This window comes from Triticum aestivum, chromosome 7B (genome assembly GCF_018294505.1).
Source record: "Triticum aestivum cultivar Chinese Spring chromosome 7B, IWGSC CS RefSeq v2.1, whole genome shotgun sequence".
NCBI classification, from domain to species: Eukaryota; Viridiplantae; Streptophyta; class Magnoliopsida; order Poales; family Poaceae; genus Triticum; species Triticum aestivum.
Window position 1 is genome coordinate 217,691,445 of NC_057813.1, and position 72,089 is coordinate 217,763,533.

General features: G+C 43.2%; 1 protein-coding gene across 2 annotated transcripts; it reads right to left on the reverse strand.

Moving 5' to 3' along the window:
- Positions 1–18,421: 18,421 nt before the first annotated feature.
- Positions 18,422–40,462, reverse strand: LOC123155860 (nudix hydrolase 15, mitochondrial). Of its 2 annotated transcripts, none has more exons than XM_044574005.1 (4): positions 40,159–40,462; positions 38,550–38,638; positions 19,164–19,283; positions 18,422–18,795 (listed from the first exon to the last, which is right to left on the reverse strand). In XM_044574005.1, exons 1-4 carry the CDS (start codon positions 40,385–40,387, stop codon positions 18,565–18,567), a joined length of 669 nt encoding a protein of 222 aa, XP_044429940.1. In that variant the 5' UTR covers positions 40,388–40,462; the 3' UTR covers positions 18,422–18,564. The 2 variants fall into 2 exon arrangements, with proteins under 2 accessions (XP_044429940.1, XP_044429939.1); XM_044574004.1 differs by having other exon boundaries at positions 38,550–38,692.
- Between the last annotated feature and the right edge of the window lie 31,627 nt (positions 40,463–72,089).

A 72,089-nucleotide genomic window follows, 5' to 3' on the forward strand; every position in this document is an offset into this window, starting at 1 on the left:
ATCTTTCCAGTTTGACAAATGGCAATATACGCAATATGAAAGATGCAAATCTTACCAAATTGTCTGTATGTGGTTGCACACGGGTCATTTTCCCACCTATCTAAAACGTTTGCGATGAAGAGGTCCACAAATCCTACTCGGCACATATTCCCTTGGCCGGTTTGCATACGGGTGTTCCATCTTAAACATTTGCGATGAGTGTTTTAAATTTAAAACACATTGGCATTTTAAAAAAATCGTTTGATAAGTCCGTACATTCAGAGAGAAGAATGCAAGTTTGCTCAAACCATATGTTTCATTCAGTCAGATTGCGACTTTATATTCATACGATCAAGATACAGTATTAAACCCAAAAAAATAATTCTAGTGGTGCCGGAGGCGGCGTGTTGTGCCAGCATTGTTGTTGTCATCCTTCAAGACGCCGTTGTTGAAGTCTTCAAGGCAGCACAAAATGTTCTTCACTTGGAAATCAAACATCCTGTCGTCACACGCGGTACGGGAGGACGACAACTCGGGGTGCCGCAAGGTAGCAGTTGCTACCTCTTGAGCTTGCATTGGTTTTCCCTTGAAGAGGAAAGGGTGATGTAGCAAAGTAGCGTAAGTATTTCCCTCAGTTCTGAGAACCAAGGTATCAACCCAGTAGGAGACGACGCACAAGTCACGGAATACCTGCACAAAAAAACAAGTACTTGCAACCAACGCGATAAAGGGGTTGTCAATCCCTTCACGGTCACTCGCATAAGTGAGATCTAATAGAGATAGATAACCGGTAAAGTAAATATTTTTGGTATTTTTGGTTTATAGATTGGAAAGTAAAGATTGCAAAATAGTAGATCGGAAACTAAAAGGATGTAAAAGAGATTCAATATAATGGAAAAATGACCCGGGGGTCATAGGTTACACTGGAGACTTCTCTCGAGATAGCATATATTACGGTGCGTGACAAATTACTGCCAAGCAATTGATAGAAAAGCGCATAATTATGATGACATCTAAGGCAATGATCATGAACATATGCATCACGTCCGCATTAAGTAGACCGACTCCTGCCTGCATCTACTACTATTACTCCACACATCGATCGCTATCCAGCATGCATCTAGAGTATTAAGTTTATAAAGAACAGAGTAACGCATTAAGCAAGATGACATGATGTAGAGGAATTAACTCAAGCAATATGATGAAAACCCCATCTTGTTACCCTCGATGGCAACAATACAATACGTGCCTTGCTGCCCCTACAGTCACTGGGAAAGGACACCGCAAGATTGAACCCAAAGCTAAGAACTTCTCCCATTGCAAGAAAGATCAATCTAGTAGGCCAAACTAAACCGATAATTTGAAGAGACTTGCAAAGATATCAAATCATGCATATAAGAATTTAGAGAAGAACCAAATAATATTCATAGATAATCTTGTTCATAAATCCACAATTCATCTGATCTCGGCAAACACACCGCAAAAGAATATTACATCAAATAGATCTCCAAGAACATCAAGGAGAACTTTGTATTGAGAATCAAAGAGAGAGAATAAGCCATCTAGCTAATAACTATGGACCCGAAGGTCTGTGGTAAACTACTCACACTTCACCGGAGAGGTAATGGTGTTGATGTAGAAGCCCTCCGTGATCGAATCCCCCTCCGGCAGATCGCCGGAAAAAGCCCCAAGATGGGATCTCACGGGTACAGAAGGTTGCGGCGGTGGAAAAGTGGTTTCATGGCTCCCCCTGATGTTTTTAGGGTATAAGAGTATATATAGGCGAAGGAACTAGGTTAGGGGAGCTACGAGGGGCCCACGAGAGTGGGGGCGCACCTACCCCTGGGAGCGCCCTCCTGCCTCATGGCCGCCTCGTTGCCTCTCCGACTTCATCTCCAAGTCTTCTAGTTTGCTTTCAGTCCAAGAAAGATCATCGTGAAGGTTTCATTCCGTTTGGACTCCGTTTGGTATTGCTTTTCTGCAAAACTCTTAAATAGGCAAAAAAATAGAAACTGGCACTAGGCCCTCGGTTAATTGGTTAGTCCCAAAAATAATATAAAATGGCATAGTAAAGCCCATTAAACATCCAAAACAAATAATATAATAGAATGGAACAATAAAAAATTATAGATACGTTGGAGACGTATCAGCGGTCGACGGCGGCGTCCCATGACACTGAGGGGGGCGCACGCACGGGCACGGGCGCGGCGGGTGCAGGCAAACGCATGGGGACCAGCACCGCGGTGGGTGCAGGGGCGCGCACCAGAATGGGCGCTGGCGCTGGCGTGCACACGAGCTCGTGCGGGTGTGCGGCGACCTCGCTAACGCCCGCGGCTTACAGCTCTGCGATAGTGCTCGGCAACCAGCCCATCAATGCTACGGGGATGGTCACTGTCGCGGGCGTGGGGGCAGCAACCGCCGCGGCGAGCTGGTTTAGGGCCATGTCCATTGATACGTCTCCAACGTATCTACTTTTCCAAACACTTTTTGCCCTTGTTTTGGACTCTAACTTGCATGATTTGAATGAAACTAACTCGGAATGACGCTATTTTCTGCAGAACTGCCATGGTGTTGTTTATTGTGCAGAAAACAAAAGTTCTTGGAATGACCTGAAAATCCACGGAGATAACTTTTGGCAAATATAAAAAATACTGGCGAAAGAATCAAGGCCAGGGGGCCCACACCCTGTCCACAAGGGTGGGGGCGCGCCCCCTCCGCCTGGGCGCGCCCCCTGTCTCGTGGGCCCCCTGCTGCTCCACCAACCTCAACTCCAACTCTATAAATTCTGTTTCGCGGAGAAAAAAATCAAAGAGAAAGTTTCATCGCGTTTTACGATATGGAGCCGCTGCCAAGCCCTAATCTCTCTCGAGAGGGCCGATCTGGAGTCCTATCGGGGCTCCGGAGAGGGGGGATTCGTCGCCGTCGTCATCATCAACCATCCTCCATCACCAATTTCATGATGCTCACCGCAGTGGGTGAGTAATTCCATCGTAGGTTTGCTGGACGGTGATGGGTTGGATGAGATTTACCATGTAATCAAGTTAGTTTTGTTACGGTTTGATCCCTAGTATCCACTATGTTCTGAGATTGATGTTGCTATGAATTTGCTATGCTTAATGCTTGTCACTAGGGCCCGAGTGCCATGATTTCAGATCTGAAACTATTATGTTTTCATGAATATATGTGAGTTCTTGATCCTATTGCAAGTCTATAGTCACCTATTATGTGTTATGATCCGACAACCCCGAAGTGAAAATAATCGAGATACTTCTCGGTGATGACCGTAGTTTGAGGAGTTCATGTATTCACTAAGTGTTAATGCTTTGGTCCGGTATTCTATTAAAAGGAGGCCTTAATATCCTTTAGTTTCCACTAGGACCCCGCGGCCACGGGAGGGTAGGACAAAAGATGTCATGCAAGTTCTTTTCCATAAGCACGTATGACTATATTCAGAATACATGCCTACATTACATTGATGAACTGGAGCTAGTTCTGTGTCACCCTATGTTATAGCTATTACATGAGGAATCGCATCCTACATAATTATCCATCATTGATCCAATGCCTACGAGCTTTTCACATATTGTGCTTCGCTTATTTACTTTTCCGTTGCTACTCTTACAATCACTACAAAACGGCTATCATTACTTTTGCCACTGCTACCATTACTATCATACTAGTTTGCTACTAAATACTTTGCTGCAGATATTAAGTTATCCATGTGTGGTTGAATTGATAACTCAACTACTAATACTTAAGAATATTCTTTGGCTCCCCTTGTGTCGAATCAATAAATTTGGGTTGAATACTCTACCCTCGAAAACTGTTGCGATCCCCTATACTTGTGGGTTATCAAGACTAATTTCTGGCGCCGTTGCCGGGGAGCATAGCTCTATTCTTTGAGTCACTTGGGATTTATATCTGCTGATCACTATGAAGAACTTCAAAGACGCAAGAACTAAGATTTTTCCCTCAACTACGAGGGGAGGTAAGGAACTACCATCTAGCTCTGCACTAGATTCTCCTTCTGTTATGAGTAAGCTTGCGACACCTAAATCTGCTACTGCTATGAATTCTAATATGTCGCATGTTATTGATGATGCCACTTCTGCTATGCATGATACTTATGATGGAACTACTTCTATGCTTGATACTACTGTACCATTAGGTGAATATCTTGATGAACAACTTGCTAGGGTTAGAGAGAACAAAATTATTGATGAAATTATTGAAGATAGTGATGATGAAGGTTCTCCCCCTAAGTATGAATTGCCTGTTGTTCCTGTGGGTTATGTTATGGATGAAGAAACAGCTAGAGATCTTTTTGCTTGCAATGATAGATCTGATCTTAAGAAATTACTAGCTAAACTTAAACAGAAAACTCAGAATGCTAGAATGAATCAGAACCTGCTTTTGCTACTTCACCTATCTTTGTTAGTGATAAGGATTATGAATTCTCTGTTGATCCTGAGATAATTATTTTAGTTGAATCTGATCCTTTTTATGGCTATGAATCTGAAACTATTGTGGCACATCTTACCAAGTTGAATGATATAGCCACCCTGTTTACTAATGATGAGAAGTCTCACTATTATTATATCCTTAAGATATTTCCATTCTCATTGAAGGGTGATGCTAAAACTTGGTTTAATTCTCTTGATCCTGGTTATGTGCGTAGTCCCCAGGATATGATTTATTATTTCTCTGCTAAATATTTCTCTGCTCATAAGAAACAAGCTGCCTTGCGGGAAATATATAATTTTCTGCAAATCGAAGAAGAGAGTCTCCCACAAGCTTGGGGGAGGCTTCTCCGATTACTTAATGCTTTGCCTAATCATCCTCTTAAGAAAAATGAAATACTTGATATCTTTTATAATGGACTAACCGATGCTTCCAAGGACCACTTGGATAGTTGTGCTGGTTGTGTTTTCAGGGAAAGAACAGTCGACCAAGCTGAATTGTTATTGAATAATATGTTGACTAATGAAAATAATTGGACTCTTCCTGAGCCAATTGAGCCAACTCCTGAGCCTATTCCTAAACCAACTCCGAAAAAGAGGGGTGTTCTATTTCTCAGTCCTGAAGATATGCAAGAGGCAAAGAAATCAATGAAAGAAAAAGGTATGAAAGCTAAAGATGTTAAGAATTTACCTCCTATTGAAGAAATACATGGTCTTAATATACCGCCTGTTGAAGAAATACATTGTCTTGATAACCCGACACAGGTAGTAAAGGTAAACTCTCTCTATAGATATGATAAAGTTGAAATCCCATCTACAAAATTTCATAGCCAATGCTTACATGAATTTGATGACTTTATGGCTAGACAAGAAAGATTTAATGCTTATGTTGGTAGAGAATTAAAGAATAATGCTTTCGAGATAGGACGCTTGAGCGATTATATGGCTAGAGTTAAAGGTGAACTTAAACTCATTAGCAAATATGCCTCTATGGTTACCACTCAAGCAGAGCAAGTACTTAAAGCTCAAAGTGATTTGCTCGATGAATTAAACAATAAACATGACTTTGCTGTTAGAGTGGCTACTAGAACTGGTAGAATGACTCAGGAACCTTTGTATCCTGAAGGCCACCCTAAGAGAATCGAGTAGGATTCTCAGAGAAATAATGTAGATGCACCTAGTCCTTCTAAAAAGAAGAAAAAGAAAAATGATAGGACTTTGCATGCTTCTAGTGAACCTGTTGTAGACACACCTGAGAATCCCAATGATATTTTTATTTCTGATGCTGAAACACAATCATGTGATGAACATGAACCTAGTGATAATGTTAAGGATAATGTTCATGTTGATGCTCAACCTAGCAATAATAATGATGTAGAGATTGAACCTGCTGTTGATCTTGATAACCCACAATCAAAGAATCAACATTATGATAAGAGAGACTTTGTTGCTAGGAAACATGGTAAAGAAAGAGAACCATGGGTTCAGAAACCCATGACATTTCCTCCTAAACCATCCAAGACAATGGATGATGAGGATTTTGAGCGTTTTGCTAAAATGATTAGACCTATCTTCTTACGTATGCGCTTAACTGATATGCTTAAATTAAATCTTTATGCTAAATACATGAAGGATATCATTACAAATAAAAGAAAGATACCGGAAGCTGAAATTTCCACCATGCTTGCTAATTATACTTTGAATACCAAAGAAACTTGGAGATCCAGGAGTACCAACTATACCATGCTCCAATTAAAGAAACTATGTTAAAACTGCTTTATGTGATCTTGGAGCCGGTGTTAGTGTTATGCCTCTCTCTTTATATCGTAGACTTGAATTGAATAAGTTGACACCTACTGAAATATCTTTGCAAATGGATGATAAATCAACTGCTATACCTGTCGGTATTTGTGAGGATGTGCCTATTGTGGTTGCAAATGTCACTATCTTAACAGACTTTGTTATTCTTGATATTCCCGAGGACGATGGTATGTCGATTATCCTTGGTAGACCCTTTTTGAATACTGCAGGGGATGTTATTGATTGCAACAAAGGCAATGCCAGTTTTCATGTTAATGGTAATGAGCATACGGTACACTTTCCGAGGAAACAACCTCAAGTTCACAGCATCAATTCTATTGGAAAAGTTCCAACTATTATTATTGGAGGTTTTGAATTTCCTCTTCCTACTGTCAAGAAAAAGTATGATATTCTTATTGTTGGGGTGTGCATATCCCCGTTGAGGTAACCTAGTGTTATTCAAAATTTCTCCGGTTCCATGTTAGTCGGGATGAGTTTGTTAACAAGACTTGATCAACCTTGTTAGTGGACTCATTTTGATGATCATGAGATGGATGAAACTAGAAGGCACAACCTTCTCTACCCTCTTTTTACTTTCTGTTATTTAGAATAAATAAAGCAAAAATAGTATTATCTATCTGTTTTCTGAATTATCCGTGTAATAAAAAAAGTCCCAAAAATAAAAGTGCTCCAAATGCCCTGCAAAGTTAGTATGATTTTTTATGGAATATTTGAGGATTTTAGGCACTGAAAACACAACAGGGGGGCAAGCACCTGGCCACGAGGGTGGAGGGCGCGCCCCCCTGTCTCATGGGTGCACGGTGGCCCCCCTCCACTTATTCCTTCACCCACACACTCCATCTTCCTCCCAAAAAAATCCCCATCTAGCTCAAGCATGAGTTCTAGCTCATTTTGCTGCGATTTTCGATCTCCTTGCTCAAAGCTCCATTCACAAAACTGCTTTGGGAGATTGTTGCTTGGTATGTGACTCCTCCATTGGTCCAATTAGTTTTTGTTCTAGTGCTCTATTCATTGCAAATTTTTGCTGCATAGGTGACCCTGTTCTTGAGCTTGCATGTCAAATTTATGAGGTCCCAAGTAATTCTAATGCATGATATAGGCTCTAGGCACTTGTGGGAGTAGTTGCTACCAATCTTGCTTAGTCTGATTCACTTTTATTTTGAAGTTGCTAAAAATTTCAGAAATTTTTCAGAGAAATATGTCCAGGAGAATGTACCAAGGTGGTTCCTCAACAAAGAGAGGACCTATGCGTGCTACGCACAAGCAAGACGATGAACCACTAAGGAAAGCTGAAGTGTGGGCTTGTGAGTGGCCATCAGAAGAAATTATTGTTAATGCAGGCATCAAGGATGAATTTTACGCGTATGTGCGTAATGCCGATCTTGAGGACTTCATACAAGATAAGTGTCCTCAGTACTACCAATTGACTGATTCATTCGTGAGAAGGTTTAAATCTACATCTTCGCGTAATTCTCAGAATGTCCTGTTTGATATTTATGATGAATCTTATACCATGGACCTAGAAGATTTTACTACTGCTTGCAAACTCCCCACTGAGGCAATGTTCATGAACCCCACAAATCTGAATATAAAGATTTTCTAGCTAGTATCACTGTGGGAGAATCTCGGGATATAGCACAAGCTACCATAGGGAGCATTCATTTTCCTGCTATACATTATTTTGCTCTCTTCATTGGTAGATGCATTAACGGTAACGATGAATCATGTCACATGTGTGTCCCTGATCTTTGTGTCCTCAAGAGTGCTGTATTAGGTAATAAAGATTATAACTTGGGGGCAATAGTTGCACGTAGGTTGCATAATAATGGTATATCTGGAGATTTATTTGGAGGGATTTATGCGACCCATCTTGCTAATTATCTTTATATATCCCCATGTGAGGGTGATATTGAGTTGCCTGTCGCTTATTTAGATTTTGACGCTATGGTCAGGCACCGTTTTCTTGTGAGGAATGAACAATTCCTCCAGTATCGACTAATCTTTGACAAACGTCGCGCTGTCCATATTTCTCTCCATGCTCCTTCCCTTTTTGATTACCAGGCAACACGAAGATATGTTGTCACCAGGGAGGAGGCAGCCGAACACGAGAGGAGAGCGGAGGCAGCCCGCCAACATGCCGCAGCTCAGGAGGCATTGGCTGTTGCATCATAGTACGACCCCGGTTATAACTTCGGATATCAGCCAGGCTATCCTTGGCATTAGACCAACTTAGTCCAAAAGCCTAAGCTTGGGGGAGTACGTATTTCTCACCGACTGTACATTCATGTTGACACACTATTCTAGTTGTCGGTGCGCATACTCTTTCATTGTATTATCCATGCTAGTTTTAATTTCTTTTTCTAGCTTTCTTCTTGTGTGTTCGATAAACCTTAAGAAAAAAAACCAAAAAAATAGTTAGTTTAATTTCCATGCTTGTAGTAGTAATTAAAATGAAAGATTTCTGGTTCTTCTTTTGCTTGTTGGGAGCTTTCCCATGTAAATAGTTTTATTTCTTTTCTTTCCTTTGGGGATTGAGAGGAGAAGACCATAATGAAAATGTTTAGTGGCTCTCATATGCATGATTGTTGATTTAACTTAGAGCCCATATTATTTTGTCTTCTCCCTTGAATTGAATGCTTGCAGATTCCAGCTTAGTCCAATGCACGTGCACTATTATTATTATACACACCGTTCGGTCGTACAAGTGAAAGGCAATAATGACGATATATGATGGACTGACTGAGATGAGAGAAGCTGGTATGAACTCAACCTCTCTTGTTTTTGTAAATATGATGAGTTCATCGTTCCTGATTCAGCTTATTATGAATAAACATGTTTGCAATGACAATTAGAGATCATATTTATTTATGCCATTCTGGAGTCCATTTCTCCGGAGAGGGGGATTCATCGCCGTCGTCATCATCAACCATCCTCCATCACCAATTTCATGAGGCTCACTGCTGTGCGTGAGTAATTCCATCGTAGGCTTGCTGGACGGTGATGGGTTGGATGAGATTTACCATGTAATCAAGTTAGTTTTGTTAGGGTTTGATCCCTAGTATCCACTATGTTCTGAGATTGATGTTGCTATGACTTTGCTATGCTTAATTCTTGTCATTAGGGCCCGAGTGCCATGATTTCAGATCTGAACCTATTATGTTTTCATGAATATATGTGAGTTCTTGATCCTATCTTGCAAGTCTATAGTCACCTATTATGTGTTATGATCCGACAACCCCGAAGTGACAATAGTCGGGATACTTCTCGGCGATGACCGTAGTTTGGGGAGTTCATGTATTCACTAAGTGCTAATGCTTTGGTCCGGTACTCTATTAAAAGGAGGCCTTAATATCCCTTAGTTTCCACTAGGACCCCGCTGCCACGGGAGGGTAGGACAAAAGATGTCATGCAAGTTCTTTTCCATAAGCACGTATGACTATATTTGGAATACATGCCTACATTACATTGATGAACTGGAGCTAGTTCTGTGTCACCCTATGTTATAGCTATTACATGACGAATCGCATCCGACATAATTATCCATCACTGATCCAATGCCTACGAGCTTTTCACATATTATGCTTCGCTTATTTACTTTTCCGTTGCTACTGTTACAATCACTACAAAACTGCAATCGTTACTTTTGCCACTGTTACCATTACTATCATACTACTTTGCTACTAAATACTTTGCTGCAGATACTAAGTTATCCAGGTGTGGTTGAATTGAAAACTCAACTGCTAATACTTAAGAATATTCTTTGGCTCCCCTTGTGTCGAATCAATAAATTTGGGTTGAATACTCTACCCTCGAAAGCTGTCGCGATCCCGTATACTTGTGGGTTATCACTCATGAGGCCCCATTCCTCCTTATTTTCTATCTCTTCTGGCTCAGAGTCGACTTCACCAAACTGGAAGACTAGTGGCAGATGATCCTTATGCGCCATGGCGTTGGTGGAGGTCCGCGGGAGGGGAATGGGAGGCGAACTGTAAGGCTGCCCATAGTAAACAGTGGCTTGATGACCCACAAGTTTAGGGGATCTATCATAGTCCTTTCGATAAGTAAGAGTGTAGAACCCAACGAGGAGCAGAAGGAAATGATAAGCGGTTTTCAGTATGGTTTTCTCTGCAAGCACTGAAATTGTAGGTGATAAATAGTTTTGTGATAAGATAAATAGTAACGAGCAACAAGTAAATAAAGTAAATGAAGTGCAGCAAGGTGGCCCAATCCTTTATGAAGCAAAGGATAAGCCTATATAATTTCTAATAATGATAAAGGAGCTCCCGAGGACACATTGGGAATTATCATCAAGCTAGTTTTCATCATGTTCATATGATTCGCGTTCGGTACTTTGATAATTTGATATGTGGGTGAACCGGCACTTGGGTACTGCCCTAACTTGGACAAGCATCCCATTTATGATTAACCCCTATTGCAAGCATCCGCAACTACAAAAAGGAGTATTAAGGTAAACCTAACCACAGCATTAAGCGTATGGATCCATATCAGCCCCTAACGAAGCAATGCATAAACTAGGGTTTAAGCTTCTGTCACTCTAGCAACCCATCATCTACTTATTACTTCCCCATGCCTTCCTCTAGGCCCAAATAATGGTGAAGTGTCATGTAGTCGACGTTCACATAACACCACTAGAGGAAAAGACAACATACATCTCATCAAAATATCAAACGAATACCAAATTCACATGACTACTAATTGCAAGACTTCACCCATGTCCTCAGGAACAAACGTAACTACTCACAAAGCATATTCATGTTCATAATCAGAGGAGTAATAAACATATGATCTTCCACCAAGTAAACCAATTAGCATCAACTACAAGGAGTAATCAACACTACTAGCAACCCACAGGTACCAATTTGTGGTTTTGATACAAGATTGGATACAAGAGATGAACTAGGGTTTTGAGAGGAGATGGTGCTGGTGAAGATGTTGATGGAGATTGACCCCCTCCCGATGAAAGGATCATTGGTGATGACGTTGGTGATGATTTCCCCCTCCCGGAGGGAAGTGTCCTCGGCAGAATAGCTCCGCCAGAGCCCTAGATTGATTCCGCAAGGGTTCCGCCTCGTGGTGGCGGAGTTTCGTCCCGTAAGCTTGCCCATGATTTTTTTTCCAGGGTAAAAGTGATGATATAGCAGAAGATGGACGCCGGAGGCCCACCAGGGGGCCCAGGAGATAGGGGCGCCCCCTAGAGGGGGGGGCACCCCCTGTCTCCTGGATAGGGTGTGGGCCCCCTGGCCTATTTCTTTCGCTCAGAAATTCTTATTAAATCCAAAAAGTTGTTTCGTGAAGTCTCAGGACTTTTGGAGCTGTGCAGAATAGGTTTCCAACGTTTGCTCCTTTTCTAGCCAGAATTCCAGCTGCCGGCATTCCCCCTCTTCATGGTAAACCTTGTAAAATAAGAGAGAATAGCCATAAGTATTGAGATATAATGTGTAATAACAGCCCATAATGCAATAAATATTGATATAAAAGCATGATGCAAAATGAATGTATCAACTCCCCCAAGCTTAGACCTCGCTTGTCCTCAAGCGGAAGCCGAAATCGAAAAATATGTCCACATGTTTAGAGATAGAGGTGTCGATAAAAATAAAATACGGACATGAGGGCATCATGATCATTCTAATAACAGCAACATATATAGATTTTGTCATATGATTTCCTATGCTCAAGTGACAAGCAATTCACAATGTCAAGTATGGTTCACAAACTTCATTGGGAACTAACAAACTATAATCTCAGTCATTGAAGCAATTGCAATTTATCTAACATCAGAAAAAGTCAATAATAGAGCTTTTCAGCAAGCTCACATACTCAACTATCTCGTAATCTCCTATAATTGCTAACACTCACGCAGTACTTGTGGTTATAGAGTTTCAGCCGGACACTGAGAAAGATAGGGGCTTATTGTGTTGCCTCCCAACGTATTCACCTTTAGGTGATGTCAACAATAATAGTCTATGCTAACTTACATCCAATTGGATATATATATCATGATCTTTCAAACACGAGGAGCTTGCCAAAGGATAAAATGAAAAAGGGAAAGGTGAGGATCACCTTGACTCAAGCCTAAAATAAAAACATAAAGTAAAAGATAAGCCCTTCGCAGAGGGAATCAGAGGTTGTCATGCGCGTTTAGGGTTGATGCACAAAATCTTAATGCAAAAGAACGTCACTTTATATTGCCCCTTGTATGTGGACCTTTATTATGCAGTCCGTCGCTTTTATTACTTCCACAACAAGTTCGTACAAAGCTTATTTTCTCTGCACTAATAAGTCATACATATTTAGATAGCAATTTTTATTGCTTGCACCGATGACAACTTACTTGAAGGATCTTACTCAATCCATAGGTAGGTATGGTGGACTCTCATGGCAAAACTGGGTTTAAGGATATTTGGAAGCACAAGTAGTATCTCTACTTGGTGCAAGGAATTTGGCTAGCATGAGGGGGAAAGGCAAGCTCAACATGTTTGGAAGGTCAATGACAATATACTTTAACTGAGATGTCGGAAAACATAAACCATTACGTTGTCTTCCTTGTCCAACATCAACTCTTTTAGCATATCATACTTAATGAGTGCTTCACAATCATAAAAGATGTCCAAGATAATATATTTATATGTGAACCCCTCTTTCCTTATCACTTCCTATTAATTGCAACGATGACCAAGTCTATGTTCATCAACTCTCAACAATTTTTATGCCTCATACTTTCTATGTGTGAAGTTATCACTATCCATAAGATCAATATGAACTCTTTTATTCTTTCTACTTTCTCAAGATCATAGCAACATAGCAAAGCCCTTGACTCAACACTAATCTTTATTATACATAGCACACACACTCGATTACATAAAGAGATCACAAAGAAAAACTCAAAACTACTTGATACCAAAACTTCAAACTACTAGATCAAGATACTACTAAAGGGATCAAACTAAATAAAGCGGTAAAGATAGGAGTGTGATGGTGATACGATACTGGGGCACCTCCCCCAAGCTTGGCAGTTGCCAAGGGGAGTGCCCATACCCATGTGATTATTTCTCTGGAGGTGGTGATGGTGGAGTTGTTGCATTTTTCTTCTCTAGCTTGCGTCTGAGGCTAAAATTTTCCTCCCTCAGATCCTCATTCTCGAGCTCAAGTTTCATTATCTTTTTCTATAGTGCTGCCTTGCTGTCCTGCAAAAAACGTGGTGGGATAGATTGGACCTTAGGGAGGCTTGACTTCTTGAACTCCACATGCATATCACCAGGTTGAGGTAGTGGATCGTCCTCTTCATCAGAGCTTGTCTCCTCCTTCCCCTTTGGATCATAGTCTTCTTCTTCCTCCGTGGTCCAGCCATAATGTTCCACATCCCCATATACTTTTGGGTTCACGATATAATCAGTCGTGTAGCTCTCCCCCTCCAAATCTTGGGACGACATCTTGCTCTATTCTGCAACACGAACAGCTTGAAACGAAAACAGAGGATATTTGCGTGATACGGTGGTCAAGACCTTCGGGAGTATACATAATGAATTTTTACCGACCAAAATACGTAATGTGCAAAAAAACGGAGTCCAGGAGACACACGAGGTGCCCACGAGACAGGGGGCGCGCCCTACAGGGGGGCGCCCTCCACTCTCGTGGGGGCCTCGTGTCCCTTTCGGACTACTTCTTTCTTCCTAAAATTCTTAAATAATCCAAAACTGATAAAAATTGCCATTAGAGTTGTTTTGGAGTCGGTTTACTTACCGTACCACATACCTATACCTTTTCGGAGTCTGGAACGTTCTGGAAAGTGTCCCTTATGTATTCCTCAGGGGTTATGGTTTCAATAATATTAGTTTCAACATTGATAGGATTACCTGAAATATAATGTTTAATTCTTTGATTGTTTACCACCCTCGGATTTGTGCCTTCTAAGTTGTTGATTTTTATAGCACCAGAACGATAGACCTCCTCGATAACATAGGGACCTTCCCATTTTGAGAGAAGTTTTCCTGCAAAAAATCTTAAAGGAGAGTTGAATAATAACACATAATCTCCTACGTTAAATTCACACTTTTGTATCCTCTTATCATGCCAGCGTTTGACTTTTTCTTTGAAAAGCTTGGCATTCTCATAAGCTTGGGTTCTCCATTCATCAAGTGAGCTAATATCAAATAACCTCTTCTCATCGGCAAGTTTGAAGTCATAATTGAGCTCTTTGATAGCCCAATATGCCTTATGTTCAAGTTCAAGAGGTAAATTACACGCTTTTCCATAAACCATCTTATATGGAGACATACCCATAGGATTTTTGTATGCAGTTCTATAGGCCCATAATGCATCATCAAGTTTTTTGGACCAATTCTTTCTAGATCTATTCACAGTCTTTTGCAAAATTAATTTGAGCTCTCTATTGCTCAACTCTACTTGACCACTAGACTGCGGATGATAAGGAGATGCTATTCTATGATTGACATCATACTTAGCAAGCATCTTACGGAAAGCACCATGAATAAAATGTGAACCACCATCAGTCATAAGATATCTAGGGACTCCAAACCTCGGAAAAATAACTTCTTTAAGCATTTTAATAGAAGTGTTGTGATCAGCACTACTAGTTGGAATAGCTTCTACCCACTTAGTAACGTAATCAACAGCAACTAAAATATGTGTATAACCATTAGAGGCAGGAAAAGGTCCCATATAATCAAAGCCCCAAACATCAAACGGTTCAATAACAAGAGAATAATTCATAGGCATTTCTTGATGTCTACTAATGTTACCTATTCTTTGACATTCATCACAAGATAAGAAAAACTTACGAGCATCTTTAAAAAGAGTAGGCCAATAAAAACCAGATTGTAGTACCTTGTGTGCAGTTCTATCTCCAGCGTGGTGTCCCCCATAAGATTCAGAGTGACACTTGTGTAGAATCTGTTCATGTTCATGCTCAGGCACACAACGTCTAATAACCCCATCTACTCCTTCTTTATAAAGGTGTGGATCATCCCAGAAGTAATGTCCTAAATCATAAAAGAACTTTTTCTTTTGCTGGTATGTAAAACTAGGCGGTATATATTTAGCAACAATGTAATTAGCATAATCAGCATACCAAGGAGCAGTACGAGAAGCATTGACGACCGCTAATTGTTCATCAGGAAAGCTATCATTAATAGGCAGTGGGTCATTAAGAACATTCTCTAACCTAGACAAGTTGGCTGCAATGGGGTTCTTAGCTCCCTTTCTATCAATAATATGCAAGTCAAATTCTTGGAGCAAGAGAACCCATCTAATGAGTCTAGGCTTAGCATCTTTCTTTTCCATGAGATATTTAATAGCAGCATGATCAGTGTGAATAGTAACTTTAGAATCAACAATATAAGGTCTAAACTTATCACATGCAAACACAACTGCTAAGAACTCTTTTTCAGTAGTAGCATAATTTCTCTAGGCAGTATCAAGAGTCTTACTAGCATACCGGATAACATTCAATTTCTTATCGACTCTTTGCCCTAAAACAACACCTACAGCAAAATCACTAGCATCACACATAATTTCAAAAGGTAAATTCCAATCAGGCGGCTGAACAATAGGTGCAATGATCAAAGCTTTCTTAAGTGTTTCAAATGCTTCTACACAATTATCATCAAAGACAAAAGGAATATCTTTTTGCAATAAATTAGTCAGAGGCCTAGAGATTTTAGAAAAGTCCTTAATGAACCTCCTATAAAAACCGGCATGATTAAGGAAACTTCTTATACCTTTTATGTCCTTGGGACATGACATCTTTTCAATAGCATCAACCTTGGCTTTATCAACTTCAATACCTCTCTCGGAGATCTTGTGCCCCAAGACAATGCCTTCATTAACCATAAAGTGACACTTTTCCCAATTCAGGACGAGGCTAGTGTCTTCGCATCTCTGCAAAACTCGATCAAGGTTGCTCAAACAATCATCAAAAGAGGATCCATAAACAGAAAAGTCATCCATGAATACCTCACAAATCTTTTCACAAAAATCAGAAAATATAGCCATCATGCATCTTTGAAAGGTAGCAGGTGCATTACATAAACCAAAAGGCATACATCTATAAGCAAAAGTACCAAAAGGGCAAGTAAAAGTAGTTTTAGATTGATCCTTAGCTGACACAGGTATCTGAGAGAAACCAGAATAACCATCTAGAAAGCAAAAATGTGTGTGTTTGGATAGTCTTTCTAGCATTTGATCAATAAAAGGTAAAGGGTAATGATCTTTCTTAGTAGCTTTATTTAACTTACAGAAATCAATTACCATCCTATAACCTGTAATAATTCTTTGCGGGATCAATTCATCTTTATCATTAGGAACAACAGTAATATCTCCCTTTTTAGGAACACAATGGACAGGGCTTACCCATTCACTATCAGCAACGGGATAAATAATACCTGCCTCAACGAGCTTTAGTATCTCCTTTCTTACCACTTCCTTCATCTTGGGATTTAATCGTCTTTGAGGATCTCTAACTGGTATGACATCGTCCTCCAATGTAATCTTGTGTTGACATAACGTGGGACTAACGCCCTTAAGATCATCCAGAGTATATCCAATAGCTGCTCGGTGCTTCTTCAGAGTTTTCAATAATCTTTCTTCTTCCTTATCTGAAAGGTTAGCACTAATAATAACAGGATATATTTCTTTTTCATCAAGATAAGCATACTTAAGATTATCAGGTAATGGTGTGAACGTTCTCAAAGGTTTCCAGCCGGTTTTTTGCTTTAGGAACCTTCTAGAAGGTTCCTGAACCGTTTTTTCGGTTTCTTTTTTTCCTTTTTAGTTTCTTTTTTATTTTCTTTCTTTTTTCTTTTTTCTGTTTCTCTTCTTCTATTCTTTGAATTTTTTTCTTTTCTTTTTCTCTCTTTCATCAAATGTTCAGGAATTTTAAAAATGTCCATTCTTCATTTCTTTTTCATTTTTCCAGAAATGTTCCTGATTTTAAATTTAGTTCAGAAATTCCAAAAAAGTTTAGAATTTCAAATATTGTTAGGTTCTTTTAAAAAATGATCCAAATTCATTTTTTTCAAATTTAATAAATGTTTTTGCATTTTTTGTTCAAAAGTTCATAAAATGTTTGAAATTTCAAAAAATGTTCCTATTTGAAATTTGGTTCACAAATTTCATTATTTTTTCATGTTTTATTAATTGTTCGCAAATTTAAAAAATGTTCGGAGAATTTGAAAAAAAATGTTCGTACTTTTTAGTTGTAATCATAAATTCAAAAAAAATTCTGGAATTTTTTAAAATGTTCCAGCATTTCCAAGTTTGTTCAGATGCTATGTAAATGTCCATGTTGATTTTTGTTCGCAGATTGAAATAATTTTGTTCATTTTGTTCTTTGTAATTTTAAAAAATGTTTGCATTTTAAAACAATTGTATACAATTCCGAAAATTGTTCATGTTTTGAAAAAAAATCTCAAATTTTATAAAATGTTTGAGAGTTTCGAAAAATGTTCCAGCTTTTCCAAGTTTGTTCACATATTTGAAAAATGTTCATGTTTTTAAAGTTTGATCCTAAATCCGAAATGTACAGGGGATCTTCGGAAAATGTTTCCATTTTGAAAAGTTATTCATAATTTCGAAAATTGTTCTTTTTTTAAGAAAATGTTTCTGTTTTTTTAAATATTGTTCGTAATGTCAAAAATTGTTCTCGTTTTCAATTTTGTTCCCTTTTTCAAGAAATGGTTGAGAAATTCAAAAAAAATCAAGTTTTTTCATGAAATGTTTGCGTTTTGAAAATTTTGTTCATAAATTTGAAAAGGTCCACTTCTTAAAAAAAATTACATATTTCAAAAAATAACTTTTGAAATTTTGAAAAAGATTTAAGTCTGGTGTGACTTATAGTTCATAAGCACCGGGCTGCTATTTTTAGTTGCAACGCCTAGCGATTTAGGTTCACTCGCAGCAGGCCTCGATTATTAATGTTTAGATTTCGCCACTGTCGTTTCCTTCTTTAAGAGTCGCACTGCATCTATAGGACAGAAGGTCGATGGAAGGAGCGGCTAGCAGAGCTCGTTACTATCCGGCAAGTCCAGGTTCGAATCACAGAGAGCGTCACATAGAAAGTCCCCTAAACAAACGCAAGTAACGCTTCCCCTTTATGGCGTAAAGGGATGACGGATAAAAATCGCTGAAACAAACACCTCCTCATGAATTATAAAAAGGAATATAGATCATATAGAAGCATATCGTGCCCTTTACATTCCACATATGGATCTCCTGTTCTATCAGATGTACGCCCAACACCATATTAACTGAGACTATATTGTAAACATTAGCTTGCAGCAGATCCTGAACTAGAAATGGAGTACTTTGGAAGGTTGAACTGTAGTCTTCGCTCTACAAAGTCCGGTGGCCGCTGGTATACAATGGAAGCAGCATGGATCAGGATGCGGGCAGTCAATCCCCAGATCACGTACTTCCGGTTTTCTTTCTCGTAGTCGAAGTACTGAATTGTGAAGACTTGCCCCATCCGTTCTCTCTCCTCGGATCTCCTGTTCTCATCCTGCATCAGGGGACAAATGACATCCAATACATTACAATATCCATCTTAGCAACAAAAAAAAAAGATCGATTCCTTTCCATTGTACTTGGCAGGAATGGTCATTTGGTCTGGTTGCGACTAACAAAGTTCTCAATTCTGGCTAAATAGCTAAGTATACATATCGCCGTACCTTAAGTTGTATGGTAATTCATGCAGTAACCTTTTTTTGTTTCTTTGTATGCAGCAAACTGATCATTTGTATAGTACAAACTGAAACTATCGTAAGCATCCAACCAAGGCTGCAACAGTTACTACCCATAAAATCCTAAATGAAAAAAATGAATAAAGTATATACCTTAATTAGCATGTGAGAACACAAAGACACTAACCTTGAGGAACATCTCCAGGGGTACATCGAAAATGTCATCAACCTCGTGGATGTTGGGAACAGGTTTAAATCCTTCTATATCTGAGAGTATGCCAACAATAGGAACAACTACCAGAAGATGCTGCGACAGACATTGAGAATGTTAACCTTAATGAATCTTGAGGCTGTAGTCCTGTAGATATAACTTTAACACTGAATGAACTATAGAAGTTTACTAATTCAAACTTTAAAAGTGACATCTTGTTAAAACTCAAAACAGTGAGGAGCACAAAAATTTGTTCTGGACTTGGATTGTAAATGTTGTGAGCTAAATAAAGTGCTACCGATCAGACAATTGCAAATTGTGCAATTCAATTACATGGTTTACATATAAAAAATCATTGGGCTCACGCTCTAGCAGTGGCAGCAAAATGCAGTTCAGTTTAAGAGTTTAGAGTTGTTGTTATGGAAACAATTTTCGAATAGGGGTATCCTCAGTAGCGTGGCTAGTGAAACGTAAGTAGAGTTCTGTACGACGGCCTTATAGAGACGGTCATCGTACACCGACAAAGTGATACATCGATGTTTTTTAAATAGGTTGTGAGGAACGTCTAAAACGTGTTACGTGAGCAACGTTTAGAACGTCGCCACTTCCCACAACTCTCGACGATCCAAGCCTTACAAGGTCCCGCGGACTCCAAAACCCGACCACCTAGTGAACGTAAGTACATGCCTAGGGGGGTTATTTTATATAGCCTAATGGTCATTGACAAATGACCAAGGCCCTTGACGGTGGTAGGTTGGAGGGGTACATGGGTAAATGATGGTCCATGGGTGTATGAAGACTAGTCAAAGGTGGAGGTTTTTTTTAGGCTGTCAAAGGCGGAGGTGTGGCTCACGGTGAGCCATGCATTCTCATCCATTCATGAATGGGCCTTGGCTAGTTGCACTTGCACCTCTTCTTAAATTGGGCTTCTTTGCTTCTCTCTGTCTTCATCTTTGACTTGGTCTTCTATTTATCCCTCTTCCTTTGACTTGTTGACCATGAGGACTTGCTTGGGCTTTTGTTGACCATGGTGGCTTGCTTGGACTTATGCTGACCGTTTATGTAGATGCCATTTAGGACTAAGTGGGACCCCCGGTATAATATAGCTATTTCTTCAACAAGCATCCACTAAATATCAAAATAATATGGATCCCAATAGTTAGTGGAATCTTTTCTATAACTAGCTAAATGATTGTGCATTGTTGCAGGATTTACTTTTTTGTTATATACAATCAGTTGTTTAAACGCTTGTGCAAAATGGAAAACTATTATCTTGAAAAATACATCAACCGAAACAGCCATATGTCCTCCATAGAATGGATGACAATAGTGGTAATCCCTAGTAACTTTAAAGATGAACGAACCGCCACCGCTCAGAACTTTATAGGAGCAAAGATAAAGATTTCAAATGAGCTTTCTGTGATGATATGACAAGTACCAAAGTAATCTTCTGATACATTTGACAAGTCTGATTTAAATGCTTAATTTATTACGTGATGTTGAACCGGTATGGGCCCAAGCCCGGAGGCTGCTGCTGAGAAGTGCTGTGGTGATTTGCTGCTGCTGTTTGAGAAAGAGAAGTAGTGCTGCTGCTGCTGCTTGAGAAAGAGTAGTGCTGCTGCTGCTGCTTGCTGTTGGTGGTGAGAAGGAGGTTGTCTCTGCTGCTGCTACTGGGGTGGCTGCAACCCGATGGGTGAACCAAAAGTCATTGCTCAGGCTTATGAGAAGCTCGCTAAGATCCTTCCATAGTCGAACTCTGGGGCCATCGTTCCTCGATAGGAAGTGGCTCAGAAGCTCAAATTGTCGCCCATGGACATGAAGCTAGAAGGGGCCACCAATTATCTAAGCTGGTCCGGAGGGCATTGCTGGCTGTGGAGCAGAAGGAGCTTGATGGGCACTTGTTGGGTGCTATTGATGAACCAGGAGACAAGACTACCGCGGAGGGAAAGAGATGGAAGGTCATAAACTCTGTGCTCATTGGCTGGTTGTTGAACTCGGTGGTGCCCTCCATTGGACATTCTGTGGAGGGGCTATCCACATCCGCTGCGATATGGAAGACTGTTGGGCTGTATATGTGTGAATCTGGCCCACATGGCCCATATAAACCAGTATATGTATTGTATAGACTAGAGAGGAAGAGAGTTATCCAGAAATTTCCCAAACCCACCACACTTCATGGTGTCAGAGCACAGGCGGGAGGCGATGCTGGGTTCTGTAGGTCGCCGGCGGTGAATCGGCAGCGTGGGGCGGAGCTCCGGGCTCCCAGGGTGGTTGTTGGCGCGCGTGTGCTGCGCGGGGCACTGGAGGCGGGACCGGCGGCGGTAGAGGCGCGCCTGGAGAGGGCCGGCGGGCGCGGCTGCGTGCGAGCGCGCGGGCTGCCTGCGGAGCGCCTGGAGGGGATTGGAGGCTACAGGCGGCACTGCTCTCTCCCGTGAAGAGGTGCGCGCGCGCGAAGTGCTCCTGGTGCCGCGGGTGCTACTGTGTGTGGCAGAGGGCAGAGGAAGGAGGCGGCTGCGCCAGGGGAGAGGCCAAGTACTGGCTGGTTTGCTGCTTGTGCGGCTGGCTTGCTGCTGCTGGAGAAAGACTGAGAACAGTCTGCAGTTGCTGCTGCTTGCTGTTGGTGCGGCAGAGGGTGCTCTTTGCACTGCTGCTGCTTGTGGCTGCTGTGTGCTGGAACTGCTGTTGTTTGCAGAGGAGAAGGAGGAAGATGCTGTTGTTGCTGCTTGCAAGTGCTGCTGCTGACTCTGTTGCTGCTGGTGGTGTACTACAGTGGAGTTAGCAGAGAAGAGGAGGTAAGAGCTCCTGGATTGATTTGGTGCTGCTGTGTGAGGGGCTGCTAGATAGCGTACTGAGGAAGAAGGAAAGTTCTTGCCTGCTGTGATTGAGGCAAGACATGGGAGAAAATCAGGGACTCGAGAAGGCAATTGAAAAATTGGCTGAGCTCCTAACAGCCAAGGTAGGAGCTGCAGCATCTCTAAATAATGCAATTGTTCCTCACATTGAGCCAATTCAGAAAATTGACTTGATGCCAAATGAAATTAAGCTGGAAGGTGTTAAGAATTATTTGAGCTGGTCAAGAAGGGCGCTACTCATCTTGAGGACTAAAGGGCTTGAGGGCTTTGTCAGTGGTGAGGCAGAGGAGCCGGGAGACAAGAAAACTTCAGAATGGAGGACATGGAGCAGTACCAACTCTTTGATAGTGGCATGGTTGTTGAACTCCTTGTCTCCAACCATTGCCGCAACTGTTGAGACTATCTCAACTGCTACTGAGGTATGGAAAACCCTCTCAAAACTGTACTCAGGTGAAGGGAATGTGATGTTAATAGCTGAAACAGAGGAGAGAGTTGGTGAACTCAGACAAGGGGAAAATTCTGTGATGGAGTATGTTGCTGAACTGCAGCGTTTGTGGGCTGATTTAGATCACTATGATCCTCTGGATTTGCCACATGCAGATTGCATAGCAGCTGCTAGAAAATGGATTGAACGCAGACGAGTGATGCAGTTTCTCAAAGGATTGAACTCTGAATTTGAGGCGAGACGTGCTACTTTATTTCATCAACCTACTCTACCTGCCTTAGAGGATGCCATAGCAGCAATGGCACAGGAGGAGGTCCGATTAAAGTTGATGAAGAACAATACAACGACTCCATCTCATCCAGCCTTCATAGCAACCGACTATAAGAGCAGAGAGTGCTTCAACTGCGGTGAGAAGGGTCATTTGATTCGTTCTTGCACGGCTCCACGTAGGAACATGCGTGGAAGGGGGAGAGGATATAACCGAGGTGGATTAAGGGGAGGCCGAGGCCGGGGATACTCTGGTGGTCAAAGGGCAAATGTGGCAGTCTCAGAAGAAGGATCCTCACTCGCAACCCAAGAAGAATCAAAGAAAAGAACAGAAAGCACAGGTGATAAGGATCATGAGGATTTTAGTTACGGCAACTTTGCTCACTTTGTATCTACAGATGAAGGTAATTGTGCTCATGCATCTATTCTCTCACAAAGATCACATCCTGATTGGATATTAGATTCGGGGGCATCAAAGCATGTTGCCGGCACATCAATGGAATTTGAGTCATATATTCCATATCCACCCACATGTAAGGAGACTATCCAAACTGCTGATGGCACCTCACAACCCATTAAAGGCATTGGCACAATACAATGCACACCATCTATTAAACTTTCATCTGTTTTGCATGTTCCTGCCTTTCCAGTCAATCTTATGTCAATGAGTGCTTTGGTTGACGATGTGGATTGTCGAGTAATAGTTGACCGCTATTTATGTCTAATTCAGGAGAGGCAAACGGGGAAGAGGCTTGGGACTGGAACCAGGCGTAATGGGCTATGGTACATGGATCGCGAGGTGCCAAATAATGCGGTGTCTACGATGTTAGCAACAATGATGGGAGAAAAGGAAACAAAGGTAATGCTTCACCATTGTAGAATGGGACATATGTCTTTTGAGAAGATGAGTAAAGTCTTTCCCGATGTAATGTGTGGGGTGGATAAGAACAAGCTTGTGTGTGATGCATGTGAGTTTGCTAAACACACAAGGACATCTTATGTGAGTAAGGGTCTTAGGAGTATTTCCCCTTTTATGCTTGTTCACTCAGATGTGTGGACATGTCCTGTTATCTCTCTAAGTGGAATGAAGTACTTTGTTACATTCATTGATTGCTATACTCGTATGACATGGGTGTATCTTATGAAGCATAAGGATGAGGTTTTTAAATGCTTTCAGTATTTCTATGCTTATGTGAAAAATCAGTTCAATACACAAATACAGATGATCAGGACAGATAATGGGACAGAGTATGTGAATAAGGAGTTTGTCACATTCCTATCAAGTCAAGGTATATTGCACCAAACATCTTGTCCGGGTACACCACCTCAAAACGGAGTAGCTGAGAGGAAGAATCGCCATATTTTGGAGGTTGCTCGGTCACTAATGTATACAATGAACGTGCCAAAATTCTTGTGGAGTGAGGCTGTAATGACAGCTACATTCCTCATCAACCGGATGCCGTCAAGGGTGATTGGAATGAAGTCGCCATGTGAGATGTTACTAGGTGAGAACAAATTCTTAGTTCCTCCTAAGGTATTTGGATGCACCTGCTTTGTCCGGGATCATAGACCCTCAGTGGGAAAACTGGATCCACGAGCAGTAAAGTGCATCTTCATAGGTTACCCATCTGGTCAGAAGGGATACAAGTGTTGGAGTCCCAGCGAGCGGAGAACATTTGTGAGCATGGATGTGACATTCAGGGAGTCTGAACCGTTTTATGGAGAAAAAACGGATCTCAGCTCGTTATTTGACTTCGACTCTCCTAGCATGAGTGGTGCTAGTCGAGAGGGCGGGAGTGAACCACCAAGGACAAAGGAAGATGAACCACCAAGAGTTGTGGTTAGTTCAATTCCATGTCATGCAAGGGAAGAGAGATGGAGAAAGCCAAATGAGGAAGAAAATCTAAGGGTGTATACCAGGAGGCAACCTATGACTGAAGAGAAATGGAGAAAGCCAAATGAGGAAGAAAATTTAAGGGTCTATACCAGGAGGCAACTACAAGATGAGCAGCAACAACAACAATCTCCAATAGCAAGTGACACACATGTGCAGGGGGAGCAACAGGCTCCAACAAGTGTTAAAATTGTTGAATTGTCTGATGGTGAGACATGTGCCACTCCAACTCCATCTAATGTAAACGATTCAATGAACTTGCCTATTGCCTGGAGGAAAGGAACCCGAGTTGGAGCTGGAAAACCTCCAGAGAGGTATGGTTTTGAGCATGACATAGCTAATTACGTATCATATACATCTCTGTCTCCGAGATACAAAGCATTCATTGCATCATTGCAATCTGTGGTGACTCCAAGAGATTGGAAAATGGCAAAGCAGGATCCAAAGTGGTACGAGGCAATGTTGGAGGAAATGAGAGCACTTGAAAAGAACAAGACATGGGATATTGTACCTCTTCCAGCAGGAAAACGACCGGTTAGCTGTAAATGGGTGTATACTGTGAAGCAGACTCCTGAAGGAAGGGTAGAAAGATACAAGGCAAGGTTAGTGGCTAGGGGCTATAGTCAGACATACGGGATTGATTATGATGAGACTTTTGCACCTGTCGCAAAGATGGGCACAGTGAGAACCTTAATTTCTTGTGCCACTAACTTTGGTTGGGCTTTGCATCAGTTAGATGTAAAGAATGCATTCCTGCATGGTGATTTACATGAGGAAGTTTACATGGAGATTCCACCTGGTTTCTCAAAGCCCGAGACATCAAGAAAGGTATGCAAGTTAAGGAAGTCTTTGTATGGCCTCAAACAGTCTCCACGAGCATGGTTTGATAGATTCAGACGTGCTGTGTGCAATATGGGATATAAACAGTGCAATGGGGATCATACAGTATTCTACCGACACTCAAATTGTCAGATTACAATCCTTGCGGTGTATGTGGATGATATTATAATCACCGGAGATGATGATGTGGAAATATCACGACTGAAGAAGAGCCTGAGCAAGGAGTTTGAGGTAAAGGATTTAGGCCAACTGAAGTACTTTCTTGGTATAGAAATTGCTAGATCCCCTAAAGGAATTGTTCTGTCACAACGGAAGTATGCTCTCGACTTGCTTAGTGATACAGGCATGCTTGGGTGTAGGCCTGCTTCAACACCTATTGACCAGAATCATAAGTTATGTGCTGAATCTGGGGAACCAGTGGATAAGGAGAAGTACCAGAGACTTGTTGGAAAGCTCATCTACCTATGTCATACACGACCCGATATCTCATATGCAGTGAGTGTGGTGAGCAGATACATGCATGATCCTAGGAGTGGACACTTAGAGGCTGTCTATCGAATCCTCCGATATCTGAAGGGTAATCCAGGAAGGGGGCTATGGTTTAAGAAGAATGGGCATCTTAATATAGATGGATACTGTGATGCAGACTGGGGAAGTTGTTTGGATGACAGAAGATCAACTTCTGGTTATTGTGTGTTTGTTGGGGGAAACTTGGTGTCATGGCGAAGTAAGAAGCAGCCAGTGGTGTCCAAATCAACAGCTGAAGCTGAATATAGAGCTATTTCACAAGGCTTGAGTGAGATGTTATGGGTAAGAAATCTTCTCTCTGAGTTAAAGGTAATAAGGAAGGATCCCCTAAGGTTATGGTGTGATAATAAATCAGCTATCAGCATTGCTAATAATCCAGTTCAGCATGACAGAACCAAGCATGTCGAGATAGACCGCTTCTTCATCAAGGAGAAGTTAGATGATGGCATAATCAGGATAAGTTATGTGAGCTCTAGAGAACAAGTGGCTGATTGTTTAACTAAGGGTTTAAGTGTCAAGGAGTGTAATTCTGCGTGTGACAAGATGGGAATGATAGATATCTATCACCCATCTTGAGGGGGAGTGTTGGGCTGTATATGTGTGAATCTGGCCCACATGGCCCATATAAACCAGTATATGTATTGTATAGACTAGAGAGGAAGAGAGTTATCCAGAAATTTCCCAAACCCACCACACTTCAAAGACTTTGTCCAGCCAGTACTCAGGCAAGGGCAATGTCATGCTAATTGCTCAGATTGAGGGGAAGATCAGTCGGCTGCACCAAGGTGATGACATGTCAGTGATGGCATATGTGGCAGAGTTGCCGGCTTTGTGGGCCGAGCAGGATAACTGTGATCCTCTGGAACTCTATGATGCGGCTTGCATCGAGTCAGAGCGCAAGTGGATTGCGCGCAGGCGTGTGCTGAAACTGTTGGAGGGGCTCAGAGGTTGCTTTAATGGCAGGAGGGCATCCCTGTTGCACCAACCTCTCCTGCCTACTATTGAGGAGACTATTGCAGCCATGTCTCAAGAGGAGGTGCGGCTATCTCTTGAGCATGTAGAAGTGAAGGCTGTGCCGCCTTCGACATTTGCAGTTGCATGGAGTGGACAGATCCCAACAAATGTCATATCTATGGGGAGGTAGGTCACTGGAAGTGGGCCTGTCCAACTCGTGGCAGAGGCAGGGGATACAACAAAGGGGGAATTGGCAGAGGCAGGAGTCCTAGAGGCAGAGGTGGATACTCAGGGACCTCAGGGGGTCAGGCTTCTAGGGGCAGAGGTGGATACTCAGGAAACTCAGGGGGTCAGAGGGCTCACATGGTGGCAGTTGCAGGAGACACTGGGGCTCAAAAGGCAAGGATTTAGATGATGCTGACTGTGGAGACTTTGCTCACTGGGCCTCCACCGATGAAGGTAATCCGTAAAGGCATCTCTTGCTACTAATGAGAGTGCTCCAGAGTGGGTTCTTGACTCTGGAGCAACTAAGCATGTTGCTAGTAAATCATGTGTGTTCAAGTCTTACAATAAGCATGCTCCTCACACGGGCACTATACAAACTGATGATGGCACAAAATAGAGTCATACGGGTTGATACAATAAAGTGCACTCCAACCATCTCCCTATCCTCAGTTTTACATGTGCCAGCTTTTCCTGTCAATTTGGTCACTTTTAGTGCTTTCAATGATCAAATAGACTGTTGTGTGATCCTTGACAAATTCGATTGCACGATTCAGGAGCGACAGACGAGACAGGCGGTTGGGACTGGCACCAGGCGTAGGGGGCTCTGGTACATGGACTAGGAGGTGCAGCTAGACATGGTGTGTGCTGCGCCCATGGAGGACAAGGAGAAGGCAATGATCCATCACTGTAGGATGCGACATGTACCTTCTGATAAGATGGGTAGAATCTTTCCGGATCTTATGCATGGGGTAGGCAAAGGCAAGTTGACATGTGATGCTTGTGAATATGCCAAACACACAAGAGTATCATATGTGAGTAAGGGGTTTAGAAGCATATCCCCTATTGTGTTGATTCATTCGGATGTATAGACTTGCCCAGTTGTGTCAATGAATGAAATGAAGTACTTTGTTACCTTTATCGATTACTATTCTCGTATGACTTGGATTTATTTGATGCATCACAAAGATGAGGTGTTTAGCTGTTTTCAGAATTTCCATGCCTTGGGGAAGAATCAATTTCAGGTGTAGCTGCAGGTGATCAGGACAGACAATGGCACATAGTATGTGAACAACACCTTTGAGGCCTTCTTGTCTGATCATGATTTTGTTCATCAAACTTCATGCCCAGACACCCCTCCTCAAAGTGGAGTGGCAGAAAGGAAGAATCGTCATATTCTTGTGGTTACTCGGTCGTTGATGTATACGATGAATGTGCCCAAGTTCTTGTGGAGTGAAGCAGTTATGCCAGCCTCATACCTGATCAAACGGACACCATCAAGAATACCAAGCATGAAATCCCCGTGTGGGCTGGTATATGGAGGAACTAAATTTTTTGTTCCCCCAAAGTTGTTTGGTTATACTTGTTTTGTTAGAGATCAGCGGGCTTTCTGTTGGGAAACTTGATCCGCGGGCAGTGAAGTGTATTTTTCTGGGCCATTCTCTAGTTAGTAGGGGTATAAATATTGGTGTCCCTTTGAGAAACGCAGGTTTGTCAGTATGGGTATAACCTTCAGGGAATCTGAGCCATTCTATGGTGAGCCAACAGTTCTAAGTGTGTTGTTTCAAGAGCTTGACCACTTACACTCTATGCAGGATGGTCAAGAGGGGGAGAAGACTCTATCTCATACTCAGGATGATTCTGTGGGCACTAACACTGATGGTGATGTGCAGGTTCAAGTCCAGCCAATTGTGGGTACAATTCTGGTTGGTACTCTCACTGATGGTGATGTGCCAACAGTGGATTCCATTCAGATTGGTAATCTCCAGCTCCCTGTTTGAGATCGGTGGCAGAAGATCCCCCTAGTGTACTCTCGTCGGCAGCCACAAGTGCATAGCTCATCTGACACGTCTGGTATATTCGTGGAGGCAGCCACAAGTGCAAGGGGAGCAGTCAGTGCAGGGGGGGCAGCAAGGCAATGATGCAAGCTCATCTGAGACAGTGGAACTGCCCATTGCGTTGCGAAAGGGGACATGTGGAGCGGCACAGAAGGCTTTACCTCCGGATAATTTTGATGATCATGACATTGGAAATTTTGTATCTTACGAGGCTTTGTCTCCTAAGACATCCGAAGGGCATGGTTTGAAGCAATCACCGAGGGCATGGTTTGATAGGTTCAGGCGAGCTGTCTGTGGTATGGGGTATTGTCAGTGTAACGGTGATCACACGATGTTCGGCAAACATTCTGATCGGAAGATCACCATTCTTGTTGTCTATGTGGGTGACATTATCATCACCGGAGATGATAAGGAGGAAATAGAGATATTGAAGGGGTGATTGAGCAAGGAATTTGAGGTAAAGGATTTGGGCAACCTAAAATACTTCCTTGGCATTAAAGTGGCTCGGACAGAGAAGGGAATATCTTTGTGTCAACGGAAACACCTTGGATCTCTTGAATGAGATGGGCATGATGGGATGTCATGCTGCCCCAACTCCGATTGAACAAAACCATGAAGTAATAGCACAACCAGGAGAGCTGGTGAATAAAGGAAGATTACCATAAACTGGTAAGAAGGTTATTGTACTTGTGTCATACCAGGCCTGGCATTACGTATGTCGTGGGTGTGATGAGAGCAGATACATGCATGAACCAAGGAGTGGGCATCTTGATATTGTGCACAGAATCCTGAGATACTTGAAGGGCATTCCAGGTAAAGGGTTGTGGTTTGCAAAGAGTGGACATCTTGAGGTGGATGGCAACAGTGACTCTGATTGGGCCAGTTGTCAAGACGATAGAAGATCAACTTCTAGCTATTGTGTGTTTGTGGGAGGAAATTTGGTGTCATGGTGAAGCAAGAAACAAACAATTGTGTCTACATCAACAACAGAAGCTGAGTATAGAGCCTTATCTCAAGGGTTGTCTGAGATGCTCTGGGTGAAGCACCTTCTGAGCGAGTTGAAACTTCTGAGAAACGGACCCTTGAGGGTGTAGGGTGACAATCAGTCGGCTATAAGCATTGCTAATAATCCATTTCAACATGATAGGACTAAACATATGGAAATTGATCGCTTCTTCTTTAAGGAGAAACTTGGTCCTGGGATTATTAGCCTCACTCATGTCAGCTCTGGGCAGCAGTCTGCAGATTGCTTGACAAAGGGACTGGGAACAAAGGACTGTAACTTGGCATGTGACAAGATGGGAACGAAAGATATCTACCACCTATCTTGAGGGGGAGTGTTGTACCGGAATGAGTCCAAGCCAATCAAGATATGTCACTTAGGGCCCAAGCCCATGTGCTGACCTAGAAGGGGGGCATCCAGTCCTCCTGTTCCCCTGAGCCGCCACACACGACACACACAGGTACACACTCTTGTCGTTCAAGTTCAACACGTGACATCTGAAACAATGCAACATGTTGTCAAATCCTAATATAAAGTGTTGTCGTGCACCCGAACAGTATATTTGGAGGCACCTAGTGTTGGTATTAGTCCATCCTGAGGATGCCATGTCAAGATTCAAGACACTCCTTTCTTCAACGGCATCCAGCGTCATGTCCTTGCCTGCCTGATGGTTCTGGAGTTAGGGAAGATGGTCATCTCCGGGCTTCCAAGCTCTCAACCAATCAAGTGTTTCCGAGGGACGATAGTAGCGAATGGCGAGCTTCTGAGGGCAACACTAGAGAACAGCACTTCTGAGGAGCAATACTAGCAGGAAGCTAGGTTCCAAACTCTAGTGGGAAGCTAGTTATCGAGGGGCAACTCTAACAGGTAACTAGTTTCCGAGTGCGAGGGTCCAGGCTTTTGAGGGGGTGTTGCGCCTTGTGAAGCACCCTTGCTCCAACTTGTGGGAGAACGCCTTGATCTCCCAGGCAATCCACATCGCGCCTGGTCATGTCAGGTCGTCAGTTCACACTGGGGGAGGCCGCACGCCGCTCGTTCCTCTGGCCCAACCTCTCCTTCACTCTTCGCAAATGATTAGATGAGAGTGAGAGCCTGAAAGCACAAGTGCTCCCTGGGTGATTTTGGTAATTAATGTCAACAATGGAGTGGCATGGACTAGAGGATGTAGAACCCCTTCAAGATGCTAAGGACAAAGGATTGGCTCAAGCTCAAAGCACAAGACTCTACATTTTACTTTTAGTGATCCAAGATCACATTGAGTCCATAGGAAAGCAATACTATTAAGAGGCGATGAGGTGTTGCTTAATGGCTTGCTTGCTCAAAGTGCTTAGTGATATGCTCCAAAGCCCTCAACCACTTTCTCACATCCACATATGTCCCAAACCAAAAGTCAAACTTGGCCCTACCAAATCTTTCTATCCGGCGCCACCGAGTTCTCTTGACATAACCACTGCCAGAAACCCTAATCAAGTCGGTCTCACCGATGGCATCTCGGCCTCACCGAGATGGGCTTGCAAACTCTCTGTTGCCTATTGCAATAATTTCGATCCCACCGAGATATGCAATCGGTCCCACCGAGTTTGCCTAGCCAACTCTCTGCTATGCTTATTACCCAAATCGGTCCCACCGAGTTTGTGTAATCGGTCAAACCGAGTTGAGGCTTTACCCTAACCCTAGCACATCGGTCCTACCGAGTTGATCATATCGGTCCCACCGAAATGCCTAACGGTCACATTATGAACTAAATCGGTCTGACCGAGTTTCACGATTCGGTCCCACCAAGTTTGGTAAATTGTGTGTAACGGTTAGATTTTGTGTGGAGGCTATATATACCCCTCCACCCACTCTTCATTCGTGGAGAGAGCCATCAGAACATGCCTACACTTCCAACATACATTTTCTGAGAGAGAACCACCTACACTTGTGTTGAGATCAAGATATTCCATTCCTACCACATAAATCTTGATCTCTAGTCTTCCCCAAGTTGCTTTCCACTCAAATCTTTTTTCCACCAAATCCAAATCCTGTGAGAGAGAGTTGAGTGTTGGGGAGACTATCATTTGAAGCACAAGAGCAAGGAGTTCATCATCAACACACCATTTGTTACCTCTTGGAGAGTGGTGTCTCCTAGATTGCTAGGTGTCACTTGGGAGCCTCCGTCAAGATTGTGGAGTTGAACCAAGGAGTTTGTAAGGGCAAGGAGATCGCCTACTTCGTGAAGATCTACCCGAATGAGGCAAGTCCTTCGTGGACGACGACCATGGTGGGATAGACAAGATTGCTACTTCGTGGACCCTTCATGGGTGGAGCCCTCCGTGGACTCGCCCAACCCTTACCTTTCGTGGGTTGAAGTCTTCATCAACGTGGATGTACGATAGCACCACCTATTGGAACCACGGATAAAAAATCTCTGTGTCTCCAAATTGCGTTTGCACACTCCAATCCCATCCCTTTACATTCTTGCAATTTGCATGCTTTACTTTCCGCTGCTCATATACTCTTGTCATGCTTGCTTGATATGTATTGTGAATGTTAAAACTTGTGCCAAAACTCCACTTCAACTTAAAGAGATTAAAAAACTGCAACTTTTCTTACTTAGAGTCTATTCGCGCCCCCCCCCCCCCTCTAAACACCTCTTCTCGATCCTTTCAATTGGTATCGGAGCTTTGGTCCCCATTGCTTTGGTTTAAACACCATTGGAGGAAGATGGATGAGTCTACTTTGGGGAGTCTTAGACATAGAGTGCCTATACTTGATGGAGAGTATTTTCATGAGTGGAAAAATGAGATGCTTGTGATTTTCAATGAACATCATTTGAACAAGTACATTACTAGCCCTTGTGCACCTCATGTTGATCCTATGCATCCTACCCTTGATGAGTCAATTGACATGATTCGCAATCTTAGAACTGTTGATCTTATCACTAGAGGTTTGCCTAGAAACTTGATAGGTTGCTTGCCTACTCTTAAGTGTGCCTACACCATATGGAAATTTCTTGAGGAACGTTTTCCAAATTATTCCTTGCAAAATCTAGATGAAATTCTCCATAAGTCTATTGCCTTGAGTAAGATGAATTCCAATGATCCTAAGTTTGGTGATTGTCTATTTGAGCTTACAAATCTTATGCGTGTCAAAGGAGGTGTTGGAATTATTAGCAATATTATTTTCGAAGCTATTAGAATTCATAAAGAAGATCATTATCAAACTCATTCTAATGAATCACCCTCTCTAGGAATTGATCCATCACATGACGATGTTGAACATGGATACTATGATGAGGATGATGATAGTGACTTTGATCTTGATGATGCAATGAGACACTTTGGTCTTATGGCAAATCTTCGGGGATACATGGCAGGAGGAAAGGAATGGGTTCTTGATAGTGGATGTACCGATCACATGAGCGGAGATAAAGATATGTTTCGTGAGCTTGCTGAAAACGACGGCCCTCGAAAGTATGTCACTTTTGGTGATAACTCAAAGGGTAAGGTGGTTGGCCTCGGTAAGGTGGCCATCTCACATGATAGCTCCATACAAAATGTCATGCTCGTTGAATCTCTTGGCTATAATCTGCTTTCTGTTTCTAGACTAGCTGACTTTGGTTTCAATGTCCTATTTACCGAAGTAGATTGCCAAGTGTTTTGTAGAGATAATCATAAAATGGTCTTTACTGGTATACGTAGAGGTGACCTTTACATTGTTGATTTCACTAAAAAGGCTCAACCTAGAACTTGCTTAATTGCTAAATCCTCTAAAGGTTGGTTGTGGCATAGACGGTTAGGTCATGTGGGCATGTGAAACCTTGACAAGCTTATTAAAGGTAATCATATCCTCGGCGTTAACGATGTCATATTTGATAAGGATAGATTTTGCAGCGCTTGTCAAGCAGGTAAACAGGTTGGAGGAAGGCATCCCGTGAAGAACATCATGACCACAAGGAGGCCACTCGAGCTACTTCACATGGATCTTTTCGGTCCCAACGCTTACAAAAGTCTAGGTGAAAATTCTTTTGGTCTAGTCATAGTCGATGATTTTTCAAGATTTACGTGGGTGTTCTTTCTCGATGATAAATCGCAGGTTCAAAAGATCTTCAAAAACTTCTCTAGGAAGGCCCAAAATCAATTTGAAGTGAAGATCAAGAAGGTTCGCAGCGACAACGGAACGGAGTTCAAGAACACAAATGTGGACACCTTTCTTGACGAAGAAGGGATTTCACATGAGTTCTCAGCTACGTACACACCTCAACAAAATGGAGTTGTTGAGAGGAAGAACCGCACGCTCATCGAAATGGCGAGAACGATGCTTGATGAGTACAAGACGCCGAAGCACTTTTGGGCGGAAGCGGTTGAGACAGCTTGTCATGCAACAAATCACTTGTATCTTCACAAGCTACTTGGCAAGACGGCATACGAGCTCCTCACCGGTAACAAACCCCAAGTTGGATACTTTCGAGTATTCGGCTCAAAGGGCTACATTCTTGATAAGCATCGTCGTTCTAAATTTGCTCCTAAATCTCATGAAGGTTTCCTACTTGGTTATGGCTCAAAGTCTCACACTTATCGTGTCTACAATAATTTCACCCGAAAGGTTGAAGAGACGGTAGATGTGAAGTTTGATGAATCTAACGGCTCGCAAGTAGAGCAATTGCCAATTGATGTAGGAGACAAAGACCCTTCGGAAGCAATCCAAGACTTATCTATTGGCAAGATTCGTCCAACGGAGGTGAAGGAGAGTACCTCGTCCGTCCAAGTGGAAGCTTCCACCTCACGACAAGGTGAACCAAGAGTTGATACGGAAGCATCCACAAGTGGGACACACCAAGATGAAGAAAACGAGGAAGTACACCAAGATGAACATCAACAACCTCCTTCTCCACCACGACAAGAGAACGACAACGTCAACAATGAAGAAGGCCAAGAAGAAGAACAAGATGAAGAAGATGTTCCACCCAGATCCAAGCAAAAGCTTCCACGAGTTCGAGCAAGAGTCGCCAAAGACCATCCCGTCGAGCAAATCTACAATGATATCCAAACCGGGAGAATCACTCGCTCTAAAACTCGTTTGGCTAACTTTTGTGAACATTATTCATTCATCTCTAGCATTGAACCTATGAAGGTTGAAGAAGCATTGGAAAGCCCTACCGAATCTTTCTATCCAGCGCCATCGAGTTCTCTTGACATAGCCACTGCCGGATACCCTAATCAAGTCGGTCTCACCGATGGGATCTCGGTCTCACCGAGATGGGCTTGCAAACTCTCTGTTGCCTATTGCAATAATTTTGGTCCCACCGAGATATGCAATCGGTCCCACCGAGTTTGCCTGGCCAACTCTCTGTTTTGCTTATTACCCAAATCGGTCCCACCGAGTTTGTGTAATCGGTCAAACCGAGTTGAGGCTTTACCCTAACCCTAGCACATCAGTCCTACCGAGTTGATCATATCGGTCCCACCTAAATGCCTAATGGTCACATTATGAACTAAATCGGTCTGACCAAGTTTCACGATTCGGTTCCATCGAGTTTGGTAAATTGTGTGTAACGGTTAGATTTTGTGTGGAGGCTATATATACTCCTCCACCCACTCTTCATTCGTGGAGAGAGCCATCAGAACATGCCTACACTTCCAACATACATTTTCTGAGAGAGAACCACCTACACTTGTGTTGAGGTCAAGATATTCCATTCCTACCACATAAATCTTGATCTCTAGCCTTCCCCAAGTTGCTTTCCACTCAAATCTTCTTTCCACCAAATCCAAATCCTGTGAGAGAGAGTTGAGTGTTGGGGAGACTATCATTTGAAGCACAAGAGCAAGGAGTTCATCATCAACACACCATTTGTTATCTCTTGGAGAGTGGTGTCTCCTAGATTGGCTAGGTGTCACTTGGGAGCCTCCGTCAAGATTGTGGAGTTGAACCAAGGAGTTTGTAAGGGCAAGGAGATCGCCTACTTCGTGAAGATCTACCCGAATGAGGCAAGTCCTTCGTGGACGACGACCATGGTGGGATAGACAAGATTGCTACTTCGTGGACCCTTCATGGGTGGAGCCCTCCGTGGACTCGCACAACCCTTACCTTTCGTGGGTTGAAGTCTTCATCAACGTGGATGTACGATAGCACCACCTATTGGAACCACGGATAAAAAATCTCTGTGTCTCCAAATTGCGTTTGCACACTCCAATCCCATCCCTTTACATTCTTGCAATTTGCATGCTTTACTTTCCGCTGCTCATATACTCTTGTCATGCTTGCTTGATATGTATTGTGAATGTTAAAACTTGTGCCAAAACTCCACTTCAACTTAAAGAGATTAAAAACTGCAACTTTTCTTACTTAGTCTATTCACCCCCCCCCCTCTAGACACCTCTTCTCGATCCTTTCAGAGCCTTAAGCCTTTGCCCCCCCCCCTCCTCCTCTCAAGTAAGAGGTCCTCTATTTATACATGAAAAGTTGGGGAAATTACATGGTATGCCATTGGGTATTTTATTACAAGTGTGCCTTTGCTTTTCATCTAACCATAAGGGCTTGATGACACTCCTATGAAGGAATATTATTGTGGCATCTATCATAGTCCTTTAGGGTTTAGTGACCCTTGTGTCTATTTACCATATTACCCTTTGCCTATTCATGGAGAGATACAGGGAGCCATTTACTTGGTACGACAATTTATGGAGAGATACGGGGAGCAAAAGGACATGCATATGGTGTTGATTAACTTGGACAAGGCCTATGATAAGATACCGCGAAATGTCATGTGGCGAGCCTTAGAGAAACACATTTCGATTAAAATAGGACTGCACTAGGGGTCAGCTTTGAGCCCTTATCTCTTTTGCTTTGGTGATGTATAAGGTCATAAGGGTAAGGGATATACAAGGAGATATGCGATGGTGTATGCTCTTTGAGGATGATGTGGTGCTAGTCGATGATATTTGGACAAGGGTCAATAGGAAGTAAGAGCTATGGAGACAACCTTGGAATCGGAAGGTTTTAGACTCAGTAGAACTAAAACCGAGTACATGAGGTGCGGTTTCGGTACTACTAAGCATGAGGAGGAGGAGGAGGTTAGCCTTGATGGGCAGGTGGTCCCTCAGAAGGACACCTTTCGATATTTGGGGTCAATGCTGCAGAAGGATGTGGATATCGATGAAGATGTGAACCATCTAATCAAAGCCGTATGGATGAAGTGGCGCCAAGTTTCTAGCGTTCTCTATGACAAGAGAGTGCCACAAAAGCTAAAAGGTGGGTTCTATAGGACGGCGATTCGACCCGCTATGATGTACGGCGCTGAGTATTAGCCGACTAAAAGGCGGCATGTTCAACAGCTAGGTGCGACGGAGATGCGCATGTTGAGATGGATGTGTGGCCACACAAGGGCCGGGTCCGGAATGATGATATACAATATAGAGTTGGGGTAGCACCGATTGAAAAGAAGCTTGTCCAATATCGTATGAGATGGTTTGGGCATATTCAGCACTGGCCTCCAGAAGCTGCATAGCAAACGGCTAAAGCGTGCAGATAATGTCAAGAGAGGTCGGGGTAGACCGAACTTGACATGGGAGGAGTCCGTAAAGAGAGATCTGGAGGACTGGAGTATCACCGAAGAACTAGCCATGTATAGGGGTGTGTGGAAGATTGCTATCCATGTGCCAGAACCATGAGTTGGTTGTGAGATCTTATTATGGGTTTCACCTCTAGCCTACCCCAACTTGTTTGGGACTGAAGGCTTTGTTGTTGTTGTTGTTGTTGTTGTTGTTGTACCCTTTGCCTACTCATGCATGAGAGAGAGAGAGAGGGTGTGTGTTTGATATTGTAAAAAGGCCCTTTTGAGATTTCTCTCTTCCTCTCCTTTGCTGGAGTATTCTGGGGATTTGAGGGCCTTCTACTATTCATCTGTGAACCACTGTACTGGGCATAGAAGGGCTTCGCGTCCATATGGTCGGGTCCGATTTCATATTTCTGAGCCCACTGGCTTGGTCCCTTGACTTTGAGTTGACTTTTGGAGATCTTCTAGTCCTCCGAATCAATTTCCGTCAACTCCTGATGCTTCTTGTGCCTCCTGACTTTGTCGCCGGGAAGGGGTAGTGCCCGATACTACCTTTTTGGGCTTGCAGTTGACTTAAGCAGGTGGGAGTATGTGTAAGGACTTTACTTAGTCTAGATCAATGGGTATGCAATGGTTCGCTTGGAGGCAGAGCGTGGACCCCTTATACCACATAAAGAATACTTTACTTGCTATTTAACTTTTTCATAGGACATAAGTCAGTAATTAAAAATGTGAGATGGACAAACATGACGCCTAGAAAAAACAGGCATGTCAACCTGATATGATCCTCAAGACAGACATAGGCAGATCATGTGACTCAAGTTTGTTTGGCTGCAAGAACTGTGTATAGTTTCATATCCATAATAGTTGGACAGATAAAAAAAGGTTACGTTTCCCGTTATTGATGCATTAAAACAGTCTATTTGGATGTGAGAAAATTATCAGTTTGACTAGAAAGTAAAACCAAAAGGCAATGTACCTTTGACAAGAAGTGCTCGAGAGAGGTAACAACAGTAACCAGACATGGATCCATCCCAATCTCCTCCTTTGCTTCACGCAATGCTGTAGCTGCATCATCAGCATCACCTTCGTCAGCTTTTCCACCTGGCAATGCAACCTCCCCTGTATTGAGGCAACAAAATCACTGATAAATGCATCAAAACATACATCTATGATGATGAGTAAGTTACTTTTCATTCACACTTTCCAGTATGGGAGATACGGACTAAGCTCAAATGAGCTGGGTTAGACTACATCATCAGCTCACCTGCAAAGCTTATTCTGAGACAAGTCAACTCTCTAGGTCAGCAAGAAATGTATGCTCAGCCGGGAATATATCTGAGTCAAAGCTATATAGCTGGCGACCCATTTGTGACCTTGACTCCTAAAATTCGAAAGCTATGGCAAGCCAACTGCAAGCATGCTAGATAGAAAACTGAGAATCGAGGTGCGAATTCAGCTTAATACATTTCAGGGCCAAACCCCAGTGGTTAGACATCCGTGAGATGAGCCCAAATTGCTTGTAACTTTACAAGTTGTAAGCCTCTATTGCACCTCGGACGTCTGTTCCAATTAGTGACCAAAGTAGGTTCTTCCTAGCGACCAATCGAACAACACGATAATACATTCCCAACTTTTATTCTATTCTATTATATAACTAAAACAAAAATATGGCTGAAAATAGGAGATGACCTACAAAATCCAAGAGAAAAGCAAGACATCTGGCAATTCACTACGTGCCACATGCTCAAAGCTAGTTAAGGCCCAACCTGGTCCGCCTTGAAACACATAACAAATCATGGTAGAATTGATGGAGTGTTTTTCTTAATTTTTTAATAAACATTTAACTTGTGTCACATCTTCTTTTCACCTTTTTTTGTCAAGTAAAGCTTAGAACAAAGATTAATAAGCCTTAAGTGGTTCGACAAAATTTTACAATCTAAATCTTTAGAAGGCTAAGTTAACTAACGGATATTTTAAAGCAGCCATGAATAATTAAAATAGCGTCAAAAGGTATATTGTTCTATGGTTGTCTGACGTATCTGAACATAAATAAAACAAAATGAATGCATGGCCATTTCGAAACTATCATCATGATTTATGAAACCATATCATATTTTTGTCTTCTTAATGCAATGATATGCAGCTCTCATGCGTATTCGAGAAAAAAAACATATCATATTCTTTTGAGGGGATATATTTTTTGTGAAACCCAACACTATTGTGCAGTCTGTGAATCAAAAACCAACCACCAACACTCTCTGGAAATCGTACCAGTCTAAATTAAATAGCATTGAAGAGACATGAATCAATAGTCAATACGAAAGAACACTAGAACACTGGAACTGCGGAAGCATCCATCAAACCATTCTAGCGCCCTCGCACTAACTGAACAGGCCCCGATGATAAAAAAAACACAGCTAATAATCCTCTGAAACATTTATGCTCCACTAAACTTAATTCCCCATATCCAAAACAAAGAGTCGAAAAGCCGGGCTTTATTGTGAGAAAACAATTCCCCCTTATTCGTTTGATCGCACCCACCAGAACCCGCATAAAAATCACCAAGAATCAAGCAAGCTGCTCACCGGAGTGAGTGGAGAGGGAAGAGGAGCGCTTGGTGAGGATGACGCGGAGCTCCCCGGCGGAGCCCCGGAAAAGGCAGATCAGCACGGCGGCCCTTCGTGGCTTAAGTAGCTCGCCGGCGTTGGGAGTCGCCGCCGTGGATGGATCACCGGCATACGAGGGAGGCGGCTGGTGGAGCCTCAGCCGCTGGATGAGCGCCTCGATTTCCTTGGCAGGCTCCTCCCCGTCCATGCGAAGGAAACTCTGAGGAGAGAGCGGACGAGTTCAGAGTGGTTGAGGCGTTCACCTCTGAGGAGGGCGCTGAAGAAGACATTGCGACGGATCGAACTGCCGTGGATGGAGGTAGTAGTTTTTTTTTCGAGAGAGAGAAGCGCCTCTTTTTTACCGAGCATAACCCCTTTCCGTTACTGCGACATAACGAAAATACAACCATGTTCAGAGAAATAAGATGAAAAAGAGGAAAGCGGGTTCAAGCATCGCCAGGAAACCCAACATGAGCACTCGCCATCGAGATTACTCACCATGAGGCGAAAACCCGACGACATCATAAGTCCAAGACTCCAAACAGCTAACTCACGGTTTTTAAAAGGCTGACCACTACGAAACCACTGCTCAAACCAGGGCAACATGCCTCCATCATCCCCACGCAGGAGGCATCTAACCAAAGCAATAAAGCATAACGAAACAGATTCTCTCCCCTTCAGCAGGCTCCCTCGTCCTGGTAAGCCGTCGCACAGATCCTTATCATGCGAGATGCGTTGTCCTTCAGCAGGGCTCCTCCCGCCCTCAGATTCATCGCATCCTCCTGCTTCATCAAACCTGCCCAGTAACAAAGAAGTGCACACGCAGAAAAGATACATTCAAATGGAGTTTTTAGAGGAATAAGCTCAAAAGTAGTTCAATTGCGGCAGGTCCAAATAGCCCAGCACACAGCCGCAATGCCAACAGTATAAAATGTATCCCCACCAGGAAAAAAACACATAGCACCAAACATATGTCTGCCACAAGTTGTCAGGGCATAACTCAGTGCCAAACATGCACCCCAGCACTCTCCAAGTAACCCTGGCAACAAGACAAGTAAAAAAGAGATGCTGGGAGGTTTCCCTCTCCCCACAGAACGAACACTTAGGTTCCCCTTTCCATCCACGACGTTTCATCACATCTCTAGTCAGCATCGCATCTTGCGATAGTTGCCACATAAAATTTTGGATTTTCAAAGGGATGCGAGCTTTCCATATCCATCGATAATTGCATCCAGAGATGTTTCTCTCCAGATAGGAATATAGTGCTTTGGTTGTGAAGTAGGGTTTAGGGCCCAGTCCCCATTTGATACTATCACTCTCCGTAGAAACACAGAGCTTTTTAACAGTTAGAACCATTTTTTGCCATTGCTCATTAAGCTCAGGATTCAGTCTCCTTCGGAAGAAGGAGACAGTGTCAGCCTCCAAGCATTTTTTTTGCAACACAGTCAGGATAGTTGCAAATTGCAAAGAGTTGAGGAAATTGCACAACGAATGAAGCCTGGTCGCCAACTGGATCTGTCCACAACCTAGCTATGTCACCAGATTGTACAACCACTCTTCTACCAGCCATATATAAGTCCTTCACTTTCATAATGGCCTTCCAACAAGGGGAATTAGGGTGTGTTTGGTTCACGCCCCAGCTAGCCACGCCAATTTTTTGGTATGACCAAAGCGAAGGCATGACCAAAATTTTGGCAAGCTGATGTTGTTTGGTTCAGAGCCAATGTATCCTTCAAATTTTTGGCAAAACGGGCCTTTGTTTGGTTCGTGACCAACTGGTACCATGATTATTATACTACATGAAAAACATTTAACGAGATATTAAACGCATCTATTTTTTAGAAGTGAGAAGTATGTACGGATTAAAAAACTTATATGCAAATCTATATAAAAAAGAATGCCAAAACAATGCCACGCAATTATCGCAAGTTGAAACACAAATCCCGTACAGCACGCCATGCTGCATGTAGTCCTTTTTTTCCGAAGCTTGTTGCATGCATCTGCTAATCACGCGGAAGCACGACGTGATTTCTTTACTGATTTACTACCGCTAACAGAAGTAGTCTTACCCTGCAGAACCCCTTTAAAAAAATATCGTACCACTACCTACTATGTAGGGCCCACCAAGAGCAGCATGCCAATTTTTTGGCGCAGCTTTTGCTCACCCACATCTCGCCGGCGCGTTGGCGAAAAATACACGAAGGAACGCCCTGGTCGTTGGGCGTGCCAAATATTTGGCAATGATCCAAACAACCACCAAATTCCATGGGCTGGCCAAATTTTTGGCATGGTTAGTTTCGGTAGCAATCCAAACAGCCCCTTAGTAATTTTTCCTTTGATAGAAGCTACAGTGTCCCTACCAAAGTACTTGGCTTTGATAAATTTCTTGCCAGAGCCCCTTTTTCATCTCCAGTTTCCACCACCATTTCACCAAAAGGCAAAAATTTTGCATGTGAAGGTCTTTCACCCCCAGTCCCCCTTTCTATTTGGATCTACAAATCCTGGACCATCTAACCAGGTAGTATCGTTTTCTGTTTTTAGTTACTTGCCAAAAGAATCTCCTTCTGTGTTTATCCAGCCTTTCTATGATGGTTTTAGACAAGAGAAACATGGACATATAATAATAAGCTCTGGAAATATTAGCATTCAGCAAAGTCAATCTGCCCCCTGAGGAGGCGTTACTTCCAAGACCAGACTCGCATCTTTTGACAAATTTAGCCTCAAGATAGTCCCAATCCACACCTTTCAGGGACGAATAACTGACAGGGACCCCAAGATATTTCATCGGGAAATGTCCAATTTGACACCCAAAAATATCAGCATACTCTTTCAAGATGTTATCATCTCCTCCAACACTTAAAATTTCGCTTTACTGGGAATTAATTTTCAAACCAGACATGAGCTCAAACATATAAAGCAACAACTTCAAGTTGAGTGCTTTTTCAGGGTTATGCTCAATGCAAAGAACTGTGTCATCCGCGTATTGCAAAATGGCCACTCCCTTATCCACCAAATCCGAAGCCAGCCAATCAATCAGACCATTTTTCTGAGCCTGCAGCACCATCTTACACAAGCATTCAGCAGCGATGTTGAACAAGAAGGGGGACACCGGGTCCCCTTGCCTTACCCCTTTGTGTCTCTGGAAGTAAGGCCCTGAAGTGTTATTTAACTTCACACTTACAGTGCCATTATGAAGGATTTTTTCCATCCAGCTACACCAAGTTTTACCAAACCCTCTAATCTCAAGGCATTTTAACAAGAAGTCCGAGTTAACCTTATTGTAGGCTTTTTCAAAATCAAGTTTGATAATGATGCCAACTTTTTTCTTAACATGTGTATGATGCAAAATCTCATGCAGAGTTAGCTCCCCATCATAATATTTCTGTGCTTAATAAAAGCATTTTGGTGTTTGCTAAACAGAATGTCAGCATAGGGGGCTGATCTGTTGTCTAATACTTTTGTGATCAGCTTATATGGACATCTAAGAAAACACATAGGCCTAAACTGTTGGATTTTGTTCGCACCATTGACCTTAGGGATAAGGGTAATGATCCCATAATTCAACCTTTGAACATCAAGTGTTCCTTCGTGCAGAGCAGCAGGAAGTTTCATGATATCACCTTTCACAATCTCCCAACAGTGTTGGTAGAACTCTGCTGGAATGTTGTCAGGGCGAGGGGCCCTGTTACTATTATACCAAACAGAGCACTTTTAACTTCCTCTTCTGAAAAAGGTCTACATAAAACCTCATTGTCCTCCACACTTAGTTTCTCCTCTTCCCCCCATATATTAGGATCCACCTAGAGCAAGTTTCCAGGGGGCGGTCCAAAAAGATTTTTTATAAAAATCAGTGGCATGATTCAAAAGATCACTCGTCCCCTCTATTACTACATCCCCTACATTCAGGGAGTGAATAATATTTTTCCTCTTATTGCAATTAGCAATCTTTTGGTAATAAGCAGAGTTACTATCCCCTTTGAGCAGCCACCTCTCTTTGGACTGCTGTAACAAGAATAGTTCTTCATTAACTAGAATTTCATTTAACTCTACTAAGAGCTCAGTTTTTCTGTAGAATATATCTGGGTCTAGTATCCCTTCCTCTTCTTCCTTTTCAATACTAGCCAGCTCCTCTCTGATAATCTTCTTCTTAATCTTCTCATGCCCAAACTTGTTGGATCCCCAACCCTTAAAGAATTTTTTAAAACGTTTCAGTTTGATGTTTAACACATTAATGGGGTCTGTAGCTTTAACATACTGGTTCCAGACCTTATCCATTAAAGGTAGGAAATCATCACACTTGAGCCAGCTAATTTCAAATCTAAACTCTCTTTGTTGCGGGACTCTGACAACATGATTGTCAGAGGACAGCAAAAGAGCATTATGATCATATACATCTCTAACAATTTTCTTGATATTGACTTGAGGGAATAAGTCCTCCTAGTCATTGCTCATAAGCACTCAATCTAACTTTTCCAGAGTAGGATGGGCTTGGTTGTTACTCCATGTATACATTCCCCCGCTCATGTGAATTTCATTCAAACACATCGTGTTAATCACAGAATTGAACATATCTGTGTAAGGGGAACGATGCCAATTTTTATTCTTCTCTCCCTCATGTCTCAGAATATTAAAATCACCTCCTATTAACAGAGGGGTTTGCGCATGAATGCAAAAGTCAGCTAATTCTATAAGAAAATCTTGTTTTTCACTATCATGAGTTGCCCCATAGATAGTACAAAGAGCAAGATCTTTTTAATCTTGATGTCATATACAACAACTTGGAGAATAAACCTGCCTTTCCTCCATGCAACAACTTCAAACCTCTCTTTTTTGACCCCACATAGAATTCCTCCATATTTCCCCACTGAGGGAACCCAATCCCACTCAAAAGCAGTGTAAGGGTCAATTTTCCTAAAATAACTATCCTGAAACTTCTTCTTATGGATCTCTTGCAAGCAAATAAAATCAAGGGAATGATCTCTAATTATATGGGAAAGGCAGGAACTCATTCCCTTTTTTCCTGCCCCCTACAATTCCAAAGAAGACCTATCATATCAACCAGGTTTCTTTTTCTTTTGTCCCCTGGTGGCACTGGTATGATAGACAAGGCTGCCAGTTTTTTTTCCTTTTTTTCATCACTAAATCAGGTTTTTGACTCCTGGTCAAAGGTCTAGATATTGCCACTTGGATTTTGGGATTTCTCTTCTTCCTATACCTTACAAGGATAAAGTTTTCCTCCAAATCTTCCTCCCCATCAACCCAATCAGAGCTGATGGGTGTTTTATCCCCTTTCCCATTAGTTATAAACATCATTTTCTCATCCACTATAGTATTAGGTTTATGACTATTATTATTGTCACTATTCCTGACCCTCTCCAACTCTCTCAGGATATCAACAGAAGAGAAATTATTTCCAGGAATAATCACACCCATTTTTTATGCTCTAATCATAAGGTCATTATCAGAAAGAACATCAAAGGAGTTAAAATTGCAGTTACCTTCCAAATTCCTCTTCTTTGAAATAGCAACAGCCTTATCCTGGATCTTGTCACCCATATTCTGCACATTCCTTGTACTGAATCTCAATGCATCCTCAAATCTTAGTGGAGGAGTAGGGATCACTTCCTCCACTTCATCAGAAGAGATAGGAAACTGTACCATGTACTCAGATTGCACCCCAACCTTGCTAAAATCTTCATCCATCAGCTCTTCCACCTGGGAATTTTTTTCATGCTCCCCCAAGTGAGAGGTACAGATATCACATATACTATTAGCAATAGATACAAGTATCATTTTGATACGTCTCCAACGTATCTATAATTTTTGATTGCTCCATGCTACTTTATCTACTGTTTTGGGCAATATTGGGCTTTGTTTTCCACTTTTATATTATTTTTGGGACTAACCTATTAACCGGAGGCCCAGCCCAGATTTGCTGTTTTATGCCTATTTAAGTGTTTCAAGGAAAAGGAATATCAGACGGAGTCAAAACGGAACGAAATCAACTGGAGAAGTTATTTTTGAAAGGAAACCCACCTGATGGACTTGGACCCCACGTCAGAAGATACGGGAGGTGCTCACGAGGGCGGGGAGCGCCCCCCCCCCCCGGGCGCGCCCCCTGCCTCGTGGGGCCCCCGTAGCTCCACCGACGTACTCCTTTCACCCATATATACCTACGTACCCTAAAACTTCCAGAACAGAAGATAGATCAGGAGTTCCGCCGCCGCAAGCCTCTGTAGCCACCAAAAACCTCTCGGGAGCCCGTTCCGGCGCCCTGCCAAAGGGGGATCCCATCACCGATGGCCATCTTCATCATCCAGGTGCTATCCATGACGAGGAGGGAGTAGTTCATCCTCGGGGCTGAGGGTATGTACCAGTAGCTATGTGTTTGATCTCTCTCTCTCGTGTTCTCTCTCGTGTTCCCTCTATGGCACGATCTTGATGTATCCCGAGCTTTGCTATTGTAGTTGGATCTTATGATGTTTCTCCCCCTCTACTCTCTTGTGATGATTTGAGTTTCCCCTTTGAAGTTATCTTATCGGATTGAGTATTTTATGAGAACACTTGATGTATGTCTTGTCATGATTATCTGTGGTGACAATGGGATATCATGTGCCACTTGATGTATGTTTTGGTGATCATCTTGCGGGTTTCGTGACATTGGGAACCTATGCATAGGGGTTGGCACACGTTCTTGACTCTCCGATAGAAACTTTGGGGCACTCTTTGAAGTACTTTTATGTTGGTTGGATGAATCTGAGATTCTGTGATGCATATCGTATAATCATGCCCACGGATACTCGAGGTGACAATGGAGTATCTAGGTGACATTAGGGTTTTGGTTGATTTGTGTCTTAAGGTGTTATTCTAGTATGAACTCTTTTATAGATTGATCCGAAAGAATAACTTTGAGGTGGTTTCGTACCCTACCATAATCTCTATGTTTGTTCTCCGCTATTAGTGGCTTCGGAGTGACTCTTTGTTGCATGTTGAGGGATTGTTATATGATCTATTTATGTTATTATTGTTGAGAGAACTTGCACTAGTGAAAGTATGAACCCTAGGCCTGGTTTCCTATCATTGCAATACCGTTTACGCTCACTTTTATCATTAGTTACCTTGCTGTTTTTATTATTTCAGATTACAAAAACCTATATCTATTATCTATTTTGCACTTGTATCACCATCTCTTCGCCGAACTAGTGCACCTATACAATTTACCATTGTATTGGGTGTGTTGGGGACACAAGAGACTTTTTGTTATTTGGTTGCAGGGTTGTTTGAGAGAGACCATCTTCATCCTATGCCTCCCACGGATTGATAAACCTTAGGTCATCCACTTGAGGGAAATTTGCTACTGTCCTACAAACCTGTGCACTTGCAGGCCCAACAACGTCTACAAGAAGAAGGTTGTGTAGTAGACATCAAGCTCTTTTCTGGCGCCGTTGCCGGGGAGGTGAGTGCTTGAAGGTATATCTTTAGATCTTCCAATTGAATCTTTTTGTTTCTTGTCTTATCACTAGTTTAGTTTATAAAAGAAAACTACAAAAAAAATGGAATTAAGTTTGTCTCATACGCTTCGTCTTTTTAATATCTTTCGTGAGAATGATGGAAAGGAAAATTATGCCAAAGTGTTAGAAGAAGAATGCTATAAAATGTTTGGCACTAAATATTTATATGATGAGCATGATTGCAATGTTGTTAGTATGAATTCCTTGAATATCCATGATGCTAATGATATGCAAAGCCACAAGCTTGGGGAAGCTATGTTTGATGAAGATGATATTTTTTGTCCCCCAAGCTTTGATGAGCAAATTTACTATGATGAAAGCATACCTCCTATCTATGATGATTATTGTGACGACACGTATGCTTTAAAGAATAATGATAACCATGAAACTTGTCATCTTGATCTTAATTTTCAATCATATGATAGTTATTTTGTTGAGTTTGCTCCCACTACTATTGATGAGAAGAATTTTGCTTATGTGGAGAGTAGTAAATTTTCTATGCTTGTAGGTCATGAAAAGAATGCTTTAGGTGCTAGTTATACTGTTGAATTCATTCGTGATGCTACTGAAAATTATTATGAGGGAGGAACATATGCTTGTAGGAATTGCAATAATGTCAAGTTTCCTCCCTATGTGTTGAAAATTTTGAAGTTATGCTTGTTTTACTTTCCTATGCTAGCTGATTATTGTTCCCATAAGTTGTTTGCTCACAAAATCCCTATGCATAGGAAGTGGGTTAGACTTAAATGTGCTAGTCATATGCTTCATGATGCTCCCGCTATGTTTCAATTCTTATCTTTTATGTGAGCATCATTGTCATCATCATGCCTAGCTAAAAGGCATTAAAGAAAAGCGCTTGTTGGGAGACAACCCAATATTTATCCTTACTGTTTTTGTGTGTTCGCATGATTATGCTACTGTAGTAATCATGTTTTATAGCTTTTGTTTCAATAAAGTGCCAAGTAAGACCTTTAGGATGGCTTACGGTGATAGTTGTGTTGATCCTGCTGAAAATCAGAAACTTTTGCACCCAGTAAATTAGTTTTGTTAATTCACAAAAACGTGCTTCTAATCTGATTCTTTTTGCTCTGGATTGTTACACAAATTTCTTAGGACTTCCTAATTTGGTAGGATTTTTGGAGTTCCAGAAGTATACGTTTGATATAGATTACTACAGACTGTTCTGTTTTTAACAGATTCTGGTTTCTATGTGTTGTTTGCTTATTTTGATGAATCTATGAGTAGTATCGGAGGGTATGAACCATAGATAAGTTGGAGTACAGTAGATATTACACCAATCTGAATTTAGAATGAGTTAATTACAGTAGAAATGTGGTGGTTTTGTTTTCTTTCACTAACGGAGCTTACGAGTTTTCTGTTGAGTTTTGTGTTGTGGAGTTTTCAAGTTTTGGGTAAAGATTCGATGAACTATGGAATAAGGAGTGGCAAGAGCCTGAGCTTGGGGATGCCCAAGGCACCCTAAGGTAATATTCAAGGACAACCAAGAGCCTAAGCTTGGGGATGCCCCAGAAGGCATCCCCTCTTTCGTCTTCGTTCATCGATAACTCTACATGGAGCTATATTTTTATTCACCACATGATATGTGTTTTGCTTGGAGAGTCATTTTCTCTTGTTAGTATTTGCTTGCTGTTAGTTAGAATAATTTTTTGCATCTTTAGTTCCAATAAGAAAGTCAAGGATAGCCTTTGCCATGCTTATTTTGCTAGTATACATGTTGCTGTTTGAAAAACAGAAGTTTACATCTGTTGCAAAAATTCCCTAGAAAAGTCAGAGAGTGGTATAATGTTGAATCTTTTTGCATATTGAGCTCTGATAAATTTATTACAGTGGGAATTTTAGTTCATAATTTTTGGAGTCAGGGAAGTATTGATACTCTTGCATTATTTACAGACCGTACTGTTTTGGCAGATTGCTGTTATGGTTGCATTGTTTGCATATGTTTGCTTGTTTAATGATTCTATTTGGTAATAGGAGTATTCAATATGCAGAGGCATTTAGTATGTAATGTTGAATAATAATTTTAGTGATTTGTTACAGTAGGAAATGATAAGGTTTTGCATTGGTTTATACTAACCTATCTCACAAGTTCTTGTTGAGTTTGTTGTGAATGAAGCTTTTGATAAAAAGAGAAACCATAATATGAGAGGAATTAAGGAGACACAAAAGTTCAATCTTGGGGATGCCCAAGGCACCCCAAGATAATATTTCAAGAAGTCTCAAGCATCTAAGCTTGGGGATGCCCCGGTAGGCATCCCACCTTTCTTCTTCAACAACTATCGGTTAGTATCGGTTGAGCCTAAGTTTTTGCTTCTTCACATGAGTTATGCTATCCTTGCAATGTAGTTTTATTTAGCTTTGCTTGCTGTTTGAATAAAGTATCAAGATCTGAAATTTTTAAATGGGAGAGTCTTCACATAGTTGCATAATTATTCGACTATTCATTGATCTTCACTTATATCTTTCGGAGTAGTTTGTTTTGCTCATAGTGCTTCACTTATATCTTTAGAGCGTGATAACATTTGCTCTAGTGTATCACTTATACCTTTTAGAGCATGGTGGTAGTTTTATTTTGAAGAAATAGATGAACTCTAATGCTTCACTTATATTATTTTGAGAGTCTTAAATAGCATGGTAATTTGCTTAATGTTAATATACTTGGTATTCAAGATATGTGAAACTTTCTTTTGAGTGAATTGAATACTAAGATAAGTTTGATGCTTGATAATTGTTTTGAGATATGGAGGTGATAATATCAAAGTCGTGCTAGTTGAGTAATTGTGAATTTGAGAAATGCTTGTGTTGAAGTTTGCAAGTCCCGTAGCATGCACGTATGGTTAAAGTTGTGTAACAAATTTGAAACATGAAGTGTACCTGGCTTGTGCATCATTATGAGTGGCGGTCGGGGACAAGCGATGGTATTTTCCTACCAATCTATCCCCCTAGGAGCATGCGCGTAGTACTTGATTTTTAATGACTTATAAATTTTTGCAATAAGTATATGAGTTCTTTTGACTAATGTTGAGTCCATGGATTATACGCACTCTCATCTTTCCGCCTTTGCTAGCCTCTTCGGTAGCGTGCATTGACCTTTCTCACCTTGAGAGTTGGTGCAAACTTCGCCGGTGCATCCAAACCCCGTGACATCGTATTTGTGGCAAATCCACCATGCATTATTTTTCATACATGTCACTCTTAATTCATTGCACCATCCCGGTACACCGCCGGAGGCATTCATATAGAGTCATATCGTGTTCTAAGTTTTTGAGTTGTAATCCTTATGTTGTAATCAATAGAAGTGTGATGATCATCATTATTAGAGCATCGCCCAAAAAAAGGAAGGCAAAAAAAAGGCCCAAAAAATAAAAATAAAAATAAAAAGGGCAATGCTACTATCTCTTTTTCCACACTTGTGCTTCAAAGTAGCACATTATTCTTCATGTAGTGAGTCTCATATAGTGTGCTTCAAAGTAGCACCATGTTTTTCATATAGTGAGTCTCATAAGTTGTCTTTTTATACTTGTGGGAATTTTTCATTATAGAACTTGGCTTGTATATTCCTACGATGGGCTTCCTCAAATGCCCTAGGTCTTCATGAGCAAGCGAGTTGGATGCACACCCACTAGTTTTCTTTTGTTGAGCATTCATAGCTCTAGTGCATCCGTTGTATGGCAATCCCTACTCCTCATGTTGACATCAATTGATGGGCATCTCCATAGCCCGTTGATTATCCTCGTCAATGTGAGACTTTCTTTTTTTTTTGTCTTCTCCACACAATCCCCATCATCATATTCTATTCCACCCATAGTGCTATATCCATGGCTCACACTCATGTATTGCGTGAAGGTTGAAAAAGTCTGAGATTATTTAAGTATGAAACAATTGATTGGCTTGTCATCGGGGGTATAGAAGTTGGGAACATCTTTGTGTGACGAAAATGAAGCATGGCCTAACTATATGATTTTGTAGGGATGAACTTTCTTTTGCCATGCTATTTTGAGAAGACATGATTACTTTGATTAGTATGCTTGAAGTATTATTATTTTTATGTCAATATGAACTTTTGTCTTGAATCTTTCGGATCTGAATATTCATACAAAAACTAAGAAGATTTACATTGAAATTATGCCAAATTACGAGCAGGAATTAAGCTTGGGGATGCTTGATACGTCTCCAACGTATCTATAATTTTTGATTGCTCCATGCTACATTATCTACTGTTTTGGGCAATATTGGGCTTTATTTTCCACTTTTATATTATTTTTGGGACTAACCTATTAACCGGAGGCCCAACCCAGATTTGCTGTTTTATGCCTATTTCAGTGTTTCGAGGAAAAGGAATATCAGACGGAGTCAAAAGGAACGAAATCAACTGGAGAAGTTATTTTTGGAAGGAAACCCACCTGATGGACCTGGACCCCATGTCAGAAGATGCGGGAGGTGCTCACGAGGGCGGGGAGCGCCCCCCCCCCCCCCGGGCGCGCCCCCTGCCTCGTGGGGCCCTCGTAGCTCCACCGACGTACTCCTTTCACCCATATATACGTACGTACCCTAAAACTGAAGGAAATATGCCCTAGAGGCAATAATAAAGTTATTATTTATTTCCTCATATCATGATAAATGTTTATTATTCATGCTAGAATTGTATTAACCGGAAACATGATACATGTGTGAATACATAGACAAACATAACGTCACTAGTATGCCTCTACTTGACTAGCTCATTAATCAAAGATGGTTATGTTTCCTAGCCATGGACAAAAGAGTTGTCATTTGATTAACGAGATCACATCATTAGGAGAATGATGTGATTGACATGACCCATTCCATTAGCCTAGCACTTGATCGTTTAGTATGTTGCTATTGCTTTCTTCATGACTTATACATGTTCCTATGACTATGAGATTATGCAACTCCCATTTACCGGAGGAACACTTTATGTGCTACCAAACGTCACAACGTAACTGGGTGATTATAAAGGAGCTCTACAGGTGTCTCCGAAGGTACATGTTGGGTTGGCGTATTTCAAGATTAGGATTTGTCACTCTGATTGTCGGAGAGGTATCTCTGGGCCCTCTCGGTAATGCACATCACTATAAGCCTTGCAAGCAATGTAGCTAATGAGTTAGTTATGGAATTATGCATTACGTAATGAGTAAAGAGACTTGCCGGTAACGAGATTGAACTAGGTATTGGATACTGACGATCGAATCTTGGGCAAGTAACATACCGATGACAAAGGGAACAACGTATGTTGTTATGCGGTTTGACCGATAAAGATCTTCGTAGAATATGTAGGAGACAATATGAGCATCCAGGTTCCACTATTGGTTATTGACCGAGAATAGTTCTAGGTCATGTCTACATAGTTCTCAAACCCGTAGGGTCCGCACGCTTAACGTTACGATGACAGTTTTATTATGAGTTTATAAGTTTTGATGTACCGAAGATTGTACGGAGTCCCGGATGTGATCACGGACATGATGAGGAGTCTCGAAATGGTCGAGACATAAAGATTGATATATTGGAAGCCTATATTTGGATATCGAAATGGTTCCGGGTGAAATCGGGATTTTACCGGAACACCGGGGGGTTACCGTAACCCTCCCGGGGGTTAATGGGCCTTAGTGGGCCATGAGGGAGAAGAGGAGGGCCGGCCAGGGCAGGCCGCGCGCCCCCTCCCTCCTAGTCCGAATAGGACAAGGAAGGGGGGGCACCCCCCTTTCCTCTTTCCCTCCCCCTTTCCTTCTCCACCAAGGCAAGAGGGGGGAGTCCTACTCCCGGTGGGAGTAGGACTCCTCCAGGCGCACCCCTAGGGGGGCGGCCGCACCTCCCCCCTCCCTCCTTTATATACGGGGGCAAGGGAGCACCCTAGAACACACAAGCTGATCTTCATGATCGTTCCTTAGCCGTGTGCGGTGCCCCCCTCCACCATATTCCACCTCGGTCATATCGTTGCGGTGCTTAGGCGAAGCCCTGTGTCGGTAGAACATCATCATCGTCACCACGCCGTCGCGCTGACGGAACTCATCCCCGACACTTTGCTGGATCGGAGTCCGGGGATCGTCATCGAGCTGAACGTGTGCTGAACTCGGAGGTGTCGTACGTTCGGTGCTTGGATCGGTCGGATTGTGAAGACGTACGACTACATCAACCGCGTTGTCAGAACGCTTCCGCTTACAGTCTACGAGGGTACATGGACAATACTCTCCCCTCTCATTGCTATGCATCACCATGATCTTGCATGTGCGTAGGAATTTTTTTGAAATTACTACGTTCCCCAACAGTGGCATCAGAGCCAGGTTTTATGTGTTGATGTTATATGCACGAGTAGAACACAAGTGAGTTGTGGGCGATACAAGTCATACTGCTTACCAGCATGTCATACTTTGGTTCAGCGGTATTGTTGGATGAAGCGGTCCGGACCGGCATTATGCGTACGCTTACGTGAGACTAGTTTTACCGCCGTGCTTTGCACACTGGTGACTAGCGGGTGTCTGTTTCTCCAACTTTAGTTGAATCGAGTGTGGCTACGCCCGGTCCTTGCGAAGGTTAAAACAGCACTAACTTGACGAACTATCGTTGTGGTTTTGATGCGTAGGTAAGAACGGTTCTTGCTCAGCCCGTAGCAGCCACGTAAAATTTGCAACAACAAAGTAGAGGACGTCTAACTTGTTTTTGCAGGGCATGTTGTGATGTGATATGGTCAAGACGTGATGCTATATTTTATTGTATGAGATGATCATGTTTTGTAACCGAAGTTATCAGCAACTGGCAGGAGCCATATGGTTGTCGCTTTATTGTATGAAATGCAAACGCCCTGTAATTGCTCTACTTTATCACTAAGCGGTAGCGATAGTCGTATAAGCAATAGATGGCGTAACGACAACGATGCTACGATGGAGATCAAGGTGTCGTGCCGGTGACGATGGTGATCACAATGGTGCTTCGGAGATGGAGATCACAAGTACAAGATGATGATGGCCATATCATATCACTTATATTGATTGCATGTGATGTTTATCCTTTATGCATCTTATCTTGCTTTGATTGATGGTAGCATTTTAAGATGATCTCTCACTAAAAATTATCAAGAAGTGTTCTCCCTGAGTATGCACCGTTGCGAAAGTTCTTCCTGCTGAGACACCACGTGATGATCGGGTGTGATAGGCTCTACGTTCAAATACAACGGGTGCAAAACAGTTGCACACGCGGAATACTCAGGTTAAACTTGATGAGCCTAGCATATAACAGATATGGCCTCGGAACACGGAGACCGAAAGGTCGAACGTGAATCATATAGTAGATATGATCAACATAGTGATGTTCACCATTGAAACTACTCCATCTCACGTGATGATCGGACATGGTTTAGTTGATTTGGATCACATGATCACTTAGATGACTAGAGAGATGTCTGTCTAAGTGGGAGTTCTCAAGTAATATGATTAATTGAACTTAAATTTATCATGAACTTAGTACCTGATAGTATTTTTCTTGTCTATGTTTGTTGTAGATAGATGGCTCGTGCTGTTGTTCCGTTGAATTCCCCGTACCCCCCGCGCTGCCCCCCCGAGCGGGGCGACCGGGGCGGCCCTCCCTCCCCTCGCCGCCCAGCCCCCTCCTCCTACCCCTCCTCTCGCCGCTGCCGCCGGCTGGCGTGGCTGGGCATTGCCTGCGCAGCGCCGGGGCGAGGCCAGCGGTGGCGGCCCTCTTCCTCTTCTCCTCGCGGTTTCCCGACTCGGGCGGCGGTTTCCGCCGATGGTGCACCTCGGCGGGCGGTGCTACGGTGTAGATCGGGCGCAGATGCGGCGGCGGCGCGGCCCTTTGGCGGCAGTGGCGGCTGTCGGCATGGGCCGGCCGGTGAAGCCCTGCAGGCCCAGATCTGGGCCCTTTTGGGTCCGATCTGGGTCAGGGCGGGTTGGTATGGCCTCCGGCGGGTCTCCTCCGGCTGGGCTATCAGGATGCGGTCGTTGGGATCGGCGGCACCGCACTGCGTCGGCTGCATCGCGGCTGCAGGAGATTAACGGGCCCGTTTTGGGCCCGGCTGGGCAGGGGGTCCGGCGTGCTCCCGCGCCTGTGTCCAGTCTGCTACTGCTTGTGCCAGTGGAGGTTGTCCCCTCCCACGTGGCTGTGGTGCTCCCGGTCCCTATCGGCGGTGGTCTCGTTTGGTTCGGTCGGCCTCGCCAGTGTCTTCGATGGAGAGACGACGGTGGTGTCCTCGTGATTGTGCTGGCGCAGGGTGGTGGGCGGTTGGCGTGGTGGAGCCGCCGGTTGGTCCTGGGTTGTGGGTTTGAGGGGTAGGGTGAAATCCCTCTCGGGTCCGCCCGACACCGACGCGGTGACGCCTGTGGGCGCCATCAACCTTCTTGAAGGGCGTCGGGAGTACCTCTCCCCCACTTCCCTCCGTGTACCGGGAGAAATCCTAGGATTCGTCCGGGCAGCAGCGTCGTTGTCGTCGCAGTCCTTCTTGAAGGTGTTGCTTGGTTCGCGGCGACTCGATGGCATTGGAGCGTGGTGGATGTCTCCGGTGGGCACAACGGTTGAGGGATGCTTCAGCTTTCGTTCATCCGGTGCTGCCAGCATTTCTTTCTTTTGCTTTTCCCTTGTTTTTCTTTTGGGCATGGTTGTGCTGTTTGCCCCAGCGTCGAACTTTTGGTTGTATCGGGTGGTTGCTATATTAATATAGCAGGGTGCAAGCCTATTTCGGTAATGCGTTCCTTGAGAAAGCAAAGTTGAAAGATGATGGTAGCAATTACACGGACTGGGTCCGTAACCTGAGGATTATCCTCATTGCTGCACAGAAGAATTACGTCCTGAAAGCACCGCTGGGTGCCAGGCCTGCTGCTAATGCAACTGACGACGTTAAGAACGTCTGGCAGAGCAAAGCTGATGACTACTCGATAGTTCAGTGTGCCATGCTTTACGGCTTAGAACCGGGTCTTCAACGATGTTTTGAACGTCATGGAGCATATGAGATGTTCCAGGAGTTGAAGTTAATATTTCAAGCAAATGCCCAGATTGAGAGATATGAAGTCTCCAATACGTTCTATAGCTGCAAGATGGAGGAGAATAGTTCTGTTAGTGAACACATACTCAAAATGTCTGGGTATAATAATCACTTGATTCAACTGGGAGTTAATCTTCCTGATGATAGTGTCATTAACAGAATTCTTCAATCACTGCCACCAAGCTACAAGAGCTTCGTGATGAACTATAATATGCAAGGGATGGACAAGACTATTCCCGAGCTCTTCGCAATGCTAAAAGCCGCGGAGGTAGAAATCAAGAAGGAGCATCAAGTGTTGATGGTCAACAAGACCACCAGTTTCAAGAAAAAGGGCAAAGGGAAGAAGAAGGGGAACTTCAAGAAGAACAGCAAACAAGTTGCTGCTCAAGAGAAAAACCCAAGTCTGGACCTAAGCCCGAGACTGAGTGCTTCTACTGCAAGCAGACTGGACACTAGAAGCGGAACTGCCCCAAGTATTTGGCGGATAAGAAGGATGGCAAAGTGAACAAAGGTATATGTGATATACATGTTATTGATGTGTACCTTACTAATGCTCGCAGTAGTACCTGGGTATTTGATACTGGTTCTCTTGCTAATATTTGCAACTCGAAACAGGGACTACGGATTAAGCGAAGATTGGCTAAGGACGAGGTGACGATGCGCGTGGGAAATGGTCCCAAAGTCGATGTGATCGCGGTCGGCACACTACCTCTACATCTACCATCGGGATTAGTTTTAGATCTGAATAATTGTTATTTGGTGCCAGCGTTGAGCATGAACATTATATCTGGATCTTGTTCGATGCGAGACGGTTATTCATTTAAATCAGAGAATAATGGTTGTTCTATTTATATGAGTAATATCTTTTATGGTCATGCACCCTTGAAGAGTGGTCTATTTTTATTTGAATCTCGATAGTAGTAATACACATATTCATAGTGTTGAAACCAAAAGATGCAGAGTTGATAATGATAGTGCAACTTATTTGTGGCACTGCCGTTTAGGTCATATCGGTATAAAGCGCATGAAGAAACTCCATACTGATGGACTTTTGGAATCACTTGATTATGAATCACTTGGTACTTGCGAACCGTGCCTCATGGGCAAGATGACTAAAACGCCGTTCTCCGGAACTATGGAGCGAGCAACTGATTTGTTGGAAATCATACATACTGATGTTTGTGGTCCAATGAATATTGAGGCTCACAGCGGGTATCGTTATTTTCTCACCTTCACAGATGATTTGAGCAGATATGGGTATATCTACTTAATGAAACACAAGTCTGAAACATTTGAAAAGTTCAAAGAATTTCAGAGTGAAGTGGAAAATCATCGTAACAAGAAAATTAAATTTCTACGATCTGATCGTGGAGGAGAATATTTGAGTTACGAGTTTGGCTTACATTTGAAACAATGCGGAATAGTTTCGCAACTCACGCCACCCGGAACACCACAACAAAATGGTGTGTCCGAACGTCGTAATCGTACTTTACTAGATATGGTGTGATCTATGATGTCTCATACTGATTTACCGCTATCGTTTTGGGGTTATGCTTTAGAGACGGCCGCATTCACGTTAAATAGGGCACCATCAAAATCCGTTGAGACGACGCCTCATGAACTGTGGTTTGGCAAGAAACCAAAGTTGTCGTTTCTTAAAGTTTGGGGTTGCGATGCTTATGTGAAGAAACTTCAACCAGATAAGCTCGAACCCAAATTCGAGAAATGTGTCTTCATAGGATACCCAAAAGAGACTGTTGGGTACACCTTGTATCATAGATCTGAGGGCAAGATTTTCGTTGCTAAATTCGGATCCTTTCTAGAGAAGGAGTTTCTCTCAAAAGAAGTGAGTGGGAGGAAAGTAGAACTTGATGAGGTAAATGTACCTGCTCCCTTATTGGAAAGTAGTCCATCACAAGAACCGGTTCCTGTGACAACTACACCAATTAGTGAGGAAGCTAATGATATTGATCATGAAACTTCAGATCAAGTTTCTACTGAACCTCATAGGTCTACCAGAGTAAGATCCGCACCAAAGTGGTACGGTAATCCTATTCTGGAAGTCATGTTACTTGACCATGGCGAACCTACGAACTATGAGGAAGCGATTATGAGCCCAGATTCTGCAAAATGGCTGGAAGCCATGAAATCTAAGATGGGATCCATGCATGAGAACAAAGTATGGACTTTGGTTGACTTGCCCGATGATCGGCAAGCCATTGAGAATAAATGGATCTTTAAGAAGAAGACTGACGCTGATGGTAATGTAACTGTCTATAAAGCTCGACTTGTTGCAAAAGGTTTTCAACAAGTTCAAGGGGTTGACTACGATGAGACTTTCTCACCCGTAGCGATGCTTAAGTCTGTCCGAATCATGTTAGCAATTGCTTCATTTTATGATTATGAAATTTGGCAAATGGATGTCAAAACTGCATTCTTGAATGGATTTCTGGAAGAAGAGTTGTATATGATGCAACCAGAAGGTTTTGTCGATCCAAAAGGTGCTAACAAAGTGTGCAAGCTCCAGCGATCCATTTATGGACTGGTGCAAGCATCTCGGAGTTGGAATAAACGCTTTGATAGTGTGATCAAAGCATATGGTTTTATACAGACTTTTGGAGAAGCCTGTATTTACAAGAAAGTGAGTGGGAGCTCTATAGCCTTTCTGATATTATATGTAGATGACATATTATTAATTGGAAATGATATAAAATTTCTGGATAGCATAAAGGGATACTTGAATAAAAGTTTTTCAATGAAAGACCTCGGTGAAGCTGCTTACATATTGGGCATCAAGATCTATAGAGATAGATCAAGACGCTTGATTGGACTTTCACAAAGCATATACCTTGATAAAGTTTTGAAAAAGTTCAAAATGGATGAGGCAAAGAAAGGGTTCTTACCTGTATTACAAGGTGTGAAATTGAGTCAGACTCAATGCCCGACCACAGCAGAAGATAGAGAGAAAATGAAAGATGTTCCCTATGCTTCAGCCATAGGCTCTATCATGTATGCAATGCTGTGTACCAGACCTGACATATGCTTAGCAATAAGCTTGGCAGGAAGGTACCAAAGTAATCCAGGAGTGGATCACTGGACAGCGGTCAAGAACATCCTGAAATACCTGAAAAGGACTAAGGATATGTTTCTCGTATATGAAGGTGACAAAGAGCTAGTCGTAAATGGTTACGTCGATGCAAGCTTTGACACTGATCCGGACGATTCTAAATCGCAAACCGGATACGTATTTTTCTTAAACGGTGGAGCTGTAAGTTGGTGCAGTTCTAAACAAAGCGTCGTGGCGGGATCTACATGTGAAGCGGAGTACATAGCTGCTTCGGAAGCAGCAAATGAAGGAGTCTAGATGAAGGAGTTCATTTCCGATCTAGGTGTCATACCTAGTGCATCGGGACCAATGAAGATCTTCTGTGACAATATTGGTGCAATTGCCTTGGCAAAGGAATCCAGATTTCACAAGAGGACCAAGCACATCAAGAGACGCTTCAATTCCATCCGGGACCAAGTCCAGGTGGGAGACATAGAGATTTGCAAGATACATACGGATCTGAATGTTGCAGTGTTGGAAATATGCCCTAGAGGCAATAATAAAAGCATTATTATTATATTTCCTTGTTCATGATAATTGTCTTTATTCATGCTATAATTGTGTTATCCGGAAATCGTAATACATGTGTGAATAACAGACACCAACATGTCCCTAGTGAGCCTCTAGTTGACTAGCTCGTTGATCAACAGATAGTCATGGTTTCCTGACTATGGACACTGGATGTCATTGATAACGAGATCACATCATTGGGAGAATGATGTGATGGACAAGACCCAATCCTAAACATAGCACAAGATCGTATAGTTCGTTTGCCAGAGTTTTCAAATGTCAAAGTATCTTTTCCTTAGACCATGAGATCATGTAACTCCCGGATACCGTAGGAGTGCTTTGGGTATGCCAAACGTCACAACGTAACTGGGTGACTATAAAGGTAGACTACGGGTATCTCCGAAAGTGTCTGTTGGGTGACATGGATCAAGACTGGGATTTGTCACTCCGTATGACGGAGAGGTATCACTGGGCCCACTCGGTAATGCATCATCATAATGAGCTCAGAGTGACCAAGTGTCTGGTCACGGGATCATGCATTACGGTACGAGTAAAGTGACTTGCCGGTAACGAGATTGAACGAGGTATTGGGATACCAACGATCGAATCTCGGGCAAGTAACATATCGATAGACAAAGGGAATGGCGTACGTGATTGATTAAATCCTCGACATCGTGGTTCATCCGATGAGATCATCGTGGAGCATGTGGGAGCCAACATGGGTATCCAGATCCTGCTGTTGGTTATTGACCGGAGAGTCGTCTCGGTCATGTCTGCTTGTCTCCCGAACCCGTAGGGTCTACACACTTAAGGTTCGGTGACACTAGGGTTATGAAGATATGTATATGCAGAAACCCGAATGTTGTTCGGAGTCCCGGATGAGATCCCGGACGTCACGAGGAGTTCCGGAAAGGTCTGGAGGTAAAGAATTATATATAGGAAGTGCTATTTCGGGCATCGGGACAAGTTTCGGGGTTATCGGTATTGTACCGGGACCACCGGAAGGGTCCCGGGGGTCCACCGGGTGGGGCCACCTATCCCGGGGGGGCCACATGGGCTGTAGGGGGTGCGCCTTGGCCTAGATGGGCCAAGGGCACCAGCCCCTATAGGCCCATGCGCCTAGGGTTTCCACCATGGAAGAGTCCATGTGGTGGAAGGCACCCCTAGGTGCCTTGGGGGGGAGGGAAACCTCCCCTTGGCCGCCGCCCCCCCTAGTAGATGCCATCTACTAGGGCCGGCAGCACCCCTATATATAGTGGGGAGAGAGGAGGGATTTCACACCAGCCCCTAGCGCCTCCACCTCCCCCCGTTACGTCTCTCCCTCATAGTCTCGGCGAAGCCCTGCTGCTGTGACGCCCTGCATCCACCACCACGCCGTCGTGCTGCTGGATCTTCATCAACCTCTCCTTCCCCCTTGCTGGATCAAGAAGGAGGAGACGTCTCCCGTCCCGTACGTGTGTTGAACGCGGAGGTGCCGTCCGTCCGGCGCTGGTCATCGGTGATTTGGATCACGTCGAGTATGACTACATCATCACCGTTCTTTTGAACGCTTCCGCTCGCGATCTACAAAGGTATGTAGATGCATCCAATGACTCGTTGCTAGATGAACTCCTAGATGATCTTGGTGAAACGAGTAGGAAAATTTTTGTTTTCTGCAACGTTCCCCAACAGTGGCATCATGAGCTAGGTCTATGCGTAGTTCTTCTTGCGCGAGTAGAACACAATTTGTTGTGGGCGTAGATTTGTCAACTTTCTTGCCGTTACTAGTCCTTTCTTGCTTCAGCGGTATTGTGGGATGAAGCGGCCCAGACCAACCTTACACGTACGCTTACGTGAGACCGGTTCCACCGACTAACATGCACTAGTTGCATAAGGTGGCTGGCGGGTGTCTGTCTCTCCTACTTTAGTTGGAGCGGAATCGATGAACAGGGTCCTTATGAAGGGTAAATAGAAGTTGACAAATCACGTTGTGGCTTTAACGTAGGTAAGAAAACGTTCTTGCTAGAACCCTAATTCAGCCACGTAAAACTTGCAACAACAATTAGAGGACGTCTAACTTGTTTTTGCAGCAAGTGGTTTGTGATATGATATGGCCAAAGTTGTGATGAGTGATGAATGATCTATATGTGATGTATGAGATGTTCATGCTATTGTAATAGGAATCACGACTTGCATGTCGATGAGTATGACAACCGGCAGGAGCCATAGGAGTTGTCTTTATTCTTTTATATGACCTGCGTGTCATCAAGAAACACCATGTAAATTACTTTACTTTATTGCTAAACGCGTTAGCCATAGTAGTAGAAGTAATAGTTGGCGAGCAACTTCATGGAGACACGATGATGGAGATCATGATGATGGAGATCATGGTGTCAAGCCGGTGACAAGATGATCATGGAGCCCCAAGATGGAGATCAAAGGAGCTATGTGATATTGGCCATATCATGTCACGTTTATTATTTGATTGCATGTGATGTTTATCATGTTTTGCATCTTGTTTACTTAGAACGACGGTAGTAAATAAGGTGATCCCTCATACTAATTTCAAGAAGTGTTCCCCCTAACTGTGCACCGTTGCGACAGTTCGCTGTTTCAAAACACCACGTGATGATCGGGTGTTTTATTCAGACGTTCACATACAACGGGTGTAAGACAGATTTACACATGCAAACACTTAGGTTGACTTGACGAGCCTAGCATGTACAGACATGGCCTCGGAACACGGAAGACCGAAAGGTCGAGCATGAGTCGTATAGAAGATACGATCAACATGAAGATGTTCACCGATGTTGACTAGTCCGTCTCACGTGATGATCGGACACGGTCTAGTTTAACTCGGATCATGTAATACTTAGATGACTAGAGGGATGTCTAATCTAAGTGGGAGTTCATTAATAATTTGATTAGTTGAACTTAATTATCATGAACTTAGTCTAAATATTTTACAATATGTCTTGTAGATTAAATGGCCAACGTAGTCCTCAACTTCAACGCGTTCCTAGAGAAAACCAAGCTGAAAGACGATGGCAGCAACTATATGGACTGGGTCCGGAACCTGAGGATCATCCTCATAGCTGCCAAGAAAGATTATGTCCTACAAGCACCCGCTTGGTGACGCACCCGTTCTCCCTGCAGAACAAGATGTTATGAACGCTTGGCAGGCACGTTTCGATGACTACTCCCTCGTTCAGTGCGGCATGCTTTACAGCCTAGAGCCGGGGCTCCAAAAGTGTTTTGAGAGACATGGAGCATATGAGATGTTCGAAGAGCTGAAAATGGTTTTCCAAGCTCATGCCCGGGTCGAGAGATATGAAGTCTCCGACAAATTCTTCAGCTGTAAGATGGAGGAAAACAGTTCTGTCAGTGAGCACATACTCACTATGTCTGGGTTGCATAACCGCTTGACTCAGCTGGGAGTTAATCTCCCGGATGATGCGGTCATTGACAGAATCCTCCAGTCGCTTCCACCAAGCTACAAGAGCTTTGTGATGAACTTCAATATGCAGGGGATGGAAAATACCATTCCTGAAGTATTTGCTATGCTGAAATCAGCAGAGGTAGAAGTCAGGAAGGAACATCAAGTGTTGATGGTCAATAAAACCACTAAGTTCAAGAAAGGCAAGGGTAAAAGGAACTTCAAGAAGGACGGCAAGGAGGTTGCCGCGCCCGGCAAGCAAGCTGCCGGGAAGAAGCCAAAGAATGGACCCAAGCCCGAGACTGAGTGTTTTTATTGCAAGGGAAGCGGTCACTGGAAGCGGAACTGCCCTAAGTACTTAGCGGATAAGAAGGCCGGCAAAACAAAAGGTATATGTGATATACATGTAATTGATGTGTACCTTACTAGTGCCCGTAGTAGCTCCTGGGTATTTGATACCGGTGCAGTTGCTCACATTTGTAACTCAAAGCAGGGGCTGCGGAATAAGCGGAAACTGGCAAAGGACGAGGTGACGATGCGCGTCGGGAATGGTTCCAAGGTCAATGTGATCACCGTCGGCACGCTACCTCTGCATCTCCCTTCGGGATTAGTTTTAAACCTTAATAATTGTTATTTAGTGCCAGCTTTGAGCATGAACATTGTATCAGGATCTCGTTTAATTCGAGATGGCTACTCTTTTAAATCTGAGAATAATGGTTGTTCCATTTTTATGAGAGATATGTTTTATGGTCATGCTCCTATGGTGAATGGTTTGTTCTTTATGAATCTCGAACGTGATGCTACACATGTTCATAATGTGAGTACCAAAAGAAGTAAGGTTGATAATGATAGTCCCACATACCTGTGGCACTGCCGCCTTGGTCACATAGGTGTCAAACGCATGAAGAAGCTCCATGCTGATGGACTTTTAGAGTCTCTTGATTATGAATCATTTGACACATGCGAACCATGCCTTATGGGTAAAATGACCAAGACTCCGTTCTCAGGAACAATGGAGCGAGCAACCGACTTATTGGAAATCATACATACTGATGTGTGCGGTCCAATGAGTGTTGAGGCTCGCGGTGGCTATCGTTATGTTCTCACCCTCACTGATGATTTAAGTAGGTATGGGTATATCTACTTAATGAAACACAAGTCTGAAACCTTTGAAAAGTTCAAGGAATTTCAGAGTGAGGTTGAAAATCAACGTGACAGGAAAATCAAGTTTCTACGATCAGATCGTGGAGGAGAATACTTGAGTCACGAGTTTGGGGCACACTTAAGAAAATGTGGAATAGTTTCACAACTCACGCCGCCTGGAACACCTCAGCGTAATGGTGTGTCCGAACGTCGTAATCGCACTCTGTTAGATATGGTGCGATCTATGATGTCTCTTACCGATTTACCGCTTTCTTTTTGGGGCTATGCTTTAGAGACTGCCGCATTCACTTTAAATAGGGCTCCGTCGAAATCCGTTGAGACGACACCGTATGAATTGTGGTTTGGGAAGAAACCTAAGCTGTCGTTTCTAAAAGTTTGGGGATGCGATGCTTATGTCAAGAAACTTCAACCTGAAAAGCTCGAACCCAAATCGGAAAAATGCGTCTTCATAGTATACCCAAAAGAAACTATTGGGTACACCTTCTACCTCAGATCCGAAGGCAAGATCTTTGTTGCCAAGAATGGGTCCTTTCTGGAGAAAGAGTTTCTCTCGAAAGAAGTAAGTGGGAGGAAAGTAGAGCTTGATGAGGTATTACCTCTTGAACCGGAAAAAGGCGTAACTCAAGAAAATGTTCCTGAGGTGCCTGCACCGACTAGAGAGGAAGTTAATGACAATGATCAAGATACTTCTGATCAAGCCCCTACTGAAATTCGAAGGTCCACAAGGACACGTTCCGCACCAGAGTGGTACGGCAACCCTGTCTTGGAAATCATGCTATTAGACAACGGTGAACCTTCGAACTATGAAGAAGCGATGGCGGGCCCGGATTCCGACAAATGGCTGGAAGCCATGAAATCCGAGATAGGATCCATGTATGAAAACAAAGTATGGACTTTGACTGACTTGCCCGTTGAGCGGCGAGCCATAGAAAATAAATGGATCTTTAAGAAGAAGACAGACGCGGATGGTAATGTGACCATCTATAAAGCTCGGCTTGTCGCTAAGGGTTATCGACAAGTTCAAGGGGTTGACTACGATGAGACTTTCTCGCCGGTAGCGAAGCTGAAATCCGTCCGAATCATGTTAGCAATTGCCGCATTCTATGATTACGAAATATGGCAAATGGACGTCAAAACGGCATTCCTTAATGGTTTCCTTAAGGAAGAATTGTATATGATGCAGCCGGAAGGTTTTGTCGATCCTAAGAATGCTGACAAAGTGTGCAAGCTCCAACGCTCGATTTATGGGCTGGTGCAAGCATCTCGGAGTTGGAATATTCGCTTTGATGAGATGATCAAAGCGTTTGGGTTTACACAGACTTATGGAGAAGCCTGCGTTTACAAGAAAGTGAGTGGGAGCTCTGTAGCATTTCTCATATTATATGTAGATGACATACTTTTGATGGGAAATGATATAGAACTCTTGGACAGCATCAAGGCCTACTTGAATAAAAGTTTTTCAATGAAGGACCTTGGAGAAGCTGCTTAAATATTAGGCATCAAAATCTATAGAGATAGATCAAGACGCCTCATAGGTCTTTCACAAAGCACATACCTTGATAAGATATTGAAGAAGTTCAATATGGATCAATCCAAGAAGGGGTTCTTGCCTGTGTTACAAGGTGTGAAATTGAGCTCAGCTCAATGTCCGACCATGGCAGAAGATATAGAAGAGATGAGCGTCATCCCCTATGCCTCAGCCATAGGTTCTATCATGTATGCCATGCTGTGTGCCAGACCTGATGTTAACCTTGCCGTCAGTTTGGTAGGAAGGTACCAAAGTAATCCCGGCAAGGAACACTGGACAGCGGTCAAGAATATCCTGAAGTACCTGAAAAGGACTAAGGAAATGTTTCTCGTTTATGGAGGTGACGAAGAGCTCGTCGTAAAGGGTTACGTCGACGCTAGCTTCGACACAGATCTGGATGACTCTAAGTCACAAACCGGATACGTGTATATTTTGAATGGTGGGGCAGTAAGCTGGTGCAGTTGCAAGCAAAGCGTCGTGGCGGGATCTACATGTGAAGCGGAGTACATGGCAGCCTCGGAGGCAGCACATGAAGCAATATGGGTGAAGGAGTTCATCACCGACCTAGGAGTCATACCCAATGCGTCGGGGCCGATCAAGCTCTTCTGTGACAACACTGGAGCTATTGCACTTGCCAAGGAGCCCAGGTTTCACAAGAAGACAAGGCACATCAAGCGTCGCTTCAACTCCATTCATGAAAATGTTCAAGATGGAGACATAGAGATTTGTAAAGTACACACGGACCTGAATATAGCAGATCCGTTGACTAAACCTCTCCCTAGAGCAAAACATGATCAACACCAGAATTCTATGGGTGTTCGATTCATCACAATGTAACTAGATTATTGACTCTAGTGCAAGTGGGAGACTGTTGGAAATATGCCCTAGAGGCAATAATAAAAGCATTATTATTATATTTCCTTGTTCATGATAATTGTCTTTATTCATGCTATAATTGTGTTATCCGGAAATCGTAATACATGTGTGAATAATAGACACCAACATGTCCCTAGTGAGCCTCTAGTTGACTAGCTCGTTGATCAACAGATAGTCATGGTTTCCTGACTATGGACACTGGATGTCATTGATAACGAGATCACATCATTGGGAGAATGATGTGATGGACAAGACCCAATCCTAAACATAGCACAAGATCGTATAGTTCGTTTGCTAGAGTTTTCCAATGTCAAAGTATCTTTTCCTTAGACCATGAGATCATGTAACTCCCGGATACCGTAGGAGTGCTTTGGGTATGCCAAATGTCACAACGTAACTGGGTGACTATAAAGGTAGACTACGGGTATCTCCGAAAGTGTCTGTTGGGTGACATGGATCAAGACTGGGATTTGTCACTCCGTATGACGGAGAGGTATCACTGGGCCCACTCGGTAATGCATCATCATAATGAGCTCAGAGTGACCAAGTGTCTGGTCATGGGATCATGCATTACGGTACGAGTAAAGTGACTTGCTGGTAACGAGATTGAACGAGGTATTGGGATACCAACGATCGAATCTCGGGCAAGTAACATATCGATAGACAAAGGGAATAGCGTACGGGATTGATTAAATCCTCGACATCGTGGTTCATCCGATGAGATCATCGTGGAGCATGTGGGAGCCAACATGGGTATCCAGATCCCGCTGTTGGTTATTGACCGGAGAGTCGTCTCGGTCATGTCTGCTTGTCTCCCGAACCCGTAGGGTCTACACACTTAAGGTTCGGTGACGCTAGGGTTATGAAGATATGTATATGCAGAAACCCGAATGTTGTTCGGAGTCCCGGATGAGATCCGGGACGTCACGAGGAGTTCCGGAAAGGTCCGGAGGTAAAGAATTATATATAGGAAGTGCTATTTCGGGCATCGGGACAAGTTTCGGGGTTATCGGTATTGTACCGGGACCACCGGAAGGGTCCCGGGGGTCCACCGGGTGGGGCCACCTGTCCCGGGGGGGGGCACATGGGCTGTAGGGGGTGCGCCTTGGCCTAGATGGGCCAAGGGCACCAGCCCCTATAGGCCCATGCGCCTAGGGTTTCCACCATGGAAGAGTCCATGTGGTGGAAGGCACCCCTAGGTGCCTTGGGGGGGGAGGGAAACCTCCCCTTGGCCGCCGCCCCCCCTAGTAGATGCCATCTACTAGGGCCGGCGCCCCCCCCTTGGCACCCCTATATATAGTGGGGGGAGAGGAGGGATTTCACACCAGCCCCTGGCGCCTCCACCCCCCCCCCCCGTTACGTCTCTCCCTCGTAGTCTCGGCGAAGCCCTGCTGCTGTGGCGCCCTGCATCCACCACCACGCCGTCGTGCTGCTGGATCTTCATCAACCTCTCCTTCCCCCTTGCTGGATCAAGAAGGAGGAGACGTCTCCCGTCCCGTACGTGTGTTGAACGCGGAGGTGCCGTCCGTTCGGCGCTGGTCATCGGTGATTTGGATCACGTCGAGTACGACTACATCATCACCGTTCTTTTGAACGCTTCCGCTCGCGATCTACAAAGGTATGTAGATGCATCCAATGACTCGTTGCTAGATGAACTCCTAGATGATCTTGGTGAAACGAGTAGGAAATTTTTTGTTTTCTGCAACGTTCTCCAACATGCAGACCTGTTGACTAAGCCTCTTCCACGAGCAAAACATGATCAGCACCAAGACTCCATGGGTGTTAGAATCATTACTGTGTAATCTAGATTATTGACTCTAGTGCAAGTGGGAGACTGAAGGAAATATGCCCTAGAGGCAATAATAAAGTTATTATTTATTTCCTCATATCATGATAAATGTTTATTATTCATGCTAGAATTGTATTAACCGGAAACATGATACATGTGTGAATACATAGACAAACATAACGTCACTAGTATGCCTCTACTTGACTAGCTCATTAATCAAAGATGGTTATGTTTCCTAGCCATGGACAAAAGAGTTGTCATTTGATTAACGGGATCACATCATTAGGAGAATGATGTGATTGACATGACCCATTCCGTTAGCCTAGCACTTGATCGTTTAGTATGTTGCTATTGCTTTCTTCATGACTTATACATGTTCCTATGACTATGAGATTATGCAACTCCCGTTTACCGGAGGAACACTTTGTGTGCTACCAAACATCACAACGTAACTGGGTGATTATAAAGGAGCTCTACAGGTGTCTCCGAAGGTACATGTTGGGTTGGCGTATTTCGAGATTAGGATTTGTCACTCCGATTGTCGGAGAGGTATCTCTGGGCCCTCTCGGTAATGCACATCACTATAAGCCTTGCAAGCAATGTAGCTAATGAGTTAGTTATGTAATGATGCATTGCGTAATGAGTAAATAGACTTGCCGGTAACGAGATTGAACTAGGTATTGGATACTGACGATCGAATCTCGGGCAAGTAACATATCGATGACAAAGGGAACAACGTATGTTGTTATGCGGTTTGACCGATAAAGATCTTCGTAGAATTTGTAGGAGCCAATATGAGCATCCAAGTTCCGCTATTGGTTATTGACCGAGAATAGTTCTAGGTCATGTCTACATAGTTCTCGAACCCGTAGGGTCCGCACGCTTAACGTTACGATGACAGTTTTATTATGAGTTTATAAGTTTTGATGTACCGAAGATTGTTCGGAGTCCCGGATGTGATCACGGACATGACGAGGAGTCTCGAAATGGTCGAGACATAAAGATTGATATATTGGAAGCCTATATTTGGATATCGAAATGGTTCCGGGTGAAATCGGGATTTTACCGGAACACCGGGGGGTTACCGGAACCCTCCCGGGGGTTAATGGGCCTTAGTGGGCCATTAGGGAGAAGAGGAGGGCCGGCCAGGGCAGGCCGCGCGCCCCCTCCCCCCTAGTCCGAATAGGACAAGGAAGGGGGGGGGCGTCGCCCTTTCCTCTTTCCCCTCCCCCCTTTCCTTCTCCACCAAGGCAAGAGGGGGAGTCCTACTCCCGGTGGGAGTAGGACTCCTCCAGGCGCACCCCTAGGGGGCCGGCCGCACCTCCCCCCTCCCTCCTTTATATACGGGGGCAAGGGGGCACCCTAGAACACACAAGCTGATCTTCGTGATCGTTCCTTAGCCGTGTGCGGTGCCCCCCTCCACCATATTCCACCTCGGTCATATCATTGCGGTGCTTAGGCGAAGCCCTGCGTCGGTAGAACATCATCATCGTCATCACGCCGTCATGCTGACGGAACTGATCCCCGACACTTTGCTGGATCGGAGTCCGGGGATCGTCATCGAGCTGAACGTGTGCTGAACTCGGAGGTGCTGTACGTTCGGTGCTTGGATCGGTCAGATCGTGAAGACGTACGACTACATCAACCGTGCTGTCATAACGCTTCCGCTTACGGTCTACGAGGGTACGTGGACAATACTCTCCCCTCTCGTTGCTATGCATCACCATGATCTTGCATGTGCATAGGATTTTTTTTTTTGAAATTACTACGTTCCTCAACAAAAACTTCCAGAACAGAAGATAGATCGGGAGTCCGCCGCCGCAAGCCTCTGTAGCCACCAAAAACCTCTTGGGAGCCCGTTCCGGCACCCTGCAGGAGGGGGATCCCATCACCGGTAGCCATCTTCATCATCCCGGCGCTATCCAGGATGAGGAGGGAGTAGTTCACCCTCGGGGCTGAGGGTATGTACCAGTAGCTATGTGTTTGATCTCTCTCTCTCGTGTTCTCTCTCGTGTTCCCTCTATGGCACGATCTTTATGTATCCCGAGCTTTGCTATTGTAGTTGGATCTTATGATGTTTCTCCCCCTCTACTCTCTTGTGATGATTTGAGTTTCCCCTTTGAAGTTATCTTATCGGATTGAGTCTTTTATGAGAACACTTGATGTATGTCTTGCCGTGATTATCTGTGGTGACAATGGGATATCATGTGCCACTTGATGTATGTTTTGGTGATCAACTTGCGGGTTTCGTGACATTGGGAACCTATGCATAGGGGTTGGCACACGTTCTTGACTCTCCGATAGAAACTTTGGGGCACTCTTTGAAGTACTTTTATGTTGGTTGGATGAATCTGAGATTCTGTGATGCATATCGTATAATCATGCCCACGGATACTCGAGGTGACAATGGAGTATCTAGGTGACATTAGGGTTTTGGTTGATTTGTGTCTTAAGGTGTTATTCTAGTACGAACTCTTTTATAGATTGATCCGAAAGAATAACTTTGAGGTGGTTTCGTACCCTATCATAATCTCTACGTTTGTTCTCCGCTATTAGTGGCTTCGGAGTGACTCTTTGTTGCATGTTGAGGGATTGTTATATGATCTATCTATGTTATTATTGTTGAGAGAACTTGCACTAGTGAAAGTATGAACCCTAGGCCTTGTTTCCTATCATTGCAATACCGTTTACGCTCACTTTTATCATTAGTTACCTTGCTGTTTTTATTATTTCAGATTACAAAAACCTATATCTATTATCTATTTTGCACTTGTATCACCATCTCTTCGCCGAACTAGTGCACCTATACAATTTACCATTGTATTGGGTGTGTTGGGGACACAAGAGACTTTTTGTTATTTGGTTGCAGGGTTGTTTGAGAGAGACCATCTTCCTCCTATGCCTCCCACGGATTGATAAACCTTAGGTCATCCACTTGAGGGAAATTTGCTACTGTCCTACAAACCTGTGCACTTGCAGGCCC

Coding starts and splice junctions, on each gene's coding strand:
- LOC123155860 (XM_044574004.1), bottom strand. CDS start 40,387: ATGGACGGGGAGGAGCCTGCCAAGGAAATCGAGGCGCTCATCCAGCGG. Junction 38,693..40,158: donor TTCCCTCTCCACTCACTCCG/GTGAGCAGCTTG, acceptor GCCTCAATACAG/GGGAGGTTGCATTGCCAGGT. Junction 18,796..19,163: donor CCCTGGAGATGTTCCTCAAG/GTTAGTGTCTTT, acceptor CCCCTGATGCAG/GATGAGAACAGGAGATCCGA.